Genomic DNA, 72,089 nt, shown 5'->3' with positions numbered 1-72,089 from the left:
TTTTCATCATCTTGTCATAAAGATCATGAAGCATCAGAAATCAACAGAAATCTATGAGACCAATGTAATTTCATATTTTCATTGGTATAGAGTGGTGAAATATATTGACAAGACAAAGATGGAAAATATCAGTACAAGGAACATGGAAAAAATCACATAGAAAGATTAAAGACCTTGATATGTAAACCACATTAAAAATGATAGGATAAGATCAAGTAGTGCCAGGTGCAAGATCATTAAACTTGAATAATATTTGGGTTAACTTCTATAAACTGAAAGCAAACAACAGATAGGAAAAAACTGATTGAATTACATTACCATTGAAGATGTAGTCAAGTTGGAGAGGGTTCAGAGAAGGAACATAAAGATTATTGAAGAACCACAAAGATGACCAAAGAACAGGGATGCCTATCATATGAGGAAAGGTTAAGAGAACTAGGTTTGTTCAGCCTTGAGAAAGGAATGCTTAGAAGAGGTCTTATAATTATGTTCCAGTATTTAAAGGAATTAGTATTAAAACTTCAAAGAATGTGGAGATTCTCTTTTTACATGGAGTTGCATGGAAAAGACAAGGGGTATTGGGTACAGGTTACTCAGTTGAATAAAAGAGGAAAATTTTTCACAATGAAAACAATTAACCATTGGAAAAATCTCCCACGGAAGTGGTGGATTCTCCAACCTTACAGAATTTCAGGTGGACAGTGTGCTGGGAGAGTTTGTCTAGACCATGCTTTTGTTAAGAAAGGCTGAACCAGATGATCCTTGATGTTCCCTTCCAGACTGGTATTCTTTGATTCTTCAAATCAAACAAGACTTTGGAAAAGTAAACACATTTATACAAATATTAAAATTAATAGCAGAGTTAGAAGGATACTAGAAAGACATCTGTAGAAAATTATATATGATGCTACACCAAGTAAGAAAGTAAATTCCTGGAATCTTTTCCTAATCTACTTTCTATGTAGAAAGTACTTTTTCTACATATGTAGAAAGTACTAATTGTACTTTTGTACTTGTACTTTTCTAGTAGTCCTGGTGAAAATTATTTAAAAATACTGAGTCCAACTTTTATAACTGAAATTTAGAAAACTGGAAGTTTAACCTTGGGAAAAAAAGGGGGTGTCTTAATATGACCTCTCATATGGAACACTCGTTCTATAACAGAAATGGAAGTTCAGCTGGGTTTTGTCAATTAATCTTATCAGTTAAAAGGCAATGAAAAAAAAAACCTTTGCATTTTGGAACAATTCTGATTTCAGATATTAAGCTAAAAAAAAAACAACAAAACAAACTGCAAAAAATATGCTGATTCACAGCTCCATAAAGTACCAAACAGATTTTTCTGTACTTTTCTGAAAAGTAGGAAAGCTTCTGTATATACTCATAATACATAGTAATGCACACATAGCCCAAGCTACTATTACTTCTCAAAAGAAGAGTATGTTTAGTAATAATGGACGTGTCCATTTTGCTTAATATGAAACACATTTGTTGAAACTGAATGTGAAAACCATAACTGCTGGGTTCTGAAAGGATTGTAAAATAGAACTAGAAAGTAATGGAAAGGAGGGCTAAAAAAATAAAGTAGGTAAAAAAGCAGAACATTTGGAACAGAAAATAGCAAACCAAAGAAACATGGAAGAATTATGGGGAAAAGGCATTAGGCAAGGAGAGAGCTGTGACAAAAACTTTTATATTTCACATGCAAGTTAGATTCTTATTATGCCTTGGAGACCTAAACTCTAAATATCCATGTACTATACTGCATATCCTACATTCTTTACCATCTTCTCTCTTGCTCCTATCTTAGCCTTTGTTGAATCCTTAGAGTTTCGAATACGTGCTCCTATTTCTGAAATGTGAAACACCGAGGGGAAAAAAAAAAGCAACACATATACAGACACAAAAAAATCAATAAACATTAGACAGTCTCTTTTATTATGCTAAAAGACAGATTTTCTAAACTACTTCAGACTGCAAGATCATTTCAAGGTACAATACATCTTCATCTGTCACAAATTGGCATAGCCATTATGGAAGCAAAGGAGATATGATTTGCAATGATGAAAATCTGCCCCTATGAAGTTCATAGATTCTACTTCCCTCTGAATAATATTTGAAAAAAAAAAAAATCTGTATTGTTTTGGACATCCAGTGACCTCATTATCTACCTAAATTGCCTTTGTATTTTTCTATCCTCTAGTCTTTCTCTTTCTTCTACTTTTACAGTCTAGTTGTCATCTAACTCCCTTCAAGGGAACAAAGAATTTGAAGACTGGCCACTAACTACATAGGCATGGTGTGTTGACCTTGGCTGGCTGTGAAACAGCCACTCAAGTGCTCTCTAGCTCTTCAGTGGGACAGGGGGAAAATAAGACAAAGAACCTCATGACTCAAGGTAAATACAGAGAGATCATTTAGTAATTACCATTTCACAGACAAACAAAAATCTATTTATGGGAAATGTATTTAAATTTTTGCTAACTAAAATACATCCAAATGGTGAGAAAAAACCTAAAAGATCACCTCACCCTTCCTCCCAGGCCTGACTTAACTACTTCATTCTTGGCTCGTCTACCTCATGATCATGTGGAGTAAGGTGATGGGAAATGGGCGTTATGGTCCATAACAGTTTTTCTCTGCTGTTCCTTCCCCCTCACACTTTTACCCCTCTCCATCACAGGTCCTTCCCATGGCATACAGGTATTGACCCTCCACAGATTGCAGCTTTCTTCAGAAAATATCCACCTGCTCCAGCATGGGATCCTTCATGGTTTACAGTATAGATATCTGCTCCAGCTTCTGCTCTGCTCTGCTCTAACCCCTGGAGCACCTCCTTCCTCTCTGCCTCTTGCTGTCTGTAGGGCTGTTTCTTGCCCTTTTCTTTCTCGCTCCTCTCTCACACCTCCCGTGCAGTGTTTTACCCTTTCTTAATTATGTTTGGCTGAGGTTCTCAGCTGTGGCCTGCAGTTGGTCCAGTGGAGCCAGCTGGAACCAATTACATCCAGCACAGGGGAGTTCCCCCTCTTTAGCCATCTCATTGCCAAGGTATTGCCACCTACACCCAATATCCTAGGTAAAACATGGGAAGAGGTACAGCAAAAATACTGATGCCAGGATGTTTCCTTGACCTAATTCTTTACCTTAGACATTTTCTAGCTCTGCTAAATACAGTCCCTTTCTCTGCCTCATGCAGAGACAAGTTTAGGAATCTAATTTTTAGCCAGATTGTCATTTCTTTAGCTGACAACAAGAAACTGAAGATCAGTTAGAAGCCTTATTATTTCTTGGCACAGCAACCAGCATACTATAAAACTGAAGATATTCCAATATTTAGGAATTAGAGCTGCTGAAATTGTAGTCAGAGAAGTTTCAGTAAATTAGTGTAATTACTTCTGAGAAACTTCTCTGACCTATTTCAAACCATCTATTCATCTCCATTCAAACTTTTTTGGAAGAGTCACCATGAATTTTTCTTCTTAATGTAAGTGAGCAAGGGAACTGCATCTTGGGTTAATTAAAATAAAATTGAAGAAGGACTTAGCAGATACGAAAAATCTAGAATTAACTTTTATGTTTCCCGACTTGCATTCATAAATAATTTCTGGAAAGTGCCTTATTTTCCTTGACACCACCATCAATAAAATCAAGTGTCAGGGCTTTAGTTTTTTTTGGTTTGATTTTTTTTTACCTTTTCATATGAAGAAGTGTACATTTCCAATGTACAATCCATTTAATTTTCATGTCTTCAGACTATCCCACTCCTGAAGGGGCTAAAGAAGTCTAAATAACAAAGAGGATATATTTCATCTTCTATCATACTTTTCCTGTTAGGTAGAGAAAGAAGGGTAAAAAAAGTTTTAACAAATGGGGTTTTTTTACAAGAAAAGTGGTATCTGGTAGGAAGATCACATTAAGTTGTCTGTACTAGTGTTGAACCATGATCCATAGCTTGTAGTCAAGGCCAGGTTTGGGCATCTAGCTTATAAGAGAAAAAAATTCAACACAATTGTGGAATTCAGCAGGGGCTTAGACAGCACTGATGAAGACTTAACTTTCCAGTTCAACCACTGTGCTGCACAGTCCAGCAGCACCAGCCTCAAATTTAGCTTTTTCTCATAACACACTTAAATACTACCAGAGCGAGTCCATGATAAAAATATTCCTTCATCAGGAACTGAAGTGTTATAATAAGGAGCAGTGTTTTCAGACTGAAAGAGGGGGAATTTAGGTTAGATATAGGGAAGAAATTCTTTACTGTGAGAGTGGTCAGGCAGCGGAAGAGGTTGCCCAGAGAAACTGTGGATGCCCCATCCCTAGCAAAGTTGGATGTTGCTTTGAGCAAGCTGATCTAGTGAGAGGGGGGTGCCAACCCATGGCATGAGAGTTGGAACTAGATGATCTTTAAGGTCCCTTCCAATCCAAATCATTCTGATTTTATGATTTTATAGAAACCACATGAGTTATGAGGCACTGTATGCTGAAAACTAATCTAAGCCTGCTATATAATTGGCAGAATAAGTGCAACTAAAACTAAAAATACCAAAGTCTCATGAATCTAACAAGGTAGTCAGCATCCAGAAATGACAAGGAAGAAGAGAGAGCTGCTATATCACAACCATAGACAAAATGGTAGTGATATAGAAGCTCAATGTCTGTTCTAGACAAAGAACAGTGAAAAAGGATTCTCTCATGGAAATAAAATGAGGTTTCATACCAAAACATCATCATTTTACCTTAAAAAAATTGCCATCCTCAAAGAAGTATAAGCCTTCTTTGAAGATTTTATATCCAAGTGTAATTTTTCATAAAAAATTCACCTATTAATAATCATCAGCTTACACAATTTCAAAATAGAAAAAAAAAAAAAACCAAAACCAAAAAACAAACAAACGCCCTAGAAGCACCCTTTTCAATATTAGCAGTAAGTGAACCAGATGAACTCTGCCACACAAAGAAACTTAAAAAATCCCCATTACTACATAAAGGTGCACAGCATATTGAGAATGCCCTTGTTTGAGGAGCACACTGTCCTGCTGGGAAGCAGCTGTACTAGACTTTGTAGCTTCTGTTACAGAATATGAATATGGAAAGCTATGGGGTGTCTATTATTAGTGCCTCAGCACCCTGTATAATTCCATGTTACGTAGATATGATATGAAGAGAGAACCTTGTGATAACGTTGGTAGCAGGCATCAAATGTTTTACATCTTCAACTAGGGTACATATTATCCTATAATGGGCATAATACACTATTCACATAATCTCATAGGGCATTATGCAATATAACCTTCCTATTATGTCAGCTGGTGATTCATCCATCTTATGTTACAGGTAACAGCAGCTGGTAAGAAATAAAGTATTAATGAGCTTTTACTAAACTGTTTTCAAACGGCAAAAATGTGGCTGAACAAAAATAAGAATTTTTAGTTATATATGAAAGAGAAAAGGTTGCCCATCACCACACTTGAGGTGTGACAATGTTGAAATCATTGATACAATTCCATTTGAAAGGAGTCAGTAGGCCTTGGTCCACATAATATAAACAGTATACATTCTCCTAAAGCACGCACACCTTAGTGGACTGCACCACAGTAGTGTGTATTGAACTACTAGAATATCAGTAATTTGTAGTAAAGATAGGCCACTGATTAAAGTGATGGAGGATGAGGAAAGACTGAAAGAACTTGGTTTGTTCGGCCTCGAAAAGAGAAGGCTTCAGGCTGACCTAATTGCAGCCTTCCAGTACCTTAAGGGAGCTTATAAGAAAGGAGACAAACTATTTACAAGGACATGTGGTGACAAGAGAAGGGGGAATGAATTCCAACTAAAAGACAGTAGGTTTAGATTAGATATGAGGGAAAAAATTCTTTACCATGAGAGTGGTGAGCCACTGGAACAGGGTGCCTAGAGAAGTTGTGGATGCCCCATTGCTGGAGGTGTTCAAGGCCACATTGGATGGGACTCTGAGCAACCTGATCTAGTGAAAGCTGTCCCTGCCCATGGCAGAGGGGTTGGAACTCTGGTCTTTAAGGTCCTTCCAACCCAAACCATTCTATGCTTCTATAGTTTCATCCCTGTCACAGGAAGAGTACTTTAGGAGAATGGTACATTTAGGATTTACACACAGTTTAGGAGAATTACCTACAAGGTGGTATCTACTTACATTGCAGTGTACTTCAAGCTATTTTGTACAGACCTACTTGGTACTACAGATACTGTGATAGGATTGGGCTCAGCCCAGATGACCTCTTGGCAGTCCATCTACTATTATTTCTATGGTGATAAAGAAAAAGTAAATTTAATTATTTGGTGTTTTCACAGATTGTTTTTTTTGCTTTATGCTTAAATAAATACAAACAAAAAACCAAACAAAAATATCACAAAATACCTTTTACCAGTCATGAAAATGTCAGTCCACTCTCAGTGCTGGCTGTAAGTTAAACTGCACTGGTGCAGCCTCACCTTGAATATTGTGTGCAACTTTGGTCACTGCTATTAAGTTCTTAGAGAACATCCAAGGGAGGGCAGTGAAGATGGTGAAGGGCTTTGAGCAGAAGCCGTATGAGGAGTGGGTGAGGTCACTTGTCCTGTTCAGTCTGGAGAACAGGAGACTGAGGGGAGACCTCATCGCAGTTACAACTTCATCATGAGGGGAAGTGGAGGGGCAGGCATTGGTCTCTTCCTTCTCTGTGGTACCAGTGACAGAACCTGAGGGAATGGCCTGAAGTTGTGTCAGAAGAGGTTTAGGTTGGGTATTAGGAAAAGGGTTCTTCCCCCAGAGGGTTGTTGGGCACTGGAACAGGCTCCCCAGGGAAGTGGTCACAGCATCAAGCCTGATAGAGTTCAAGAAACATTTGGAGATACTCTCAGGCACATGGTGTGACTCTTGGGGATGGTCCTGTGCAGGGCCAGGAGCTGGACTCAATGATCCTTGTGGGTCCCTTCCAACTCAGCACATTCTGTGATTCTGTGATTCTGTGATTTTGTGATTCTGTGATGATTTCTGTTAGCTCCTAAGCATCAACTCCATAAATTCTGTATTTAGCAACACATAATTAAATATAATTCTTCCTAGTGATGCTACTTGCTCTCTTATATAGCTGTCAACTTGTTTTCCAACATCAGCTATACATTTGGCAATGTGTAATCATGACACAAACTAAATAGAAAAATGTGAAAGCCAGACTGATTACCTGAGTTTACAGTCTTTGTGTTCTGGTACACTCTTGCAAGTTATAGGATAGCTACATTTTCTGTAAATTTTCTGTGGAAGTAATTTTGGCATTGCTTTGAAATCTACATTAAAGTTGCTACTATACCAGAAAAAAACTCATATTCATCATGGCTAGGCTTTGCGAACGAAGATTTGAGAAGGGCTCTACCCATGCTTGCTGCAAGCGTGCTGATGGCTAAAAAGGCCAGTGCGAGATAGACAAGTCCGGTTGCAGAAGGCACAGCAGAAAGACTCCCCAGGTGATATCGACGAGATGCGATTCTTTCTGCGTTGTCTTTTCTCCTCGAGAGTGATCCTGCGTGTGTTCTCAAAAGCAGCAGCAGCGTTATAGATGGTGTGTCTCCAGGCCTCTCGATTGGAGGCCAGGGTAGACCAATGGTGGTGATCAATATGGCCAAGGCTGAGGGATTGTTTCAAGGAGTCCTTGTATCTCCTCTTCGGGGCTCCTCTCTTGCAGTAGCCAGTGGCAAGTTCCCCATAGAGCACAATCTTAGGGAGGCGGTAGTCCTGCATCCTGGAGACGTGCCCTGCCCAGCGCAGCTGTGTTCTCAGCAGCATGGCCTCAATGCTCGTGACTGCTGCCTGTTCAAGGACAGACGTGTTGGTCACATAGTCAGTCCAGTGGATGTTTAGGATTGCATGGAGACAGCGTTGATGGAAGTGTTCTAAGAGACGCAAGTGGTGGCAGTAAACGACCCATGATTCAGATCTGTGACATCCATACCAGACAAAATTCATATTAACACCTTTCTAATGATACTTAGAATTTAACTATTGGTATTGTACCATATACCAAACTGTTCTTTAATTACTTTAAATGTCTGAAATTAAAAATTACATTTTTAATAAACTTAGGGTATTTTTATTTTCTAGAATAAAAGCTGAAGTGTCTTCCTTACTTCATTGAATAATTAAAGTTTTCTGCTTAATGTCACCGTGCACTTTGCTGTTGGAAGTTAACTTAGATCCTAAATAGTTTTGGGAAAATAATGGTATGACATTTGATTCTTCTTTACAAAGAGAGTTATATATTTTACCTAGGATATCACATAGAACATTGTTAATTATTTTCTTTTGCATATACACAGAGAATATATCAACATTTGACAGGAAAGTTGCAAATCCGTATTGTTTAAAAACATGTATATACTAAGAAGTTTTTCAGCTGGTATAAATCACTGCCTTCATGCAATCCATGCAGTTTCTGTGAGTGTTATCACCCAAACTACTTTTCCTAACCTTTCCTTGTTTTATCCCTGCATGGTGTATATGTTAATATGAATGAAATGCAGAAAAAGAACTTGGTACAGTCAATTAGAAAAAAAAAAAGAGCACTACAAATTGATTATGGTGTGGTTTGGACTAGGCACTATAACAACTTTCCCTTCAAACCTCATTAGGCATTTTCTTTTCTTCAGTCTATTCTGCCTGCTTCTGCTCCTGCCAGTACAAAATGTCACACTTCCAAAGATGCGCGGCCATTGTAAAAGTTTCTGTCACATGCCTTCAACACAACACATCATGTTTTTTAGGATAACTATACTTTTCTTCGGCTAATGATGGATTATACTCGTATCTGGTGTAATGTTATTTTGGGTCACAAACCCTTCTTTAAATCTAACATGCTTAAGCTATAGGCAGAGTCAGGAAATGCATTTTATACAAACATGTTCTGAACTTGAATGCAAGGTCCTTCACAAAATCTCTTTGGTGCTCACCATTACATTTATCAATGTCCGTGTTTAATATGAATATATAAGTATATAAATATATAAAAATAATACATTAAAATTATGTTGTTAAAGAATACACATAACATTTAAGAAATTCTTCAGCAAAACTGAATTTTTCCTACTTCTGTGAATTTTCTGATATTTATTTAGCTTAAAAAAATAAACGATAAAAAGAAATAGGGGAAAAAAACAGTCAAGAAAAGAAAGACTTCTAATCTGTAATGCAAAAAAAAGAAAAAAGCTCTAATAATTATTTTTAAAACATATGAGTATACATATATATGTATATATATTTTTGTACATACAAACATGTTTATTAGTGTGTAATTCCTAGAGCTTCTCAGGTTCCATAACTGTGGAGTAACTGTGAACTTACCCAGATTTAAAAAAAAGTGAAGTGCATTAGGTAGAGAGCATATAGCATAGAAACTACTTGGAGCTAATTGACTATGTGCATTATTTCAATGTGAAAAAATAGCATATTTATAAGACTAACTGACTTTAAAGTGATTTATTCAATATGTACTTGATATTTCCACACTGGAAATGAGCCCCCATTAGCAATAACACATCAATTTAGCTGTACAGGCAAATTCTCTGAGGATATGTGAAATTAGGGGTTTAAATTATATGAGTTTCTTATAAATTGAGGTCATGTACCCTATAAACAATGGGGAGTGTGCTTAAGTTTCTTCCTTCCACTGATTGTCTTAGATTTCTACAACTTTCCTCATCTTTTCATTGCCACTATAGCATTGTCTATATTCTTTATGTATGTGCAATCTCTCCTCATATGTACTTTATATATATATATATGTATGTACGAGCATGTGTGTTTATGTATTCCTACTGAGTTTTGAGATTTTAGTTGCAATCATATGTGCTTAAATGAAGATGTATTTAAACTGATGTATCCACCATTGTGTCAGCCAAGGAACTCCAGGAACACATCTTTCTGGGAGAGGTCACCTTCTAGCTCAACCTGATGACAGCTGTTACTCCAGCTTCTTCAGTATGTCAGATTTTTTATTTTAAAGATCCATGGATATTTGTGTAAGCCAGTCACTCCTTTCTCCCCCACTGTCTCTTAGGCATTTCCCATATTTTTTATTTTATTCCTTTTTTTTTTTTTTTCTCTGTGAAATAAGACTGTGACCACTCAAATCTTGTTCCAGGTATCAAACAGATTCCTGTAACATGACATCTTTTTGCAGTGCTAGCCAGCAGCAATGACATTTTTCTGTCCAACAGGAGGTGTTATAATGATACACAGCAGTAACACTAGTCAGAGCCTAAGTGGTAGCCAATGTAGCATCAGCCCAGTCACTTTAAATTAAGTTTGGATGATGAATCTTTAGAACTGCAGAGCTTATGAGGCTGAGACACAGAGTTTATGTGATTACTTCTCTTTTATGTTTTTTCCCCTTTTCTATTACATTTGACTTTTAAAATCAAACCATGATATACATGGTTAACTTAAGGCTTCTAGATGGCAAGATGGAACTTAACTGGGATATAGAAAAGATACAAAAACATGTGAGAAAATTGAACTTGCAAGCCTGAATGGGTAGTTCGTGACTGAAACTCCTGTAAATGAAGATTCAGAACAAGAGCTACTCAGAGTTTCATTGCTACCTGGAAAAAAAACTTGGTTTGCCTAATGTTCAGTATCCTGGGAAAGAAACACAAGAAAAATGAAATTAATACCTTGGTCTTAAAGGAACAGTACTCTCTGTCGCATCACTTCTATTTCTGCCAAACTGCTTACAAGTATGGCAGTCTTGCAGTAATTTTGGATAAACTGAAAATATAATCACATTACTTCATTCAAAGAAGAACAAAAAACAAATCAACCCAATATATTTCTTTACCATGATCACGTACTATGTTATAAAAACAGGTAAAAAATACATCTGGAGCATAACCTATGCCACGCTATATAAAATCATACTGTGTGCTTCTACAGTACATTCCAAAAATCACCAAAAAGCCACAAAAGATATGTATATGCAACATAATTTTCTAGAGCATAGAAATATTTTTTCATCCCAATTTGCAAATTAAAACTTTCGTGTCACAAAAGGATTTTGCTGCAATAGGGATAAAATTTGGATCTCTAGAAACCAGGATAATTTTTTTTTTCTTGGATGTCTTTTCTTTTACTATTGAGATATTTTCAGGAGTCTGTAATGGGTTACATTATCCCTGTATACCAGTGTATATATTTTCTGGTTTTTAGATGAATATAGTTGATTTACAGGTGTTTTTTATTTAAATAACATTTTTATGTGATATGTCTTTTTGTTTATAAAGGAAAACCAAACAAAATAAATCCTCTAATTTTTAACTAGGTTTGTGCTGTTGCCACTGTATTTGCACACAGAAGACAAAATTATAAGGTCATAGATTCCATGATGATTCTATGATTCCATGATTATGAGTGAGAGAACTTATATGGATCCTCCCAAAGATGCCATCCTGGCTTCCAAATCATGGGATCATAGAATGTTAAGGGGTTGGAATGGATCGTGAAGATTATCTAGTCCCAAACCCCCTTGCCATGGGAAGGGACACCTCCCATTAGACCAGGTTGCTCAAGGCCCTGTCCACACCTATAGGTTGGGCAGAGAAGTCAGTGAAAGCAGCCCTGCAGAGAAAGACTTGGGGATGATGGTTGATGAAAAACTCATGAGTCAGCAGTCTGTTCTTACAGCCCAGAAAGCCAAAACTGTGTGCAGTTCTGGTGCCCCCCAGCATAAGAAGGACATGGAAATGTTGGAGCAAGTCCAGAAGAGGCCACAAAGTTGATAAGAGGACTGGAGGACCTCCCTAACCAAGACTGTCTGAGACACTTGGGGCTGTTCAGCCTGGAGAAGAGAAGGTTGCGTGGAGACCTCATGGCAACCTTCCAGTATCTGAGGGGGGCCTCAGACAGAGAAGCCCCAGAGGGACTCTCCATTAGAAACTGTAGTGATAGGACAAGGAGTAGTGGGTACAAATTGAAAGAAGGGAAATTTAGGTTAAATATTAGGAAGACATTCTTTACTGTGAGGGTGGTGAAACACTGCAACAGCTTGCCCAGGGGAGGCTGTAGATGCCCCAACTCTGGCAGTGTAAAATGAAAAACACAAAAGAATTTAGACTTCAAAAGCCTTGCACAAAACTGTAATTTTGGAAATGTATGTTTTCCATCAGATCAGCTTCTGATGAGTAATGTTAGTCAAGATAATAAGTAAAGAACCTCACTCTTATTTACTAAAAACTATAAGATCTCACGAGGAAGAAAATTATGGTAATATCTCTGTTATGGAGCTCTATTATGAGATTTTTGTTATTCAGTCAGTTAAACAAGAAAAATGACAAAGAATCATTCCTATGCAGTACAAGAAGTACAATTCTGTCTTATTAAGAGGTCAAAAGTCAATCATGGAATCAAATAATCATAGAATGATTTGAGTTGGAAGATACCTTAAAGATCAGTTCCAACTGCCCCATCTTAGGCAGGGATGCCAACCACTAGATCAGGTTGCCCAGGGCCCTGTATCTCCAGGAAAAAAATCTTAAGGAAGAGTTTCCATAGTCATGCATTGGAGTCTGATATTTTCAGTCTCTTTTGAAGATGATACAGTGTAAATGACTCCTATCATCATGGCTAGGCTTCACAAATGAAGATTTGAGAAGGGCTTTACCCACCCTTGCTACAAGCGTGCTGATGGCTAAAAAGGCCAAAGCCAGATAGACAAGTTCGGTTGCAGAAGGCACAGCAGAAAGACTCCCCAGGTGATACAGACGAGACGCAATTCTTTCTGCGTTGTCTTTTCTCCTCGAGAGTGATCCTGCGTGTGTTCTCAAAAGCAGCAGCAGCGTTATAGATGGTGTGTCTCCAGGCCTCCCAACTGGAGGCTGGGGTAGACCAGTGGTGGTGATCGATATGACCAAGGCTGAGGGATTGTTTCAGGCAGTCCTTGTATCTCCTCTTCGGGGCTCCTCTCTTGCAGCAGCCAGTGGCAAGTTCCCCATAGAGTACGATCTTAGGGAGGCGGTAGTCCTGCATCCTGGAGACGTGCCCTGCCCAGCGCAGCTGTGTTCTCAGCAGCATGACCTCAATGCTCGTGACTGCTGCCTGTTCAAGGACAGACGTATTGGTCACATAATCAGTCCAGTGGATGTTGAGGATTATACGGAGGCAGAGCAGATGGAAGCGTTCTAAGAGATGCAAGTGGTGGTGGTAAATGACCATGATCCAGATCCATATAAAAGAGTAGACAGTACAATTGCTCTGTAAATGCTGATCTTAGTACTTTCCTTCAGGTGTTTGTTTTGCCACACCCTTTTATGGAGTTTACTAAAAGCTCTGTATACCTTTGCTAACCTGTTGTCTATTTCTGCATCAATCTTACTGTCTGAGGAGATGATGCTTCCCAGGTAATTAAACTGCTGGACTGATTTGAGCTCTGTTTCACCAGTGGTGATATGGGATGATGGGAGACTTCCTGAGGTGCAGGCTGACTTCCAGTCCAAAAAGCTCAGCAGCCTCTGCAAATCAGGATATTAAATGCTGCAGAGCTACTTCTCTGTGGGCAACAAGGGTGGCATCATCAGCGTAAAGCATTTTTTCACAGTCTTCTTCAGCATGATACTCCAAAGGGCCACGGTGGACCTCGATGATGAAAACAGTGTCTACATTCGATATCGTACCAATGGGAGCCTGTTCAACCTAAGGCGACTGAAGGTCCACACTAAGACCTTAAATTATCTTTTCCATGAAATGACTCCTATAATATAAATCTAAAACTACTTCAGGGCTTGATCAATTGCAAACAAAATTGGATTTCACAGCTTTTTATTTAACAAACAGTTTTGACTTTATGATGTCTTTGTAGGGACATGGGCATATTACACGCAGACAAGCATCTACATTTACATGTATACTTACAATTGCAAAACACTTCAAGAAGGAAGGTCAATTTAAAAATACCTCTGGGTTACAAAGTAATGTTAAGAATATTCAAGTAATGAACATATAATAAATATTTCATTATTACCTTGTGTTTTTAGATGATCAGTTTTCATTCAGGTTTCATTCAGATTTAGACTTTCATGTTTACTTTAAATGGTAAACACCAAGACTTAGCAAGATATTTGTATTTCATTTTTATAATTCTGCAAATTAATTGACACTGGAAGCATCTCCGTACATCTACTCATGCTCTGTTTAGACTCTAATACAAATTGGCAAAAATAGTCCCACATATTATAAAAGACTAAAAATTCTAGTTTAAACTTTTTAAATTATTTAATATTAATTTAAGCCTTAGGAAAAAAAATTCTCAAATTTAATCCAAAAAAATGTGAAGTAAAATATTGATGAGATGAACAGTCCATAAGCATTGAAAATTACCTAATTTTCATGTCTGCTCACTTTTATAAACACATATAAAAAATAATAGTAGATAACTACTACTCAAATTTGTTACCTAAACAAAAGGTATTTTAGTATACATGAAGGAAAAACATCTCAGAAAGAATTAATTGCAATTATTGAACATTAAAAACATGGTAAATGAAAACAAAAAAATCTGAGCCTGCTAAGAAGAAATATGGTCTTTTTTTTTCTATACAACTTCCAAGGACATATCTAAGTGCTAAGTCATTCTGAGGACAAGAACAATAAGCCTGAAAATCATCTTAATGTTGGGATCTACCATAAAAACTATTATTTTTTAATTGATGGCATTTTTTATATTTCCATGAGTTCTGAAGACAAAGGAAACAAAAACTTCAACCTTGTTAATAATATCCTGTAATTCAAATTTTGATATGTATATATCATCGGGACACTTTCCTTATCAATTTACTAGTCAAACTTTTCTGAAAAGTAAAAGGTAGCTTGCTAGAGATGAATCCCTTTGTTGTCCTACTTCTTTTGTTACTCTCACTTTAGACCCTTAAACCCTACAATCCTGGTTTTTTTTTTTTCTCCTGTGCTGCTTCATAATTCACTCTAAGAAGGTTTTGTGTATACCTCTTAACTATCCAGAAACATTTTTCACAAAATATTGACTGCACGGTTACTGCCTTGTTTAGTATTTGAACAAAGAATCTGAGAACAATCTTGTCTCAGTATATTGGAACTGCAATAGAAGGATTTTAGTTCTTTTTTTAACCAGGAAAATAAACTGCAAAATAAAATTATATTCAAACTCTCTCTGTATGTAACAGTAGGTATGTTCACATAAAGTAAAAAGTGAAATAACCTACAGAGAAAACATCAGGTCTTCATTCAGCCCCTGAAGACTATCATCAGTATAGCATAGCCAGAATTAAGGATATTAATTCAGAATCAGGGACGTTAATGAGCAGTTTTCAGCAGTATAATACAGTCTTTTCCTCCGTCCAGGAAATAGCTAATAAAATTTTAAATTATTTTCTGCTTTCTATCCAATTTGAATTGGATAGGTAGGCAGTATAGCTAAGTGTACTCAGGTTAACATTTTTGTAGTAAGGAGAACATATTTAAAGAGGTAAAATGTGCTGTCGCACTTCCTGCAAAAGTTGTAATTGTTACAGATTTTGCTGCATTTGTAACAACACCACCAACAAGAAGAATTATCTCAAGCTTTAAGCACATTTCTTATTTCTATTTGTCATGGGCTCAGTACTCTGCCACATAGCACAGAAAATCTAGGTTATCAGCTTTATAAAATAGCAAAGAGTTTAAGGAACCCAGTGAAGCAATACAATGACTTACAATTGAAAATCTTCACAAGCTTGTTTTGAAGGAAGCAAAAAGTCTCTATTTTTACTTTTCCCCCTGTATTACCAGTGTTGTCTTACTAAAATGAATATTCTCTCTGCCTCTAGGGTGTCAAGCTTTTTACCTTCTACACATGAAAAAAGTCAAAAGAAATAATCCTTACTTTCTGTTTTCTTAAACTAAATATAGATGTCTTTGAAATATTTGATTTGTGTATTTGATCTCCAGTAAAAAGACAGAAAAAATACTCACCAGTTATTTCAGTTCATGTGTATATGCATATTCATGTTTTAGAAGCAACTTACTTCAATAACTGCACCATGTCTTTCATGGTCATATTTACAAGGTAAACAGAAATGTCAGGTCGTAAAGACACAGTGTGTCTAAGGATATGAGAAGGCTGAAGAAACTTAAGTAACTAAGGGTATAGGTGACTTTAACGTATCCTTAGATGACTCCAGGATATAAGGAGATCAAAGCTAAAATAGAATGAAGCTTTTTTTTCTTAAGGTACCAAATTTCTTAAGATGAAAAAAATCATAAAGCACCACCAAACCTTTTAGCATTTGTTTTTGGGTTTGGTTGGTGGGGTTTTTTGTTTGTGTTTTAAGGAATAAACTTTAGGATTATTCACAAGGACTGTTTCCTTTGCTAAGTTCTTTTGTAAACTCTTATCACAGACTGCCTTATGAAAGTGTTGTATCTCTCATCAATTACTTTAACATGTCACCAATTCTGTCTGCCACACTCAATTTTGTCATAAGTAGTTTTGGATTGGGGCAGTGTCTCCTATTCTGGAATTACCGTGTCTTTGTGACACAGAAGTACTGTGTAAGATAACCCGTCTTCTGGAATTGAAGGAGGGAATTCAACGATGTTGTAGTCTACATTGCAAATATGCTTAATCTTGCTGTTCCATATGTAACTCTATATACTGAAAAAAGAACTCAAGGCGCTGGGTTTACTTTGGTAAAATCCTTAGCTTTTAGAAGTCAAAAAGCCATATGCATCATATGTAGCGTGAAAACTACTGCTAGAAGTGATGAATGCTGATCAGGTTAGTGCTATTCTATTGTATGAGACATAGAGTGCATTAAATGAGTATTTTTACAATCTTTTAAAAATGTGTAAGTTATTTCCAAGTTTTTGTTATGGCTTTTTTTTTTTTTTTTTTCCTTGAGTATCCAAACAAAATTAAAGGCATTTATATTGAACACATGGGTATCAAGAAAATTGGTTTCCATGGGAACCTTATCCACATGACAGTTTTCAAATGCTTTTCTGCTTTCCAGGTGACATTTCAGTAATTCTAACAGTATTAATATTGCAAGTAGACATGAAATATATGACATAAAATGATTTGTTTGTGTGCATGCGTGGACAGAACCTAAGCAAACAGCATATTGATTGAACAGCTTTTTCAACACTGCGACTGTGACAGTTTGTCTGTTTTTTGTAAACTATTCCCAAATATCACATTTTGGGACAAAATTGAATATCATTTGTTCTGCCTCGAGGTTTTAAGCACACATATACTTCTAGAAGAAAGAAAATTAATTTCAGCACAGTGCATAATAAGTTCACTATACATTAAGGGATTGCTTCATTATGAAGAATTCGCATGTGAAGCCAATTTTCTTCCTGCAGGAGGAGGTTACATTAAGAATGCTGCAGACTAACTGAGATAGCAACATGGCAACAAAGCTGGAAATCTGTAAGGAAATGTGGCAATTGGTGAACCCTGCTGCCTTGATTAGCACAATAATTACAAAGCAGGTGTTAGCGGACTGTGTTAATGGGCTGCATAAAAGGTCAAGAGGGCTTTTTTCCTCATCAAATTATTGAATATTTATTTCTCAGCTCTTCTGATTTGACTGTGCCGGAGAAGGATGGTTATCTTCATAAAGCAAAGCCACTTTTTCCTTTTTTCTCTCCTCTCTTTCTTCTTCATTTTATTTGTGTCAGACAAGAGGTCATTTTGAATGAAAGTATGTTGTAGCTTGTCAAAATGAAAGTGTTTAACAAAAACCAGGAACTAACACCCAAGGGGTGCAGACTTTTGTGTTAAAATCCTACCAGTGCATTTATGTGGTCTGAATGTACATCTCAGTGTGTTTCTCCGTAGCAAGGGAGACAATCCTGAGGTTATGAATATGATTTTTTTCATGAGATAGATGCTTAACAAGTCTGTTATTTCTCTTTCACTTTAGGAAAAATTATGGCTTTCAGATTAAAATATTGAAGTTAATGTCATCACTGGGCCTCTCTTTTCTTTCTCTAAGAGAGTAGGAATGCACGTCTGCTTCTGGCTTGAAGATAGTCACCTCTTTTTGAAGAAAAAGAGAAAACTGTTTTAACAATCTATTTTAAAAAGTGTGACAAGGGCAATGTTTGCTGGAAAATTAAGTTAGTAATCTTCATTTATTTCTAATGTATAATGGGTCAAATAGTGCCAGTGTACTGAAATAGTACAATATATGGGAAAAAAACAACACAGATATAGAAGCTGACAGTAATAAACAGAGGGAAAAGTTGAGAAGGTTAAACAAAGTCAGAGAAAAGTTACCAAATTACAAAAAGAAAAAAAAAATAAAAAAGGGGGGGAGGGTTTTTTTTAAAATACACTCTGCAATGCATCCCTGCCTTCAAGAGAGTTAATAGCTCCTCACAGTTTTTGTCTGCAAACTTGCTTAGTATCCCTTCCAGTCCTGCATCCAAGTCATTTATGAAGATGTTGAAGAGCACAGGGCCCAAGATGGAGCCCCATGGAGCCCCACTACTGACAGGTCAGCAGTCTGATGTTACCTGATTCATTATTACCATCTGTGCTCAACCCATGAGCCAATTGCTCACCCCCCGCCATGATGTGTTCATCTAGTTGTGGGCAGGACATTTTGTCCAGAAGGCTCTTGTTAGAGACAGTATTGAAATCTTTACTGAAATTCAGAAAGATTGCATCAACTGGCTTCCCTTGACCAACTAGGTGGATTACCTTGTCATAAAAGGAAATCAGGTTTGAAAAGCAAGACTTTTGTGTACTAGCAGAAAAAAATCTCAGCTTCATTAATGTGAAGATGCCTCTATATAGCACTAAACCACGTATTTTTTTCTCATTCTACAAAACTGTTACTAATGTTTCCTTGTAGACAATTTTTGGTAGCTTCAAAAAGACTTGAATCCATTCAAGATGTATCTTTTCCAACTAGAATTTTGTATTGCAAGACATCACTTTTATTGTCCTAGTAGTGTTCTTTTAAAACTTGTACATTCAGATTTCTTTTCTGAACTACTGTCTTTCTGAGAATAGTCTGAGGACAAAAAGATAAAACTGCAAACAACTATCTCAATTTAATTATCTTTTATTTGAAAGGTGAGACATACTTCAAATTTAAGTAAAGGTGGAGGGACAACAAGTAATTAAACTGCCTGAGGAGCTTTTTAGACTTCATACTTTTTCAGATACACATCCAAAGTCTTTCTTTTTCTTAGAAAGGGCAGTAAACTTGAATTGGGAATTGGATTAATTTAATCTGATTCCAGATTCCAGCCTTTTAAAAGAACACATAACCAGTCAAGTAATATCTTCTTTTTTTGGGAGTCTGGTGGGGTTTTTTCAGTGTATACAGGCATCCATAGCTTACATTCTCAGTGACTATAAGAGATCTAATATCCATTAATTGCAGTAAGAGTTATCTTCCTAAATATTTACTGAGACTGAACAATATCTAATCAGATTTCTGTTTCCAATTGTTTTTCAGTGGGCTTTTAAGTGATAAATCATATAAAATTGCTTTGTAAAAGTCAAGATGTTATACACAGTCAGACTTTAATTTGATTCTAGAAAAGGTGACACTAGAAGTTCAGCCATATAGTCTTTTGTAAAATCCAAATTTGGCTTTGTCATTACCTAAAATATTTGTAGCAAACGTTGATTTATTTTAGAATTCATATTTCTGTCATCTATTACATTTTAAGGGGAAAAAACACAACTTTTTTTTATTTTAAAAGAAAATTGTGAAATTTCATAAACCTTATGTTTCATAAGAGAAATCACCCTTGCCTACATTTTTGTTAATTTCAGAAGAAGGATTAAGGATAATTACCATTTAGAGATTGGGAAAGAGGGTACAGGGACAGAGATATATTTTTATTGAGTGTCTGATGCCTACAGAGGCAATCAAGTTGCCCTGGGCTTCCTCTGAATTCCAAGGACCAAAGTAGGTTTTAAGTTCATAGAATCACAGAATCAAAGACTCACAGAATGGTTGAGGCTTGGAGGGACCACTGGAGGTCATTTGCTCCAAACTCCCTGCTCAGGCAATGACACAAAATGCTGATTGCCCAGACAGATTAAGAATATATATCTCTGAGGAGTCTCCAGAACCCCTCTGGGCAGTCTGTTCCAGTGCTCAGTCACCACCCTAATCAAAGAGTGTTATTTTACAGTACCCAAAATAGGACACTTTTATGTTATCCATAAAAGTAAATTTTTCCCCTTACACTAATTATGCAAGAAGACTTTGGTGATTAGAAACTAAAGGTGAACATTTAAAGCTGTGCGTGAACTTCATTTATGTCTGTGAAAGAACATAACTTTGGTCTATCACAAACATCCAAATAAGTGAGACTGCCATAACCAAATCCAGACCAAGTGTGAGGACTAGTAAAGATGCTTAAGCATTGGCCAACTGATATATAATCTTGCTGGTTCCAATATGATAGTCCTTAGACATTGTCTTCTGACAAAGCAATCACAGATTACTTTCTCATACTGGACCATGCATAGCTCAGTATTGGGCTATCATTACTCAGTATATGGAATGCTGTTATTTTAAAAATTATATTACTCAAGAATAAGTTTTAAATGCTTGAGAGATCTGGTTATAAGTTAATCACCTTCCTGGAATCTGAAGAACCTTTGTGACCTTAGTGTTAAAACTTGCAATTGTTAAGTCATCAGGGTGACAATTTCGTAGTGTTATGAACCATGTCTTCAACAATTAAAAAATGGAAAAATTATTTTTAATTATTTGAAATATCATAATTTCAAATTATACCCATAACCACTGGGGACTGATGTGTTTTATTTTCCAAGTTTTGAATTGTTTAAAATTAAATTCAAATGGAAATGTCATAGAACCATGGTCTTGTGGATCTTGGTACTATCAGGTTTGTCAAATGTGCCATTCAGAGTTTCTCCAACAAATCTGTGTTTTGACTTTATTCCAAAATCAGCTAACATTTTTACAGTTACAGCTGCGGGTAACATTGTGTGATGAGCACAGCATATATGCGCAGATATTACCCTATTCGGATATTTACGCTTGTTTCTTTCTGCAAGGGTTTGTAAAAAAAATAAATAACTTTCAAAGCAACTGTTTCCCCCAGTGCATTCTCTCTTGCTCTATCTTGCCTGCCTTACTACCACTGCTTGGTACTAAGTGAGTCTTATCAAGGTCTCTTTGGTATCAATCAGTTCCAGTTTGATTGCATAGAGGCACTTGTTCTTTTTCAGTGCTGAATCAGGTCAACTGCAGAACAGCAGCAGAGTGATTGTGTGATTGACAAGCCTGCCTTTGGGATACCAGCAGACATGAAAGTACATTGGTAGAGAAGGCTTCAATTAATTTGATATAGAAACAGGAAAAGAACTGAGGAGCTATACAATCTTATTACATGCATCTTAAGAAATAACTCCATAAACGCAATCTCAGAAGCAATCTTTGGAAATCAGTCTGACATAAATTATCTGTAAGAAATGTTGATCAGGGAAGGATTGTACTTCAAGCTTGCTCCTATGGTGTTTATCCCTGGTTGTTTATTTATGATGGTCTTAAAGAAAATGTTCAGACAAGGTTAAAACATGGACCAAAGTTACAGAAAAGTTGAATCCATTTTGGCACTTAGAGAGCAAGTCTGTTATTTACTTTGATAGGTGAAAAAGGGTCAAGCGTGCAGTAAACCAAACCCTAGTGCATTACGTAAATAACATTTCCATTTATGATATGACCTATCTTCTAGCCCAGTAATTCTAACATTAAGGATGGGGCAAGCTTAGAAGTAGCTATACAGTACTGAGGTAGGAAAGGCAATCACATGCTAATTTTGATTTGTGCACCAAATTGTAGACTAGTAAGAGCAGGTAGAACTATATGTTCAGGTATTTTTTAATTTTCTGAGAGATTTCTGAAATCTAACCCTTCATTTCTTTTACAATTAAGCTGTAACTATTGAAATTAACTTCAGGCTCTATTGTAATATATCCATATAATCCTGCAGCATAGGCAGACCTTAGCCTATCCTGGCACACAGTCTTCAGAATTAATTAGGTCTTACTTGGCACACTGCAGTGACAGTGGCTGAACTTCAAGCTGGAAATAAGGAATCCAGTATAGGTTGAGATGTGTAGCTTTGTTTGAAATCATGTATCCTGCATCTGATATGCTCTGTGAAAACTGTGCATTGTTTCCATGAAGGGTATTGGTGTTAAAACTTGAAAATTAATTAACAAGGCAACCTGCGGCTGTACAACTTCGTCCTCATTAGTAGGCACAACATATTTAAGAGCTGTCAGTGACAGACTTCAACCATTCTGGTGCATGAAAAGCAGAACATTGCGAAAACAAACGCCTCTTAGTTCCACCATCTTTCAAACATGCATTTCAGATCATAATTAGTAAACAGAATAGAGTAAATATAGATAATCACAATAATATTGATTTTCAAATACCTTGAGACTCTTTCAAAAAATAATGATAATTTAATATTAAGGAACTGTTCAATACCTTAGACTAGTGATTATGTATCTTCATGAATTAAATTTTTGTCAAGCTCATATACTTATAAACTGTACCCATTTCGGTTATTTGGGTTTAGTTTGTTTGTTTATTTTGTTTATTGTGGGGGCGTTGTTTTGTTTTTTAAACTTGGCTCTTCTAACAGTATTAATTCTTTATTTTAAGTTTATGTGTGTGGAAAGATTATTATCGGGAATAACACATTATGACAAAAGGTAACTCACTGATTTTTAAATTTCTCATACGAGAGAGAGTTTTGGAAATGATCTTTAAAGGCTAGTGGACTAACAATGGACACATATAAATAATTCAGAATATATTTGTTTAAGTGTCGTCCCTGTTGCAAAAAAATGTAGTTCCTTATTATACGATCCAATTGAGACTGATCCATCTGCCTTCTCCAACTCATCTTCATGTGCCAAAAAAACTTCTGTTCTGAGCATAATCACTGGAAAAGTACATCATATTTTACAGTGTGAAATGAGTGACTGAGATCACTGGTACCAATAAAAATGCTTGAAAGAGGCTAATCTTCCTCTGTTCTCTCAAAAAGGTATTGAAAATTGGAATAGACATTTTCTTGAATTTCAAATTAAGATTAGCCAGACTTCCTGTGGAAAACTGGAAAAGACAGAACAACGGTAAAAGTAAACCCTACAAACTCCTCAGACCAAACACCCCTCCTGAAACTCATCAGAGCTCTTGTACAGTTACTTATAGGTGATTACATCTCCTGTTCCCACAGATCAAACAGAATATCTACAAAAGGTCAGAGCTTTACATTAAGCCAAACAGTAGCCAAAGACTTTCTGTCTTTGATGCAAACTTCTGTGACCCTTAACATGAATTTTGCACACTGTTCTGTAGGTACTTGCTTGCTTTGCGTTGAACTTTGCGTACTGATGCCTCGCCCAATGTCTTATTTGACACACATCCAAAGTCCATCTTTATTTTGACTAGTAATAATAACTTAAATTTTTTTGTTGTTGTTTTGGAAAGGATCTTAAAGGTCGTCTAGTTGTAAACACCCATTGCGATGGGCAGTGACACCTTCCACTAGACCAGGTTCCTCAAAGCCCCATCCATCCTTAAAAACCTTGAGGGATGCAGCCTTGAACACCTCCAGGGATGGAGCATCCACAATTCCTCTGGTCAACTTGATCCAGAAAAAAAACAAAACAAAACAACCAACAAACAAAAAAATCTATCCCTAATCTACATTTATTAATTTAAAGAAAATTTCAAAGCAATCATAAAAATGGTTATCAATCATAATGTTCCAAGATTTAAAAAATTTGTAAGGTTTTTCCAAATGAATAAACTTGGTAGAAAGAAAAAAATACCGATGGCATGGATTCCTTGTCTCTTTAATAAACAAATACTAATCTCCCTGGAAGGTAATTTAAATTTACATAAATGATTTATAAGAATGTGGAACTTGAAAAGTATCATCCAATATAAGGTGGACATGTAGATGCTGCAGAAGGGAAAATCTGAGTACAGTTTCAGTGTATATTTTGTAGATGTCCTTTGAAGCCTGAAATTCTTAAAAGTCTGTGTCAGGTTTCTGTTACTACAAAGTATAGTACAGGGTTCTTCAAACTCAAGTCAGAAACTGAGTTCAGTGGGACAAGCATGAGTCTAACATTGGCAATGCTGTAAAAATCCTGCTGCAAATATTTCAGGAAAGGTCTTTCCAAAAAACATATAATTTTTCACTTTAACACTTCCTACTCTTAAAATTAAAATTAATAAGTCTGTACAGTTAAGCATACATCCAGGATTTTATTTCTTTGCTACCCCAAAAATCTGGGAAATCACAGCAACCATGCACTTCAGTGTAGAACCTCAAAGATAAATACCAAGGACAGCTTTGCTACGTTTTGCTTACAATGAGTTAAATACCTTGAACATGGCTACTTTTATTCTTCTTCTTAAATATACTGACTTTTTATTCTACTCAGGAATGTCCTGTAGATCAGCTCTTCATAATTTAATTTCATGTACACATTTAAGGGTTTTCTAAAATATTTTTTGTAATATACTTCACTTTCACTGAAGAATTGTTTTTCACACATAGTAATTTACACTCTCCTGTACCAAAATACTTCGGAAATTAATATGAATTAGATCAGCAATGTCTCTGAACATTTTAAGATCCCATATGAAGTCTCTGAATAATTTCAAGAGATTCCAATGCCTAAGAGAGAGAATTAAATCTAGTAAAAATTCCAATGAAGTTTTTTGATTTAATTTTTTAAAGAAATACATGCATAGATTTTTTGTGTTATATATATGAATATATATTGCTATAAACTAACTATTACTGCACATAATAGGAACTATTCTGTAACTTCAGTGTTTCAATGTTTTCAAGCTCTGAAAACCCTTTAGAAGAGGCAATTTCATTTGACTTTGTTAAGAACTTATATGGCTTAAATATAGCACTATTTGATTAATTAAATACATCCAAAATTTTTGTTTTTTGAAAAAAAACCTGTTCTATCTCACAATGACCAATTTTAGGGTATGAGTGTTGCACTCAGTGTTAAAATGCACTGTCACATCCAATTTACAAGATAACATAGTGTTTGTACATAAAGACTTTGCTGGATGGTCAAAGAACAGACATGATTTACTTTCTGTCAAAATCAGCAACTCTCCTGTGCACAAACAGGCTTATCATCAAATACATGAAACACTAAGACTAAATTGTAGAATCAGAATTTAGAATGATTTAGGCTGGAAAGGACTTTTAAAAATCATCTGTTCTAACCTCCTCACCATAGCAGGGCTCACTAATAAAACTTTAAACTAGCTTGGAAAGGGGAAAATATCAGGCTTGCCAGTGAGGAGCAACAGGATGGTGTGCCAAATGAACGCTAATGGAATCCCTCAATCTGCTTCAGGAGGTGTTGGTTACAAAGTACCACACCTCCAATGTTTCTACACTCAATGGCACATGTCACTGTGGGAGTCTACTATAGACCTCCCAGCCAGGACGATGATGCCCACGAATTTGAGGAACAAAGGGACACTCCCAAGTGAACTGCCCTGGTCCTTATGGGGTACTTCAAGTTGCCAGAAATTAACTGAGAGCATCACAGAGATGGTACAACTTGGGTCAGATGGTACAACTGGATGACAATTTATGGAATAGGTCCTAAGGGAGTGTTAGGTGCCAGATCAATTATTATTAGGTCAGAACCACCTTGTGGGGAATGTGCATGTGTGTGTGGAGGGGGGAGGGGAGAGTTGAACCTCACAGAAGTGGGTTGGCATCGTATCCATCATGGTAGCCCCGGGAACCCATATGGGGAAGCCCCAGAGCAGTTGTCAATCACAAACAGCCCAGGAAAACATCATACCTCCTGGAGCCCCTAACCAGATCAGGTTGGCAGGGACAGTGAGGACACTGCCCCTCACCATGGTCTGGAACCCCCAGAGTGGCTGGTGGGTCAGAAACCCTGCCTGGAGGGATTTACCATAGGGACCAGAGCAGATAAAACCAAGAGCATGTATTTGACTCGTGTCATGGCCCTGCCATTGGACTTGTGAGAGCTGGTCTTCTACAAGGTGTTGATGGTAGCTATATAATCTGTCTCTCCCTCTTTCTCCTTCTCTCTTCTTTTTCCCTCTGCTTCTCTTTCTTTGCTCCTTTCTTGATGCTTAGGGAGGTTTGGAGCTGGAGGGATTGGGTCTTGGTTCAGGTGTTGTGGAATTGGTTGGATTTTGACTTAAGTGTTGTGGATTAATAGTGTATGCTGAATCAGTACTATGGTGGAACATTTTTGTCTAGCTTGTGTAGTGTCCTTTTGAACTTTGGTCAAGTCCCCTTATTTATTCAAAAAAAAAAAATTAAAGAAACTCCTTGGGAACAAGCCTGTGGCTTATTCTCTCAACATTATCTCGAGGTATTAAAACCCTCTATATCTATATTAAAGTAAAACTCATAGCCAATCCCATGAGCCAGCAGCTCCTGGGGCTATAGGGAGCTGACTTGGAAAGATGCCCTCCTTGATCTGCTGCTTGTCAACAGAGAGGATCTCATGAGTGAAGTGGAGATCAGCAGCTGTGATCACGAAGCCACAGTGTCTTGACCACAGAGATCATGAAGTGATTGAGTTTGAAATTTCTGTTGACGGGGAAAAAGTGCCAGCAAAACCTCAACTCTGGACATGAGGAGAGCAGGATTTAGGCTGTTCAGGGAACCAGTAAGTAAGGTCCACTGGGAAAATATTTTTGCAGATGCTGAGGTCCACCAGTGCTCATCACTTTTCAAATATCACCTTCTAATTGTACAGGATCAGGGATTTCAAAATGTCGGAAGTCAAGAAGATGAGTCAGAAGGTTGACTTGGCTGAGCAGAGATCTTCTCTTGGAAAAAAGGCAAAAAATATATGCCCAGTGTGTATAGACTGGGGAATGAGGTGCTGGAAAGCAGTGTCATGGAAAGGCACCTGGGGGGCCTGACTGATGGTAATTTGAACATAAGTCAGCAGTGCCCTGGCAGCCAGGATGGCCAACTGTGTCCTGGGGGGCATCAGGCAAAGCATCACCGACCAGCCAAGGGAGGTGATTTTCCTGCTCTGCTCTGCACTGGTGTGGCCTCCTCTGGAGTACTGTGCGTGGTTTTGGGCACCACAAAATAAAAAAGACATTAAGCTATTAGAGAATGTCCAATGGAGGGCCACAAGGATGTTAAAGGGACTGGAAGGGAAGGCTTAGGAGGAGCAGCTGAGACCACTCGGTTTGTTCAGCCTGGAGAAGAGGAGAATGAGAGGAAATGTCATTGCAGCCTTATGAGGGGAAGCTGAGTGGCAGGCACCAATCTCTTCACTCTCATGACCAGTGACAGGATTCGAGGAAATGGCATGCAGATGAGTCAGGGGAGGTTTACCTTAGATATCAGCAAAAAAGGTTTCTCACCCAGAGGGTGGTTGGGCACTGGAACAGGCTCCCCGGGGAAGGGGTCACACTACCAAGCCCGTCTGAGTTAAAGAAGCGTTTGGACAACACACTCAAGCACAGGATGGGATTTTTAGGGTGTCCTGTACAAGGCCAGGAATTGGATTTGAAGATCCTGATTGGTCCCTTCCAACTCTGATTCTATGAATGTAGCCATTTTGTAAAACAAATGCCATTTTCACTGGGTAGCTGTGAATCTAAAAAACTCCTCAAACTTGATATATTTTGAAAACTTAAAATATTTACCAGATCTAGAAATGCTGCTCGGCAGCTTCTTCTCTATAGACATTTTTACAATTGGGCACCCAGTCCAAGCACTCACCCAGAATATATAAGACAAACTCAGTATAGAGTACTTGTCGTCAGTGGTGAATGTCAATATTCTTTTAACTTCAACATGCAATTATGACTTCGTTTTTTACCTGAATTCCATTTCATGTTCTGGTTTGAGACATTTGTGCCATTTGCCTCTAGACAAGTTTCAAAGTGGTCTGAGAATAATTTTTTCCTATGATACATTTGTTAGTACATAAAAAATATCTTTGTTAAGTTAACCTCATGCTTTGAATGTTTTAAATTTATTAACTTGAAAAGAATAAATTTAAGGCTTTCAAAAACTTTTTACATTCTTAGTGAGTTCTTTGCAGCACAGGATTTTTTTGTCCTTTGCCAGTCTGCTGAAAGCAGACTGAAAGAAAATTATTTTGACACCTTTGCTAAAATAATTTTAAGATCTTTTTTGTCAGCTGCAATTATACTGTTGGGTAAGGGATCCAAAACCAATGGTCTCATTAGTAAGTGTTTTGGTAAAAACTGCCATCCATTGTGACAAGATATATTAGATGTTATAAATTCGCTTGCAGTTCAGTGATAGCTTTTGCATATATAAAAATACATTTTCCCCATGCATGCCAAAAATCTCTCACAGTTTTGTTTAGATCATCACAATTTAAATTAGCAATTAGTTTAATTCTCAGAGATAATCTTTTTCATATGATTATATTGACAATGTGATTTCTGTAGGATTGAGTAAACTTATTGACATGAATACCAAATACAGCTGTTCATGCATATCATATCCACGTAGGAAAAGTGCATCAATTTACTCCAATTACTTTTACTTTTTATACTTTTGGCAGTATTATTTGGCTTGTGTTGACCCTCTGTACTTCTGTTATCTGATCCACCTAGCCTCATAATCCCCCAAGAGTGATTTATTTGAAATAATTTGATCTTATGTGGATGACTTTTGCTATAAACTAATTGCAAGAGATGATAATTTATTGAAAAGGATGTGGGATAAATGTAGAGAGATTTGTACCCTTCTTATAGTTACTTTGAGGAACAACAAAGGGAGGTCAGAAAAAAGTGCAGTAGTCTGCATTTTGAGGTACCCACCATAGAAAACATGGAAAGTGCTGAACACTGTGAAGCAAGAAGAACACCTTAGATTTTTTTTTTTTTTTAATATGAGTATTTAGCATGCTACAAAAAAAAAAAATCATTTAACACCTGGTGAGGCTGGCTCTTATGAGTTAATAAATTAATAATCTCCTCCATATTCCCTCATCTTAAATCTGTGTATGACTCAAAGTGAGTGCTATATTGCTGTACTTAGTCCTATTACAGTATGATTATTTGGAAATCTGCATTTGGAAACATTTGCCAATAGAAAATATAAGGTTGCAAACAGCATGAAATATACTCATTTGCATTGAATACACTCCAAATTTCTTCACATAGATTGAACTAAGTACAGCAGTTTATGATAATCTGCACATTGTTTGCACATGCATCTTATTCCTTGATCACACATTTTATCCACTGGTTGAATGTACCAAAGAGAGGCTGTGTGGCGCACGGCTGTCCCAAAGTGAATGCCTAATAAAGATGATTAAAGCAGTATCTTGTTCCCTGGAGAGTCCTGCTGATGCCCTGTGTGCACTGATAGTCATGGATAAAGAGTCTTTATCATCTTAGCCCCTTTCATATGAAGATGAATCCCTAAATGCTCTAGCATATAACATACGGCTGTCTAATGGTTTAATCTATTGCTGATCCTTGGTAGTGCTTTGGGAGCAAATGAATGCCAGCAATTGCAGGTGACCTACCTATAAAAACCTCATGGGACACATATTACCTGGCCTTGCCTGCTGCCCTCTGTCAGATGGTCAGGCTTTGTTGCACCAGAACTTCTATAACCTCTATACGTTGTCACTGTAAATCACCCACAGACAACCTGGATAGTGACTGCATGGACAACTGATGCAATCATTCCTAAAGTCTTGCCAATCGTGCACTGACCCTTGAAGGCTGAGGGCAGCACAACTTCGAAGAAGCAACAGATAAGAAATGTTGGCAAGGGATGTGCTGTTTCTTTGCAGAAGTTTCCCTAAGAAAACTGCAAAGGTAACCACTTCATACTTAAATTGTTAGCACTAAGTTGGACCCTAATTTCCTCGAAGTACTCTCGCATCCATCTGGTTTGATGATATCATGACAGAGACTGAGGAAGATTTATAAATAGACCAAGGCAATAAAGACGGTCAGACAAAGCACAGACAAAATATATAGTTCTGATGAAGGAAAAAAAAAAACCAACCAAAAAACTAGGGGCAGTAGGCCAAATGTTATTATTACATGTAGCAGAAATTACCTCAATGTTGAGTTCATGTCAATTTTTTTTAATGAAAGCTGCTAGTGCAGTTAAACATGGTGTTTGTGGTCTTGAAGGGTCTGGTTGAATAAGCAGAGAGATATAGGGTATGCATCTAAACACCATAACCAAGAGTTATGGTTTGCAAATGTAAACACTCTTCCATGATGGAGGAATAGACAACATCAATGCATACTTGAAATGTCCAGTATGATTTTACTTAAGGAGCAGGGAAAAGTCCCTGGGCTGGATATTTAAAGCAGTGCAAACACAGATCCTGTGCTATACTAAGTCTCCAGTCTGTTTGGAATCCGCGTAAGATTTGACATTGCTTCTTAAAAGCTTCACAGAATGTGCTTTAGCAAACAATCTTTTCCCTGCTTATGGCAGCATCTGAGTTCATCAGTTGCTTTGTGCTGGTAAATTTATTTGAAGAAAACATGTCTGAAACTAGTATGTATTGAAGCTTGATGAAAAGAGAGTTAACATGGTCATACTTTTTTCACCAAGTGAACTTTGTTGTGCACATAATTTGAGAAGATTTTCTGCTTAGATATATACTACTTTGCTTTCAATTTCCTTTTTAGTTCTAAAAGATACATTATAAACTTACATGCCAATACACAACCTGGATCTTACAATTTGAATATGTATTTTTCTTCCACAGTCAGCTTACAAATTAAAAATTATGTCCCTTTTGGTGCAGTCTTTCAACCATTGAATTCTTTTTACCTTCTTGTTCTCGTCTGGAGTTTGTTGATCACAAGTACCATAAGAGTATATCTGCTGAATGTGAATAAAACTGTGATTCTGATTCTGGATCAGAAGTTTCATAGTCTTCCAGTATATATTTTTCACTTCATTTGTGCAAAAAAATAATGTGTAAAAAATAACTACTTTAGGCACCTTGTCATCCACTGTGTCTCTGCTGACAACACTGTGAATTCCATCTTCATTGCAGTGTTTTAAATGACATATCTACATCTCCTTGATTCTATCCCAGCAAGACATCATAACTTATTTTTTTTGATTCAAGCTCTTTTATTTCAGTTTGACCCTGTCTTGAAGACTTAGAATACTGTACTCGCTGAGTCAGTGCAGTTCTTTTTCCTTTCTTTTCTTTTTTTTTTTTTTACATAGTCAGTATGCAGTAACAGAACTAATGTTAGTGAATCTTTAATATTTCACTCTTGTTCTGATTTTTTACAACATGTAGAACTGGAATATGGCTAGACCAGAGGAGATCCCAGAAGGACATTAGAGAAAACCCACATCCCTTGAAAATCCTGTTCTCGGAAAAGAAGTATTCTCCAGACAAAATAACTCGTCTTCTTGCCAGGAAAGAAGAGAGCTCTTTGTTCTTTGCCAGGAGAATGGGCTGCCCTTGATAAACTTCCTCTTATATTACCTATGCATAAATAATAATCTGCTTTGATTTTGAATTTATTTCTTTTGTCAGACAACCTGTGGGATTTGTGTGTGAAAAACTGGTAATAATTAATAACTTCAATAATGACGTGTCATTTTAATTAATTTCCTTCCTTTTGTACTCAAGGGCTAACGTCATGCTTTCCACATAGGGATGTCTTTTCTTTCCCACATTCTGCCCTCATGTAGCTTGTAGTAGCTGGATGGGTTTATAGTTATTACATTATGTTTACTATTTCCAGAATCAAAATGTGTTTTCATTTTCTGGTAGGCCATTTTATGGGAATTGTCAAAATTCAAAATATAGTAGATCTTTTTCTTCCTTTTCCTCTACTTCCACAAACCAAAACAAAATAATCTTCCTCTTAGTGAGTCTATTTCCCCTTGTCCTTTTGCAATTCTAGAATGAACATGAATTTTCTGGTTTTGATATATCAGCTTTTTTTTACTTAAACAAATCCCAGTGGCTTTTCATATGATCAAAGCTATGAAATTCATCCTCCTGATTCAGCTTAGGACTCTTTTCAGCCTTAGATCCATTTTTTCTGTCTTGTCTGTTCAAATGTTTAAAAATAACTGGTTTTTTTTTTTTTCATTTAAATTATAATACATCAAATATTTTATAAGAAGAACCATCTTAGAAGTTTTGAGAATAGGTATTGAGAAACTAATAGCATTAAGGTAAATATCTCAAGAACACCTCTGCAATAGAGATTTATATCTTTCCCTTACAATGTGGACAAACCTCTGAAATGCAATCTTCAGGCACTACATTCCTCTGGAAGGTCACAAACTGTCATAGTTTAACCCCAACCAGCAACTAAGACCCAGGAAGCCACTCAGTCTCTACTCCTGCCTCCAGCTGGGTGGGAGAATCAGAAGAATAAAGGCAGTTTAGTGGGACAGAAAAGGAAGACAATAATAATAACAACAATAATAATGATAAAATAATTAGAATATAAAAAACAAGTAATGCAAGTGAAAACAGTTACTCACCACACCCAGCTAGTTGCCAAGCAGTGCCTGCCTGGCCAGCTTTCTTCCCAGTTTATATACTGAACATGGTGCTGTATAGTGTGGAATCTCTATTTGGCTGGTTTGGGTCAGAAGGTTCTGGCTGTGTCTCCTCTCAGCTTTTTGTGTCCCTTCAGCCTTCTTGCTTAGTATAAAAGCAGCTCAGAAACAATTAAAATATCAGTGTGTTATCAACATTATTCTCATGATAAATTCAGAACACAAGACTGTACCAGCTACTAGGAAAAAAATCAATTCTATCCCAGCTGAAACTGGGACACAGACTGACACTGTCAAGTTTGTTTCCTGTACTGTTAAAAATTCTGAATTAGATCCTGCATTAAATGGGGTAATAAATTAATAAATTGCTCCAGTTTAGAGAAATGGTTATTAAACACAAAGTTATGAGATTCTAAAATAAAATTCTACCATTATACTGTTTGTGTCCTGAGCAGATTTGTTAAGAACTTTTGATTTCATACTCTTTCATAGGTCAAAACAACTTGTTGCTGGAAATTAGGCATGTGTTTACTTTTATGCAAATACTGGTTTGATTAAGTATCCTTCATGAGGCAGCACGATCCAACCCTCATCTTTTGGTCATTAGCACAGGGTAAGAATCAGCTCTTATTACTCGTGTATGTCTTTTTTTGTTTGCAACCATTACACATGTGAAAAAGACTAAAACACATCTTAAAACCAGATCAAACAGTGGTTTCCACCTTTTCTCTGCTGCTTTATGCATTTTATCAGTTAAAAAAAAAAGGAAAATTTTACAAATTATATGTTTTCCTCCTTTTACATTAAGGATATAGTTATTAGAGATAATCTATTTAAGCTGAAAACTCCTAATAGCATAGACTTTTAATGTAAAGCTTGTCAATTGTTTAATAGTGGTAATAAGTGATTATTATAAGACACAGCAAAATGTAATCAAAGATAATCACAAATACTTTTCCTTGGTCATATACATCCAAAGTATTAAATTATTAATTTACTAGTCATTAAGCTCAATTTCATTCCTGTTTTTTTGCACAGGGATAAAGATGGAGCATTTTGATGAAAAGTTAATGTCAGAAACACTATCAAAGTTCATCTGCACCAGTGATATGCTTTTCCAGGAGCACCTTTTGGTTCTAAGCAGCAGTTATGATTCCAGTGCATCTCTGATTAGAAGATTACAAAATTACTTGTGTTAGGTGTAATAAACCTGTACCTACTATTTGTTCCACGCTCCCTGTTTTTTTTTTTTTTATTGTAAGTACACATATTCAGTCAGAAGCACAACAAGAGAAAAATATGTTATGTCAGTCCTTGCAGTAGGGGCCAGACTGGGGTAAGCATGCCTTAACAATTCTGGATACTGTCTTTTCTAAGCAGCTGGATCCTTGGCAGCTCCTTAAATCAGAAGGCCAGGAACAATTGGAGGAAGAAAAGGAAAGTTCTGCACTTAAAGTTAGTATTCCTAGGGCTGGAATAACCTCGAAAGGCAAATGGCAGGGTCCAGCATGCACACAGATTGCTGAACATCTCACTTTAGCATTTGGGATCTACAAATAGGAGCTGTCTGTGCCCAAAACTTATTTCTTGTAAAGGGGAAAATGTGATTTTTGGAAGAAAATTTGAAAGGTCTGGCGTAGTGCAGATTTAGCACCTGCTCTGAAAAGGATTAAATTTTTGGTCACAGTAATCATAGAAATAGATGCTTAAAAATCTACTTATGTTCACAGTTTAGTTAGTGCAAGTGCAGGAAATGAGGATAATACACTGGTACTTGACTCTGTGTGAAAGGCAAGCACTGTCTAAACTTCCGTTAAAGGAACAGACTTTCCTCTACCTGTTCCATGAAGAGGTTTTGGGTGGAGCCACTCCACTTACTGACTTGAATTTTTACTGTTGGGTTCCAGCCAACAGAGGATCATTAACATGTCCAATGGAGCATCACAGTGCCACAGTCCAGGAACTCCATAAGTTGGTGTCACATCAGAGAATATAGGACTGAAGGGAATACAAAACTTGTGCTTCTTACGAGGTTTTAGGCTGCACTACATAAATATAACTTGAGTCGAATGTGAGTCCTTATCGAAATGGAGATCTAACACTACAGTATGGAAATGCAGGGGCCTTAGTATAGACTGCAGATTTCTTAGAACCAGTACACATGTAGATATATCTTATCCACATCATACAGATTTTTTAAATATATGATATATACACACACACATTGATACATATATAAGCATGCATCAATATGAACAAACAAATGTGATAATGATATACATATAATGTAAATATTTATATATATACATTTTATGCTCTGAGAAATGGCTGTGTTGGCTAAAATACCTCTTTGGAGATATGGTTTATGGAATGGGTATGTTACCACATAAAACTTGGACGAGGATAATTATAATGCATTTCAATATCAAGGCAAGGCATAAACATACTTTACAGTTTTGCTTTTAAAAAATCTTCTGAAAACTCTCATATGTTCAGCTGGCTTTTAAGATATATGAATGTGTTTAAAAAGCTGTGTTTCATTATTGAAAATGTTGGTAATTCATGGCCCTTAGCAGCGCACACATATTCATCCTGGCAAACCTAAGTGTTCTCAATATTTTTCATCACCTAAGAAAGAATATAAATTAAACAAAATGTACAGGTGACAAAACATGAGCATGAGGGACTGTGGATATTTTTTTTATGCTTCATGAATGTTTCAGTGTTTCTTCAACCTCCAGATAAGTTAAGTGTCAAAATTAAATTACCCCACTGAATTATACTGTGAAAAAAAAAATTGAGAAAAAATGTGTGACACATTTTATCTTATCATATTTATATGGGGAATACCCACATTCTCCTTTTGGAACCTCCAAGGGGGACTTGTGAGAGTCCTTCCACTGTAAGTGGAGGGCATATTCAGGACCCCTTTGATGAAACTAAACTGCCCAATTCTATGGAGCATGATGACATGCATCCCATGGTGCTAAGGAATGATGCTATTGCCCAAATACTTTCCAATATATTTGAAAAGTCATGTTAGTCAGGGGAAGTCCCTGTTGACTTGAAAAAAGGAAGCATCACTCTGATTTTTAAAAAGGAAAGAAAGGAAGCCCCAGCAAACAAGAAGCCAGTTAACCTCAGCACTGCACCTGGGAAAATCGTGGAGCAGATCATCGTGGAAACAACATTAAGGCACGTGCAAGATAAGGAGGTGGTCCATGACAGCCATCATGGCTTTACTAAGGGCAAATCATGCCTGACCAGTCTGGTACCCTTCTATGATGGAATGATTACAATGATCAACAAGAGAAGACCGACTGATGTCATCTGTCTAGACCTCTGTAAGGTCTTTAATACAATCCCCAAAATCAACCTTATCTCCAGATTGGAAAGACATAGATTTGAAGGGTGGACTATTCAATGGATAAGGAATTAGTTGGAGCTGTGGCAAACGCCTCTGTGTCCAGGTGGAGGCTGGTGACAAGTTGTATCCCTCAGGGCCCTGTCTTGGGTACCATGCTCTTCAATATCTTCATCAACGACATGGACAGTGAGAGCAAGTACATCCTCAGCAAGTTTATAGACGGCACCAAGTTGAGCTTTGAAGCTGACACAACAGGATGGAACGCTATTCAGGCTTGTACAGAATATGTACAGGCTCGAAAAGTGGGCCCATGAGAATCCAAGGAGGTTCAACAAGTCCAAGTGCAAGTGCACCTGGATGGGACAATCCCAGACATGAGTAGAGACTTGGAGAGGAACTCACTGAGAGAAATTCTACAGAGAAAGAATTGAGGGTTTCATGGATGAAAAAGCTGGATATGAGCCAAGAGTGTGGCTTAGAGCCCAGAAAGCCAACCATATGCTGGACTGCATCAAAACAGGAATGACCAGCAGGTCGAGGGATATGATCCTTCCTGTCTACTCTGCCCACATAAGACCCCCACCTGGAGTGCTACATCCAGGTCTGGGGTCCTCAGAACAAGACAGACATGGACCTGTAAGAGGGCATCCAGAGGAAGGCCATGAAGATGATCAGAGGGCTGGAACATCACTCCTGTGAAAACCAACTGAGACAGCTGGATTTCAGCCTGCAGAAGAGAAGGTTTTGGGAACAATTTATAGCAGACTTCCAGCACTTAAAGAGAGCTTATGAAAAAGAGAGACAGGGGCTTTTTACATGGGCAGATAGTGGTAAGACAAGAGGGAATGGTTTTAAACTGAAAGAGGGAGATTTAGATTAGGTGTTAGGAAGACATTATTTACTGTGAGGGTAGTGAGGCATAGGAACAGGCTGCCCAGTGAAGTTATTAATACCCCATCTCTGGAAGTGTTCAAGACCAGGTTGAATAGGGCCTGAAGAAACCTGATCTGGTGGATGACATCCCTGCCCATGGTGGGGAGTTGGATCTAAATGATCTTTAAGGTCCCTTCCAACTCAAACTGTTGTGTGATTCTATGATTAATAATCCATTAGATCCAAGGTCAAATTTTCAGGTAGTATAAAATTATTATTTGAAATATTGAAAGAAAACCTTGTCTCCATATGTTTTTTTTTTCTTTAACATAAATGTTTTGCTAATTATGACCAGCTCCATAACTTTGATTATAGGAAAATGTATACACTTATATTGGTTAGTAAGATTAAGCTATGTCTCACAAATGTTTCTGGAAACATTGAATTATTATTGAGAGTTAAGTTTTCAGAACAAATTCTGTCTGACTTGTTAAAGAAAACCTTTTATTTTTTTTCTAAATCTAGGCTTTTAATTCCCCAAATATTATCTAAGATGGTGTTGACAAAACATCTTTTTTAATCTCTTGAATAAGTCTAGCATCAAACCAAAAAGGACACATCAGATTTCAGACAATCAAAAAATCACAGACTGGTTGAGATCAGAAGATCTTCTTATATATAAAAATCTAAATTTACTCATTTTTTTAATATAACATAAAATTAACTGGATATGGAGAACCACTTCTGTCACACTGTACACTTTATTTTTCTTATATAACTTAGCTTTTTGGAAAGTGTTGAGCCTAATCTAGGAGGCCAGATGTGAGTGAACTGGTAACTGCATGTAGGATCCCTATTTAGAGCAGTCAGAAGAAATCAAGAGCTTGATTTGATCCATGTTGTACAAAGACTGGGACAAAGCCTGCCTTACAGAGTTGCAATCTAAATAAAAATGACAGACAGCAAGTAGCAAGGACATAATAAGCATCCAAGTGCCTTGGTGTCAGGGTCAGAATTACAGTTCAAAGTCCAATCCAGTTATCTGTTTTTGTTCATAGCCATTTTCCAAACAGTCTGTACAGAAAAATAATTTATGCTTTATTCCTTCCTACTACTCATGTATCTACCTTTGATTAAACACAAAGCTGTTTTCATGTTATATATATTTTTTTGTTGTTGTTATTTAATCTTGTGAACAGGATTATCTATTTGTATGTAACATGCAATTTAATATCATATGGCATTTACAATCAGAGCTGATTGAACAGATTGCACTTAAAATTTGATGAAGATGATAGCATGATTTAAATTTCATCTCAGACCTACTTATTACTTTAACCTGCAGAATATTTGGAAGAGAATTAAGATAATAGAAATAATTTTTATATGAGTTTGAATATTTATTCATTACAATCTGTAGAAACAACCTGTTTAAACCAAAACAAGGACAGAATCCTCACAAAAGCTTACATAACTGGAGATCCCATATCACTTTAATGAACGACTTACAGTAACATTTTGCAGAATATTCAAAATAAATCAGGTGAATACAAAAAAACCTCTAGTCTTAATTGAAATTTTCTTCTCTTCACCTCATTGAGTTTTCTTACAAACAGGTTCTTCCAAGCTAACTGTTTTAGGACAATGACAGGCATTCCTGAAAAACTTCTAAATTTTCAAAAATAATTGTGATTTATAGTAAATTTTAATGCAAAGTAAAACTCCCTCTATTTTTTATAAACTTGGTTTATAATTGTGATCATTTTTGTTGCATGAAACAATGTGTGATACCATGTGCTGGTATCATCCTTCAGCCTAGAGTACCTGTAAAGAATTGCACGGGAAGTAAACAGCAAAACTGAATCTTTTCTTCCACTAAACTGATGATTATGATTTAGACAAAGTTTTTGTGTAAAATTATGCTAGACAGTACACTAAATAACTTAAAGAATTAAAGTAATTGACAAGAGCATTTTACTTTTCTTTAAGAGCAATTTTAATTCTCAGGGAAAGTAAATTTTTTGAGTTACAGATACCATATGTAACTGATTTGTGACTGACAAAACTGCAGTGAGCAGTTTAGAGAGGAATGTTATTTTACTGTTAATAGGAAGGGTTAAAAAAATTAAGTTACATACAAGCATAAGCTATATAGCACTATCCCCACTCAATAGGAACATCCTGTGAAGGTAGAACATGAATATAAACACTTAAACAGTGCATGACAGGAGCATAAAAAATCCCGGATGTGATAATTTCTCAATCTACTTCTTGCTGTTCCCTAAAGCTATTTCTCCTGAGAACAAGTAAATTTTGTAAAGCAAGTTTCCTGATATATTTTCTTACAGCTTTTAAAACCTATGGTCACAAGTTCAAGATATTTGGTGAATCTTTCTGTGCTACATTTTATTTTGATTTTGAAAAATCAAAGAATATGTTATAGGAAAGAAAAAGAATCTGATAATCGAAAATGCATGAAACTTTAGCATTTCACCTGTTACCGCACTGTCTTAATAAATAATCTTCAGCTATTTTAAGAAGCCCTAGAAATGTAAAGAGAAAACAAATCTGAACAGTCTTGTTCAATCAAGGCTGTCTAGGAAAAGTTCTCAATATTAAACACATATATTGAAGACATTAAGGTTTCTCAATTCAAAATTTAAGAAGATAGTAAAATACTTATTAGTTTTTATCAGAATTCGTAGGCTATAAGAAACAATATCAGAGAAATTTATATGGTTTTGTTTTTATCAAACTAATGAGCTGAAGTTTTCCACCTCCAGATGTACTCTTCGAGGGTGAGAAAAATATTATGATGTCAATGCTGGCAATAGTCAACACTAGTTTTAGTAGTTTGGAGATATATGACCTGAGAAAAATATCTCTACCTGGCTTCAATACAATTTTTGCAGTATCATTACAATAATCTTTGGTAAATTGGTAGCGGCAGGTGTTGGTAGTTGCTGGGAAAAGTTGGGATGTACACAGTTCATTATACAGCAGTAGGATGGCCTTGCTCTTAATCTTCTTGCCCTTTAATATAGAAGCACAAGAAAAATTTTCTTACATTCTTTAATAAAGTTATGATTTTGAAATCGTCCTGATGAAAGAATATTTTTACACTAACTGTTTTTTGAGACAGAACACTGAAATAATACTGAAGTCCCATGAACTGGGTTAAGAAGGCAATTTTTACAGCATCACTAAAACCAAAAGGAATTAAAGACTTGTTGATGGAGTTCTATTTTGAATGGAAATAATAAAACTCACAAAACACAACAAACCAAAAAAAAACAGGGAAAAAACCTCAGCACCTCCTCCCTCCACCCCACATACAGGTTCTGTAATGTGATTCTTTGCCTTCTAATTCGAAAGAAAATTTTGTAATGCTTTTCACTTACATTTATATTTCTGGATTTCATTTTTCATACAGTTTGAAAAATGAAATTTGAAAATACTATTACCAACTGAATGTAGCCTAAATATAGAGGACAAAGAATAATTGACAATGTTTAAACACATACATTCCTTTCCTCTGGAGGAATCTGCTGCTGCTGTGAATACTGATACATCTTTTGACACTGAGAGTGATGAGTTAGGTGTAATTTCAGATCAAGACAGCAGACTACAAAGTCAAAAGCTATCCACTTGAGATAAATCTTATGTCACCATATAGAAGTTAAGAACATTGATTTAGAAATTCAGTAACATAATAAGCAGAATATTATTGCTCTACCATTTGTGTGCTCATTTTCTTTTTAAATTTACATCCGAGAGAGGTTATAGTTATGATTTAACTTGGGACAAAAGGTAACAGAATAAAATAGAAAAGCCAAGCTGTAGATCTTGTAATGCTTTTGGATCCTAATCCATTCAAATGAGACTAAGTAGACACACATGGTAAAAGCAAATGTTTCATGAAGTGTCCCTAGTGGACCTGAACATAGTCCCAGCCTCAGCCATAGGGACCAAACTGATTTGCTGTCAGACAATGCATCTCTTCTTGGAGAAAGAAAGGTTTGGTAACTCATTCTGAGGGCAGGAAAAAAGAAGCCTCAGAAGAATACTCTGAGCAGCTCCAATAGGAATGATCAGTCCCACTCCCATTCTGTGGAAGTTACCCAGTAATTACTGGTTTATGGGGTATCTACTCCTGCTGGGTTCGAAATTCTATTACCTTTGTCAACATTTTTTGAAAGAAAAAGGTAAACAACTAATTTTTTAAACATATATATAAAATTATTAGATTCTAAAATGTCTGTTAGGGTACAATGTCTGCTATAGTTTTCCTTCTAAAAATATAAATATCAGATCCTCACTGTCCTCTTTGTAACCAAGGGGCTCAGATGGATTGTGCTACCCATTAAGGAGAAATCTCTGTCTACATATCAATAAGGGTAGACAGAGAAGAAACCACAAGACCAAAAATTTGTAACAGTAACTATGCTACTAATCCAGAATTTGTCACTGAGACGGTGAAATTTAGCTCCCAAGTAAAAAAAAAGGTACTTTTTTCTGTACAAGTAAATCTCAAAAAGCGGGTCAGAAAATCCACAAACAGGTCATAAAACCATAACACATAATAACTGCATGTCAGTGCATTGCTGCATTCAATAACACCAAAAGAATTGCTGGCAAAATCTGCACAAGAGCTGCAGTAACACCAACACGTGGCCAGAAAGAGAGGGAAAGAAAACACAACACTCATATTTCACTCATAGGGTCTCAAAATTCACATTGTGAAGCCAGAATCATCAGTAATGAACCACACTAGTGTGTCACTCACCATCTACATCATACTCAGTGCTGACAGCAACTGAGGGTGATTGAAATATGTTTAAAATATATGTCCTTAAGTTACTGTAAAACCACAAGCAAAGGATATAACAAAGCTTTTATGGTTTAAAATATGTGAAAATCCATGTTTAGAGCAGTCTTACAGAACAGGCAACATAAAATATTTTTATTAAAGATTATCTTGTCAATATAAAAGTAAAAGTTAAATTCATACAATGTTGAAATAGTTAAGATTAACACACTGTTTAATTACTGGAATCAACCAAGTCTGGTAGCAGATGTTTCTAGATGCTGAGGGCAGAGTTTGGCTTCAAACTGGAGACACATGAAAGAGGAACAGTTTCTGTAACAATGGAAATTCAAAATGGCCACTGAGACCACCATGCTACATTTAGCTCAGGTCTAGAATCACTGGCTTGTTTGCTGAGTCTGCCAGTCAGAGTGCTAGCTGACATCACCCACAGTTTTAAAAGCAAATTTCTTCTTATTCTTATTAGTTTTCTGATCCTTGTTGATTGTATTCCCCTTACTACTTATATCTGCATTAAGAAACATCAAGGTTTAAGGCTTTAGGTCTTTGATCTGTTTGCATTTACTGTTGTTTGCAGCTACCCTAATAATTTCTTTGCTCTTCTGTAGCTTCCAGTGGAGACAATCCAGTAGAGTTTGCCTTGGGCCAGGTAGAGTAATTTTCATTTTTGTCTTAAAATGCAAGCATGCTTGCCATGTGGTTTCTAAAGGTAAAGAGAGTTACAATCAAGAGAGTGAAAAAAAAAATGTTGGCAATGGCTAGGGAAACCAGAATGGAACTCAGGAGTAATCTCCTTTTCATTGGATTGCTACATTTCTATATGTGGTTTGGCATTAAACAATAACATAACAGAGGCTTTAAATGTTTCTTAGTAAGCAGAAGATTATTAGCCTTTTTCACTACCAAGAGTGTCAGGATATGCTGGAGCATCAGATGACAATCAGGAGTGTTTCATCTCCCATCCATGGACCAACCACAAGCCAAAACCAGACTACATTGTTTGTGGTAATGCTGGTACAGCCAAAATTAACTATCTACAGCAAATCAGTAACAGATACAGAAATTTATGTGTTATGGGTAGAAGGCATAGATTAGATATTATTATGATGTTGTTTGTAATTCCCAGTAGTAACCTTAGACCTCTAACTCACATTAGAATAGCAGCTTGCTAATTTTTACTGGTTATTTCATGACAAGTTTCCTCTGCTCCTCAAAAATCTGTGAACTATGATCAATAGTACCATCTGATGGTGAAAACAGATCATAGATTTACCAAGCAAATAAATGCTAATACCTAAAATAATTGAGTGCCTTGAAAATGTGTTACAATCTTTTATGGTTTTTAGCTTTTGTTTTCCGTGATATTCTCCCTACTTCTGTGGCTTGTGTAAACAGAACTCATCTATGATTGAATCTAAACTTAGTACATGGAAAAGTAGCTGCTTGATCCATCTAGTACTCCTGATCAGCCTTAGTAAACCTTTTAATTTCTCTCTTAGGTTAAATAAGATCATGTGCTTAAATGCCATTGGAACTCAAGTTTTCCTGACATTAAACTAATTCTCATAGATTATATAAGAGAATCAACATAGTGTAATTCTGACAGAATAATATTGGAATAATATCAGAAATTTCTAAGCTTTTTTCCTCAGTTACAAGGAAGGAGGGAAGGGAAGGGAAGGAAGGGAAAGGAGGGAAGGAAGGGAAAGGAGGGGAAGGAGGGTAGGGAGGGAGGGAGGAAGGGAGGGAGAGACAAGTTTTCCAGAGGTTAGGAAAACAAAATATTTCCCTCCATATTTAATTTATTTCCTTCCCTTTCTACTTGAGTAAGGACAGTCAGGAGAAACTTGTTAGTGATAACATTTTCAAATCAAACTCACATTGCACTTTTGGAAGTAAAGTGTTTGCTTTAGTTTGCACAAATAAGTCATTCTTGTAATGATTCATTTGAGCTCAAGTTTGGCTTTTATTTGTATTTTGGCTAGTGAACAACTTATTTTCTGCCAGAGCACTACATATACTCTGCACATAAAAAAAAACCCAAAACAAACAACTTAGGAATATAACAATAATAACAAAAAAAAAAAAAAAAAAAAACCAAAATCAAAAAAAAAACCCACCCAAAGCCAAAACCAATCAACCAACCAAAAACCCAAACCAAAATAACAACAAAAAAAATCCAGTTCATTTGCAGAGGTTTCTTCTATTGTGTAATGACACTTTTCTGTTTTAAAGATAATTTATAATAATGACCTGGTAGTCTTTCTTGAATGAGGTTCATTAAGATCTACCAGAATTCGATGGAATACTTGTAATTTTCTTAATGTTGTATATTTTGAATCAAAAAAGCAGCTCTTAATGTGACAGAAATATTAGCAAGTTACAGCTCATATATTCAGACATTATTACTGTATCATATAAGAACACTTTTTCTCACAAATCCATAATTTTTCTTCTCTCAACAGATATGTCAGGAAATTCACAAGATTAAAAAATACCCCAATCTGTACTGATTCAGAAAAATTTTTCCTAACCTTCTGTGAAATTGAAGGTTATTTTATTGGCTTTAATTTCTATCTCTCTCCAACCATTTAGTGGTCTATTATTTAGCATATTGCTTGTATTATACCACTCTTAAATGTGTTGGTGTAGTTCACGAACATATTTTGTACATATTTATTCCTTTGTGGGTTTTTGTCTTATGCAGATGTCAGTCCTGCAGATATAACACACCATGCACATGCAATTTTGATTTATTTGATTAGTTTTACTAGCCTCCAGCTATTCACATTCCAAGTACCTATTAGCTTTCCTAGACTGAGGATATTAAGAAACAAATACATTTGTATATGATTAGTCTTTCAAAACATAGAATCCATCATAAAACTATATAAAAGGGAAGTTTGTTGGTTTTTTCTTTTTTTTGGGATGGAGGAGAGCTTGATTTTGTTCAAAGTTTTTGGAATGAAAATTATTTTCAATGAAAATAGAAGCCAGACTGAATAAATCAACTAGTCTTCATCTTTTTGCTTATCCCTTAATGTATTCCTCCTGTATTTGTATGATAAAGAACATTTATTGAGCATCAGTACCCAAATTATACCAGTTTTGATGTTGGATCCTAAGACTGTCATCTAGTAAGTAATAAACAAAGAGTATCTGTGAGCAGTTGACCAATAAATTGGACTTCATCACAAATTCAATACCATCCAACAAAGCATTGGGATATTGCTGGCTTCAATTTATGAAAAAGGATTTTCACAGACATTGTGCCAATCATCCAAAAGGATGGTTGAAAAAAAAGTGTTGGATTGGCATATTAATGATCACAGGAGACCAATGTAAATGTCATGAACTATCAGGAAAGAATAAACTGAGCACTAATACTAGTCCTCATGTGTTCCCAGTGTGCACAGATAAAAATTTTATCACAACAAACAGCATGATAGTTTGCATGAATTATTAAATCATATGCATACAAGAGGGTTCGTAATTAAACAGGAAGACTTACTGAGGATTATCATAACTGACAATGTCTAGAGCCTGCAAAGTCCGGCTGTAAGTCAAGAGACTAACATGTATGATTGCTTTTAATTTGTACAACAATTTGTAAGTTATTAATTTATAACCCTTTTAAATGTTGCCAAAGAGAAGAATGTACAATTAGTCTTTCGGTATGCATATATCAAACATGAAAAAAATATTAAGCATATAGCATTATTTATATGCAATCACTTTTTTCTGTCATAATAGGAATAATTCCATTACAATAAGCTATTTAGTGCAGAAATTTAGTTTAAATTGACTATGTTGTCCTTTATGCATTATTATGTATGAGCCTTTCTAATATGCCTTCTGTTTTACATTTTTAGTAACCGAATCACATGCCTGAAACTCTCAAGGGCTTATTTTGTAGTTCAGTGATGAACAATTCAGCCTTAAGGTACTTAATTCAGATTATAAGGCCTGTGACATTTAGAATAATACTGGAGGTTCCTTTTCATCCTATTATGTACACAAAGTCTTGCAGTGTGCTAATGTGTGCAGAAGGTCAGTAGCTCTCCTTTGTTATTACCCTCCACTCATAAAGAAAATCAAGACTCCAGTTTGTAAAAAGTACAAGTAAATAAGTAAAAGTTTTCATGTATGTTTTACTTTCTTTTGTAACCTGAAATATAAGGAGACATCAAATAGCTTTATATTAACTCTCTTCTTCACATCTTATTTTAACTACTATAACTGATTAAGTTACATTATTCTTCTCCTTCAAACTGGTTTGGGGCAGTGCTGAAGCTGTTAAATAGCTGACTGTCACTACTGTCACTGAAATAAGTACACAGTCTCTGGGATACAAGCACTAAGGAACCCAACTCTGAGATTCCCAGCATGAAACCCCCCAAAAAGGGAAGAAAGATTTGCATCCCTTTCTGAAATGCCTAAACCCTAGTATTTATACTGTGAAATACAGTTTCAGCTTTCTAATTTGACACTAGTTTAAAGTAAATTTGTCTCTGTCACGACTGAAGAATTTCTGCAGCATATGTGACATGACCATGTACATGGTGAATTTCATCTTTCTAATTTGGGGTAGCTCTATAGGTAAGCACATAGGAAGATTCCAGCAAGTTCTGCACCACAATCTATCTCTACATAAAAAATTTAGTTGTGGTTTGTTGTTTTTTACCTTGAAAAGTACTGACTTCTCTATCTTATGCATTTTCTACGTTAAATTGGTTTGAGTTCTTCAACAATTATTCATTTAGTATATCACACAAAATTAATTAGTCATATTATATGTTCCTTACAATTTTGGTACACAAACTTGTATTACATTTGTAAAGCAATTTTTTAAATTGTACAAAGTGTTTTCTCAACCCAGTTGTACAAGTCTTTAGGTCAGTATAGTACTAAAATCTTAATGTCACTTCAATGTCCTAAAGAATTCAGAATCAAGCTTAACAGGACTGCAAAATCTTTATGACAGATGACTAAGTTCCTATCTGATACAGAATAGCATTTAGATAGGAAATCATGCTGAATTTAAACTGACTGCACCTAAACTACCCCTATAAGTATACAAAAATGAATCAAAAGTAAAATTCTTCCAAGTTTCTCTGTGGGTTTTTTTTGTTTGTTGGTTTGTTTTTTTGTGGTTTTTTTTTTTGTTTGTTTGTTTTTGTTTTGTTTGGTTTTTTTTTTTCTGTACTGATTCCAGACAAGCAGGGGCTATGATCATAGAACAATAGAATCAATCATAGAATTATAGAAGCAGTGTATGACTTGGGATGGAAGGGACCTTAAACGTCATCTAGTTGCAATCCCTCTGCTATGGGAAAGAACACTTTCCACTGATCCAAGGGCCCCATCTAACCTGGCCATGAACAGTTCCAGAGATGGGTCAGGTTTGGTGCTGTGACCACTTCTCTGGGAAACTTGTTCAACTTATTCACCACCCTCATAGTGAAGTATGTAATCTAAACCTACTTTCTGTCAATTTAAAGCTATTACCCCTTTTTCGCTCACTCTATGCCCTTGTAAAAAGTCATGGAATCATAGAATTAACTGGGTTGGAAGAGACCTCCGAAATCATCAAGTCCAACCCTTGATCCAACCCCACTGTGATCACTAGATCATGGCATTCAGTGCCACATCCAGCCTCATCTTAAAAACCTCCTGGGACGGTGAATCTACCACCTCTCTGGGCAGGCCATTCCAGTGCCTGATCATTCTCTCTGTAAAGAACTTCTGTCTAATATCCAACCTAAACATCTCCCGGTAGAACTTAAACCCATGCCCTCTTGTTCTACTGCTGATTGCCTGGGAGAAGAGATCGACCCCCACCTGGCTACAACAAGTCCTCTATGGCTTTCTTGTAAGCAATCTCTAGGTACTGGAAGGTTATAACTATAGTTATAACTAAACTATAAGTTTACTCCAGTGTCGTTTCTTTTAAATGTTGAAAAACCTCAGTGCTCTCAGATTGTCTTAATAGGAGAGAGGTTCCAGCCTATATGTTGCAGGCCCCAGGGCTCCAGGTGGGAACTCACCAAACTGGAGTAGAGGGACAGAATCATCTCCCTTGACCTGCTGGTCATGTTTTTTGTTTGTTTGTTTGTTTTGATGCATCCCAGGATGCAGTTGACTTTCTGGGCTACAAGTGCACATTGACCAGTGACTCAGAACTCGAGGAAATGGCATGATTCTGTGTCAGGTGAGGTTTAGGCTGAATATCAGGGAAAGGTGTTTCTCCTGCTCTATAATATCTGTTTAGCTCAGGTTTAACTCTAGACTGTCTTTTGTTATTAGATTATGAGGTTCTTAGCAAAGAAAGCCTTAGCTTTTTGGACATCTTAAGTGCAATTGGAATTCCATAACAACACATTTTCATCTCATGTTTACAACACCAAAACCTGGACATGATGCTTTACATAAAAGATAATATGAATAGTTTCAAATATTTGGCTATTTTACAAAAAGCCTCACTTGTACAATGAACAGAGATGATTTCTTTTCATTTTTCAGTATTGCACTGAAATTTCCCAACCCATGGGCAGGACCTTGAACTTGTACTTGTGGGATTTTTTTTTTTTTTAATTTTTTTGTTGTGTATTTGCACCACAAAACATATATTTAGGGGCTATACCTGAAGTAACAAATTGTTATTTATTTTAGTAATAATTTATTTTAGTGCAAGAACTATTAAACTATAATACTGTTTCCTTCTGAGGAATAAAACAACTATGCACAACTCAACATCTATTTATATATTCCTTTGAAAATAGTGGTTCTTCAGACCTACATATTTTGCAATGTTAAAGGGTTAATTATGCTAGTGCAATCAAATCAAGTATAACTGAACAACTGAAGGCAAAATCTTTATCTGTCTAGGTTTATAGGATTTTTTTAAAGCAAACAGTTTATGCTCTTGAATAAAATATCTGTCTCACACAGACAAGAGAAAATCTATATGGAAGTCAAAAGACAAATGTTAGTCATGTAAGGTAAAAAAGATACTTAGTTATACAGGCTGACAATCAAAAATATTATGAGCTTTCTTATGTATTTTAATGCAAGCACTTTCCCATTGTTTTAATTCTATAATAAAATCTCCCTTGTTTTCATTGTTTACCCACTTATTTGGAGTCAGTCTAACTTGACTCATCAAAAAGCTTTTTGATTAGCATCTTTTTTCTTGTCTAAGAAAGACCCACTATCACCCAAAATGGATATTTACATATATATATTTATACAGAAATATATATTTTATATAAACATATATTTATTTTATGTTTTATATAAATATATATTTATATATATCTATATAAAAATATATATTTATATATATAAATATAATACAATCTTAAAAACAAAGCTCTTCAGAGAAATCTTGTATAGTGAGTATTTACTTGTTTCTTGGACATTTGTTCTTCATTACTTTTGGTGTAAGTATTTCTGTGGTAGTTTCCATGCTTTATAATATCAATTGCCATAAAACACACAAAGGCAGTTCCATTCCCTATCACTGGATAGTTACTGATAGTCTTGCATGAAGTTATGACATGGATGCAAACTGTCTCATATATATTCCTTTTTTTATTATTTTTTTTTTTTAAATTTTGTTTTGACATAGCAAGTTGAATGGCATGAACTTAAACAGATAGTGGACTTACACTTCAGTATCCCAGCATGTGTTATCATCAGAGGGTAAATATCTGTGTCATAGTTCTGATTTTAGCAAAAGAATTTTTTCTTTCCCTTCCCTCTGCCGTGTGTGTGTGTGCTCTGTATATTGCCCATTAGGTGAACAAAAGAATCGGCCTGGCTCAGTAATAGCCAAGAGATTTGTTCCCTTGACAACGAAGGGGGGAGTTGGCTGGTGTGTGACTGGAAGGGGGTGGAGGCTGGGGGGAGAGGAAAGTCTCTCTCTCTCTGCCGGGGTGAGAGGCTGCTGCGGGCTGCAGACACTGCCGGGTTCCTTTGTCTTTTTCCTGTCGGAGGGGAACTCTGGCTGCTGCTCTTGGCTCAACTCTGGCTGGCTGCAGCCCTGCTTACAACAGACCCCAATCAGCTGAAGTTTGTGAGTTTTCTTCCATTGGGAGAACTTTCTGTTTTATTGCTGTTGTTTTCCTTCCCCTTCTTTCCCCCCCCCCACCCTTACCTCGGTGGCAGCCAAGGATCTCACAGCGCCACCTGGTGACGGGCACTGGACATTACAAGTTCTACTCCTCCAGTGATCCAACAGCGCCACCTGGTGACTACAATAGGACACTACAAGGTTTTTTACACCTTCAGTGACCCAACAGCGCCACCTGGTGAATGGTACAGGACATTACAAATTTTGTATCTCCAGTGACCCGACGGTGCCCCCTGCTGACTGTGGTTGGAACCGCACCAAAGGGTGCAAGAAATTGAACTATTTTCCTTTTGCCGGTTTATCGGTTTTGTTCTTGAAGGGGATTATTGGTGGGTATAGGAGTATTACTTAGTTATTTTACTTTTTTTTTTTTTCGTGTTCCTGTTAATACACACATACCTTTTAATAAAGGGCTGTTATTTTCCCTTTTCCATAATTTGTTTTCCTTCAGTCGAAGCCTCTTAATTTTGGATTTATAATTGCTTGGAAAGAGAAGTTTGGGTCTTTTCCTCCTAATCCATCCTCAGCAAAAGACCCTTGTCTCATTTAAACTGGGACAATCTGTGATTCTTCAGCGAGTCCTGGAACTTGGGTACTGCGTGTCTTTTCATTTACTGCGTGGAACAGAGGACTTCAATGTGAAACACAAACAATCCAACTATGACTGCAAGTTGGATTATGTCAACTTAGATGTATCTCACCTAAATAGCTAGAGAAGAGGTATTTTGGATCTTTCAATGAAGTCATTGTCTCTCCCAGGCTGTACGGCTTAATGTTGCACTTCAGACCTCTAGGTATTTGTCTCAAATGATGGACTTCCATTCAGACTCACTGTGATACTTAAACACATCAGATCTGCAGAACATTTTCATGGTATTCTTCTCACACTATGCTCTACATTTTCCCTCCTACTCAGTGCTACATTCAACAACTTTTGGTACACTTTAGCTGGGCATACAGGTACTCTCCCTACTTTCGACATCACTGATAAAAGACAAGTCTAACAAAGTAGTAAAATTTCTAAGAGGCAATACCAATCTCATGGTTAAAAAAGCTCACCATCCCCTTTGTGTTAGATATATACCACAGAATATAGTCCCTATCTGTTCTGTTTACCAAGTCTGGAATGGCAATGCTGGTCGGAGAGGAATTTTTGCTTGGTGTTGTCCATCACTCTTATCAGGGTGGTTTCTCACAAGTTACATTCATTAAGCTTTGAATGTGTTGGTAGTATAAGAAACAGTTATGAAACTGTATTCAGAGTGTTACAAACAAAATATAATACAGGGATATTGGCTGAAGGATGAGAAACCACAGGCAAATTCTGATTCTTACTTCTTTCCCCTTTAAAAGCACTCTGAGAAATAGACGGACAGGAAGAACTCTACCTAAAAGCCCTCCTCAATAAATTCACTGCCTAGATCATTCTTTACAGGATAGCAATGAATGCATGTCCTGGTTTTATTTCAGTACTTCATTAATTAAAGTAATCACAAAGGATGATTTTTTTAAGGAAAGTAAGAAGAAAAGATGTTCCCATTCCTCACCACAGAATCACAGAATGTGCTGAGTTGGAAGGGACCCACAAGGATCATCGAGTCCAACTCCTGGCCCTGCACAGGACCATCCCCAAGAGTCACACCATATGCCTTGGCATATCATCCAAACGTTACTTGAGCTCTGTCAGCCTTGGTGCTGTGACAACCTTCCTGGGGAGCTTGTTCAGTGCCTGACCACCCTCTGGGGAAGAACCCTTTTCATAACCTCCAACCTAAACCTCCCCTGGCACAACTGCAGGCCATTCTTTTGGTCTTGTCCCTGGTCTCCACAGAGAAGAGATCAGTGTCTACCTCTCCTCTTTCCCTCACAAGGAACTTTTAAGACTGCAATGAGGTCTCCCCTCAGTCTCCTCTTCCAGTGCAAGTTGCCTTTTCTTCTTCCAGAGGAAAGGTAACTTGTATTGTCTTGTAGAGGAAAGACAGCCATAGCATTGGCCACTGTCTAGGAATTTATTAGCATGAACGTTAGCATTCATAATTGTTCTGTGTCCTGAAAGAAAGGTTTTCATCCATACTAACATATTCCTATGCTGGGGTAGAAATTTTCAAGTATGAGTTCATACTTGTTCCTACTTTGGAGAACTTTTTTCTTGTTTTTTGCACTTTTGCCTCTGCTATGAGCAGTTGGCATGCCACAGGTTTCAGTCTGCTCAACAGAAAAACATGGACAAGGATACCCAATTAGCAAGTGTGTTTATTGCACCTCGTGGTACTAAAAGCAGTACAGGAATACAAGTCTTAATTTCTCAACCTGACCAAGACATCATCCATATTTAGTAGTAAGACAGGGAGGTAAGACAGTCTTTCCAATTTAGAATCCGTACTCAAACTCTGGACACCAAGTTCTGAGGCAGATTCTATGCTACTGCACAAGTTAACCCATAGTTTTCAATCATCCTTGACCTCCAGTCAGGTCGGTCTCTTTTTCTGATGAATCCCAAAGTGTGGAATATATTGCAGGCCAATTCATTACCTCCTGACCTTCACTTCCCAAGCAGAGTATTGAAAATTGGATAGAAGGCTGACTGATCACATCTTCATGATGGGAATGTGAAGAAGTGATCAGTACAGGAGCAAGACAGAAAAAGAGAAAAAAACCCACCTAAACCCAAACCGAACCCCCAAACTTACAATACATCAAGAATGGAAAGTAAAGGCAACCACATCCAGAGATCCATACCTGTCACCCACCTGTGAGAGGTGGAGGTCGAACAGATAATAATAATAGGCTTGTAGCAAATTTTCAGCTCACGTAAAGAGCTAGGAGACTTGAGCTAATTAAGCATCTTAGGTAAAATAGGCTGAAACAGAATGTTTCTGACACAATTATTATGTGTCGAGTGAATAATACTTCTATATAAAGGGAAAGAAAACGGCAACATCCCAGGGAGAGGTAGGAAAGTTTTCTAGGGTATCTGCAGGAACAGCTAGACCAAGCACTTTGTGTGAACTGCGAGTATTTCTTTTTCAGGTCTTACTACAAGGCTGCAAAAACAGAGATTTGGGCCCAGATTTCTTTGGAAGTAAATGAAATGGTAGAAAACTACTGACTGTTATAAGATTTCATAAACTGGTGGGAAAGTACGCTGAGCAACAACAGTCAGAGGAGTTGTGTATAAAATGAGAAGTCAGATCCACAGACCCCTAGGATCAAGGTGTTTTCCAACCTAAACAAATTCTGTGATTCTATGATGCAGAAAACAACAACCCTACAAGAGGGAAAGATCATTACATTGTGGGCATCTCCATGTGGCCTTTCAAAATCTTCTTGATGGACAGAGAACAGGTTTGCACTACAAAATTAGTTTCTTACTGAAATATCAGTTCTTCCTCACTTCCTCTCTTGCACTCAAAGCCAGAAGGGTTTTGACAAGCCACCACAGGGGTTGGGGAGAAGCTGTCTTTTCCATCAGTCCATTACAAGATACCCTGAGGCAGCTTTCTTAGGTCAAATAAAATCAGGATGCCTTTTTTCAAGCATCTGCAGTTCAATCCTGTATCCTATACACTTCTAAAATGTAATTTTTCATTTGGTCTAATGAAAGAAACATGATCTCTGTTTCCTATCTCTTGATAGAAAGTACAAGAGATGCAAAAGGTACTCATCCTTTGACACAGCTTGGAAAGCCTCCTGTGTGCACTGCCTGTAGGCTACACTCAACTCAATTAAATGGATCTCTTCATAGCCTGAAATGAAAAGGTAGAAGATGGAAGAAGGTGAGAATTAGACACTTAGCTTGAAGTGGTTACATTTTACGTATTTATGTGGTAGATAAATTATAGACTTAGAAAATCTTTTTGTCTAAAAAACTGCATAACTGCCAGGATGTAGATCTCATGTGAATTTTGGAGAAGGTAACTATATCATGGGATGTAGTTTTCCCATCATTCACAGGCAGACATTTTAGGAAACCATTGCCACTACCAGTAGGTAAAATAGCCAAATGGTGATGTGACTTAATGGGCGATACAGTAGAAGAAGGCAACAAATGCCAATTTCTATCATGGCAAAACTGTCTAAATTATTTGCATCTTTTCCATACAAAGAAGTTTAACAAGGTCATCAGTCAGGATCATCTCATTTCTGTTACGATATGAAAGTTAATGGACTGCAGTTCAGCTTGGCAATTGAGGTAGGCATATGAGATCATAGATACCTGGTTAAATATTTAGCAACAGATTTAAAGTGTGGGAGTTCTCGATTTTACTAAGAAACAAGCTATTCAGTTTTAACATTCTGAAGACCTAATTAGACAAGAAAAAATTTTATGTAGAAAGAAAAGTTACAATTCGTTCTTAATTGTAAATTTTACTGTTAATTTTCTATCATAAAATATCTTTATAAAACCAGTCACTATCACTGTTATGTATTTATCTTTTTTAGCATTCTTACTGTACTAAAATTAGCAACAAAAGATACCCAGTCCTGCAGGTGAAACAAAACATAAACTTACAAAAACAACAAAACACCCAACAAAATACCCTATCCCTCCAACAAAACAGAAAAAAACCCTCAACCAAAATCTACAAACAAACCAACCCCCAACAAACTCAAAACAAAATAAAAGCCTTAAAAGGAAAGAGAGTTCATTGTTATAATATGTTGAAAATTATGTTAATTGATTGTAAAGAAACTCCACAAAGTTTTGTGGTCAGCAGGCTTATACCTTAGAGTCCAGGCTGTTGGTGAAGGGCCACAATTAGATGCTTTTTTTGATAACAGAGTTTTAATTTATGTAAAATAATAATATTAAAAGTCCTCATAATACCTTAAACTATTCAAGCACAACTCCTTCTGGCATATCTTAAGGAGTCCTTAATAAATATTAAGTTTGTGCTGTTGAAGTTGGTATTCCACACCTATTTCTGATGCGAAAATGAAAGAGAAATCCAATATTTTTGTCCCCTATGATTTAGATTTTAATGATAGCTGCAAGCGTAAAAACCCTTTTGGAAACTTTAACCTGGACCTTGAATAAGTGAACTTGATTATATTGTGGTAATCACAAAATGGTTTTGGTATTTATGTTCTAATGCATTTTATTAATATACTACAGTAATAACAATTTAAATTTTGGGTATTATTTTCTCTTCAAAGATAGCTAAGTAAAAATAGGAAGGAAAATTCAGTGTGAGTGATCTGTAATTGAAGCTGTTTTCAAAAAAACTTTCATAATTCACAGATTTTAAGGTTTATATTGAGTTGTTATTTAAGGGACTGTCTGTTCAGCTTTGTCTATATTTTTGTAGACCATCTTCAATTTTGTGATACAATAAAATCAAATAAAATATACCCATTTGATTAACTTCTATAAAGGAATACCTTCAAATACCATCTAAAACTGAATTAAATTCTAACTGATGAAGGTAACCTGCAGATGAAACACATTTTACATTTGAAATTTAAAATTCTAATTTTACATAGCACAGACAAAATCAGAAAGAACACCAAGTCAGAAAGTATTATCCATGTATCTCTTTTCTGCTTGAGATCCATAAAATAAATACTTAATTTTGCTTTGTAATGTACACTGTTAGAAGCATTGTCGGTGAAAATTTCTGTGCTCACTTAAATGAAAGGTTTAATTTGGTTTAAAATGACCAGCTGTGACATGTAAAGAAACACGCAACAAAGGCACTGAGAAGCATTAGACAACTCCAAACAGCCAGAAAATTCTCCTCTCAAAACATGAATTGGAAACACCTATGGCCACCTTGGCAGAATTTTTCAAAGATTTCTATTTACCTGGAAGAATACATTTGAACATAAAGAAAACATCTATCATTTCAGTCATTCATGTAATACCTATACTGTGAATAATCAGAAACAAAGCAACATTTAGGTTCTTTGAAGTATTTGTCATCCCTTATTTTAAAAACAAGATCCATAAAACTGTTCCATTAGAGAAGTTTCCGCTTTTTAGCTGTGATTATCCTAAGAACATGAATTTCATATTGGTGATATATTACTTCAGTACTAGTAAACTAAATTTTTGTGAAACACACTGAACTGTTCAGAGAAAAACCCACTGAAGCTATTTTTTTCTTAATAATACTGCAATGAGTACTTTCTCTTTCTGACAGGAAAAATAAACCTCAGATACTGAGTCAGCAAGCTATTTCTTTATACATTTGTTAAATATTTGGGAAAGGAGGTGCATAACATGCTATTTTTTTTTAATTAATATTATTTTTAAAAGGCTGTCATCATCCATTTCCAAGGATCAAGTTGTCCTCATTGTCTCACTAACATAGGTTTTTGTTGTTTGGGTTTTTTTATTACTATGTATTTTAATGAAATAAAAACCCTGTTCATTTTTGTCAGTTTTTAATTTCCAAAGTTCCTTTCTAATTCACATAGGAAGAGAAGCCATAGTACAGATCCACTTTTTTGCTATTCTATGGCAAAGGAATTTTTAGTAACTTCTGTTGGTTTTAGTTGTGCATTGTGTGTTTCATACAAAATAAAATATAAGAAAAAAAGATATTGTGACCAGCTTCTAAAATATTTAAATAACCACCATTCAACAGTATTTTTCATTCAAATTAAAATGGAAGACTGTCTTCAGTTTGAAGAAAAACCAAACAAAAACCAAACCAGTAGTAGAATACTGCTAACCCTATTTTATTTTTTAAAATCTAGCCCACATTCAATGAAAATGCAAAATGCACTTAATGGACAGTGGATAATTCTATATCAACCCTGAAACAAACAGTATTCAGAATGGTTTCAGTATGGAGGCACAATATGAGTGTATGTCCTCACTATTTTAAGAAGACTAGAAACTTCTCTCCTAAAGGATTAGTCCTCAGAATTAGTCCTTCCTTGTTGGACTGCTGTCATTGAGAAAGTGGTGGTTCTTATCTTCTTGAATTTTTAAATGCATGCTAAACAAAGTTGTTCCTGGCATGCACCCTGGCTACTGTTGTAATGGTCAGTCTAACCTTTGCTGTCAGAAAGACAAAGTACTACTTCTTTCCTGTAAAATGCTTATAATGTAGCTACAACTTAGAAATCAGCTGAGGATTCCAAAGAAATCACTTTCTACTTATTTATCTGCTCAGTTCTGCATTGTAATTAGCTATCTTGAATTGCAGTCTTATCATTTAAATAATTACAGTTTAAGCATCTTCTGGCCTTAAAACGGAGAGAGGAAGAAGATGATTTAATTTAATTACATTGGAAATTAAATTAAAAATAAGAAGGAATACAGCATTTGTGATAAATTCAAAGTTTTTCACCGAATATAGGAGTTATATCATTGTAAATGCTAATAACTAATATCCTGACATGTAAAAGAATACTAATTTCTTTCTTTTTAATCCTGCTTATCACAGTGTATTATGTGACCAATACTATAAATGCATCATTTGTCACCTTACAGTGAATGTAACTGCTAACATTACCTTGTCCAATACACGAATAGATCTAAAACCAAAATAGATATTTAATTGGGTAAGTTTTTTTTTTTTAATAATTACATCTATATTTTTTCAATGTTATTTGTGACATAAAGAATGCTAGCTGGACTTCATGTTCTGTCTTTTCAATAAATAATTTATTGGTTTATTGTTTTTATGGAGGTGAAAATCTGAATAAAATTATTTTTAATTTTGAAAGTAGTTTCTGTCAGAACAAATTTCACTTTTATTAGTCCAAGGGATAATAAAGGAAGGAAGGAAGAAAGGAAGAAAGAAAGGAAAGAGGGAAGGAAAGAAGGTAGGAATGAAGGAAGGAAGGAGGGAAGGATGGAAGGAAGGAAAAAAAGAAAAGAAAGAAGAAAAGAAAGAAAGAAAAAAAAAGAAAGAAAGAAAGAAAGAAAGAAAGAAAAAGAAAAAGAAAGCAAGAAAGAAAGAAAGAAAGAAAGAAAGAAAAAGAAAGAGAAAGAAATCTGAATCTCCTCATATCTAGGAGTATTGGTATTGACATTATTAATATTGGTAACAGGTGAAATGCTTCTTAGTCATTTTGATGTCTGATTGTAAAAGCTTTTTGCCATTATGGTTATTGCTCTCATCATGTGCTACTTCAGACTGAACAAGTCATATCTCTTTCATCACTAATGGTCTATTATTAATACATGTCCTCAATCACTGATAAATTTAGCTGAATAATTATCTCATGATCTACCTCAGATTTTTCTGCAGTCTCTGGGTCTATGATAATATGCCAATGCTTACACAGATTTGCACCAATACAAAGAACTTTTTGATAAAAACTTGCAGTACTCTAGACTTTTAATCATAGTATCTAGATTTGCAATGCCTCGATATTTGGTCCAAAGAGTCATTCAGGTTTTCTGGGACAGGTGATTCAGAGTGGGTCTTGTCATTCTGCTTAATAAAGAAGCCCGTGTTACCCTACATTGAATCCGTCTTACTTTGCTGTGTGACTGTCCAGCACCTAATGTCTAACATTTAACTGCTATATGCATATCACAGGATCATACTAACAGCTTCAAGGGCAAGCCACACAAAAAAAAATGAAGCTGCTTCTGCTTTTAATAGTGATCCTTCTTAAAAGACATTAACATAATCTAGGACAATTTCCAGGCCTGACTCATCATCTAGCCTGAGCCAGACAAATTATTTCCGGGCAGAGAAATCTCATAGTCTTGCAGTAACTAGTCATCTGCAAAAGAGAACGGCAAGATGTCCTGACTGCATGGTAGTTTCACTGTTTGTGGGTTTTTTTTGTTGTTGTTTGTTTGTTTGTTTGTTTGTTTTTCTAACTAATATGAAATATTTAGATGGAAGAACTCCATTGATCCCAGTTAGCTTCATGGCCTAGGTTTGATGTTCAGAGGCTCCAGTTTAGACTTCAGGGTCTTTTGGATTCAACATGTTAGAACTTATCATGCAAGATTATATCAGAACACATGATGAGACAACACATTAGAGACATATGATGAGATGTCCAGAGAAGGGCTACCTCAGAAATATGTTTTCCCACAACATTTTTATATGTCCCTTTATTCCAGGGAGGAAAACAGGATCAAGGAACACTTTAGTGATTATTTCATAGCAAGCTGCAATTAGCAGTATAATTATGTATGCTTTACCACCTTTCCTATCCAACTATTAAGGTTGCATTTTTAGTGGCACATAATTAATCACTTGTGATTTATTTTCATTTCCTTATGACACTGGTATCATCTTGTGTCTGCACTTTTGAGGTTCCCTGCAACAGTCTCCTTTTTTTTTCCCAAAAGACTTCAAGATATGGGTTACTGACACCTAATGCTTTATTAGCAAAAATTGCTCATGCCTTTTATCCTTGTACTAGAGTCATTACATAGGTCAATCTAGAAAAAAGCCCTAATAGGTTAGTTAGAGGACAGATATATATTCCTGTTACATAGGTAAAGTATTTTAACTTGTGATTATTATCTATTAGTTACAGAAATTAGTTACACTGTTATGTCATCAAAACTGCATTATGATATTTCTCTCCATATAGATCAGACCTGAAACACTTGAATGTAGAATATCCAGAAAACACTCACCCCTCACAGCAAAAACACTTTACTGCTTCTTATATTTGTTGTTCAGCTGCCTTTTACAATCAAAGCAGATAGCAGGTTGCAGGTATGTCCATCAAGCCCCCAGTGTTCATAACCTAGTCAGTAGAATTTGGAAAGCCATCTTGTGTATAATGCCTTTCAGGACAGTTCTCTTGAGTTATTGTCTGTAAAAGGAATGGAGTGTTACCTACACTATCAACCCCACCCTCACGATGATAAACGCTGCTGCAACACAACTGTTTGGACGTGTTGACAGGATAAATGAGAAACGTGTTATATTTTGTGCCTCCAACCATTAATAAGAACTGATGTTAGGAAGTCTGATAAGATTCCTTAACAGAAAAAAAATAATAAAGGAAAACTTGGCAGTGAGAGCCCAGGTAAGGATTGCTATCCGGAAAGGACTGTGTCCATATGAGAAAACTTTGAAGGCCAGAAAAGGATGACAGATTCTTCAGCAAGTACCTGAAAAACCTCTAGCCCAGGAGACCCAACAAAGAAGAAACAAAAACCACTTAAGCATTTTGTCTACCATATTGACAACTAACAGTCCACTCTTCTGTGATTTCTGGAATAAATCAAGCAGTGGCTGTATCTTAGTATTTTGAATGACTGACACAAAAAAAGATGATCTGGGTCACCTCCTGTTACATTTTCCAGGTATATATAATTTGCTGATGCAGCTGAGGCTCATAGGCTTGATGGGTTTGTAGAAGGTGAGTGGAAATGTAGTAAGTCCAATGGAGATGCTAAGAATCCAAACCCTTGAAAATTACTTTGGAGCATATATGTTTGAACCGATATGTCCTGGATAAATTAAATTCACTACAGATATATTTGGCAGACAACTTGTGTCATCTGTATAGTTATGCAGTTAAGATGACACTTCTGGTTTTGGTACGTATTTCACTGCTTCTAAGAGCACTCTGTGTACTTCGGTGAAGTTGAAATACTTCAGAAAAACAAAACCAACCAAACGAAACCAAACCCAAACAAAACAACAAACAAACCTCAAATAAACAAACCCAAACCCAACCAAACCAACCAACCAACCAACCAACCAAAAACACATAGAAAGGAAAAAAACACATTTCAAAGGATTTCTAAATGGGCAGCACAGGAAGAAGTTTTGTATCACTTATTATTCTGTGTTTCTTTTATTTTCTTTTCCTTTCAATGTAATTTCATATGATTTTTCTAACCCAGAAGGTAACTGCACCCACTAAATGGAACAAATTTAATTTGTCAGATGACTCAATTGTTCAAAAGTCCAATAAGAACGTAGTTGAAGCTATAGGCCAAGAGCTCTTTATTCCTTGACCAAATTCTTCTTGAGAGTTTACATTTTGTGTATTATTAAAAACCAAGATGTATTATTTTTGAAGTTTATTTTATAAATCAATGTTATGTTAGTTATATCTTGCCCTGGCAAGTAAATTTTATTTTATTTCATTATAAGAAATAACTCTTTAGGAGTTCATGTGTCTGCTTGATGCTGAGTTTCACAACAAAATAAAGTTTACAATATGTTGCACAAGAGTTTACTCTCATTTTTAAAACTCCCTTTTTTAGTGTTTGTGCAAAGCATTCTGCTAATCCACTTTGAATTGGGTAACAAATATCTGATCTAGTACATTTTCTCACTTTTTTTCCTCAGGAAAACTGGAAATTCTGCAGGAAAATATGAAAACTCTTTATCTAAAACAATCTCTCTGGGCAAACCATATGGGACAAAGTGAAATCACAATATGCCTCGGTAGTTTTAACAGAAGTGTTTATCATTTGTGTCACTTCTGGCATCCTGCAATAAACACAATCTATAATTATATACATGCAATTTTTTTTTCTCTGCTAAATAAGATGCAGCATTTCTATCACAGCTTACTGTCATTTTCCTCAAAAGGATAAAGTAGTTTGAGTGACAGTGTTGGTTTTGATTTCCTTTTTCAAAACTAGTCCAAAGGCTCTCACATCAAGAATAACTTCTGTGGTGGTTTTCTTTGTTTTGTTTTGGTTTATATATTTTTTTTTAATTTGTATTTTTTATTGTGTGTTCTCTGCAGGATACTAGAAACACTTGAATGTAGAATATCCAGAAAACACTCACCCCTCACAGCAAAAACACTTTACTGCTTCTTATATTTGTTGTTCAGCTGCCTTTTTACAATCAAAGCAGATAGCAGGTTGCAGGTATGTCCATCAAGCCCCAGTGTTCATAACCTAGTCAGTAAATTTGGAAAGCCATCTTGTGTATAATGCCTTTCAGGACAGTTCTCTTGAGTTATTGTCTGTAAAAGGAATGGAGTGTTACCTACACTATCAACCCCACCCTCACGATGATAAACGCTGCTGCAACACAACTGTTTGGACGTGTTGACAGGATAAATGAGAAACGTGTTATATTTTGTGCCTCCAACCATTAATAAGAACTGATGTTAGGAAGTCTGATAAGATTCCTTAACAGAAAAAAAAATAATAAAGGAAAACTTGGCAGTGAGGCCCAGGTAAGGATTGCTATCCGGAAAGGACTGTGTCCATATGAGAAAACTTTGAAGGCCAGAAAAGGATGACAGATTCTTCAGCAAGTACCTGAAAAACCTCTAGCCCAGGAGACCCAACAAAGAAGAAACAAAAACCACTTAAGCATTTTGTCTACCATATTGACAACTAACAGTCCACTCTTCTGTGATTTCTGGAATAAATCAAGCAGTGGCTGTATCTTAGTATTTTGAATGACTGACACAAAAAAGATGATCTGGGTCACCTCCTGTTACATTTTCCAGGTATATATAATTTGCTGATGCAGCTGAGGCTCATAGGCTTGATGGGTTTGTAGAAGGTGAGTGGAAATGTAGTAAGTCAATGGAGATGCTAAGAATCCAAACCCTTGAAAATTACTTTTGGAGCATATATGTTTGAACCGATATGTCCTGGATAAATTAAATTCACTACAGATATATTTGGCAGACAACTTGTGTCATCTGTATAGTTATGCAGTTAAGATGACACTTCTGGTTTTGATACGTATTTCACTGCTTCTAAGAGCACTCTGTGTACTTCGGTGAAGTTGAAATACTTCAGAAAAACAAAAACCAACCAAACGAAACCAAACCCAAACAAAACAACAAACAAACCTCAAATAAACAAACCCAAACCCAACCAAACCAACCAACCAACCAACCAACCAAAAACACATAGAAAGGAAAAAACACATTTCAAAGGATTTCTAAATGGGCAGCACAGGAAGAAGTTTTGTATCACTTATTATTCTGTGTTTCTTTTATTTTCTTTTCCTTTCAATGTAATTTCATATGATTTTTCTAACCCAGAAGGTAACTGCACCCACTAAATGGAACAAATTTAATTTGTCAGATGACTCAATTGTTCAAAAGTCCAATAAGAACGTAGTTGAAGCTATAGGCCAAGAGCTCTTTATTCCTTGACCAAATTCTTCTTGAGAGTTTACATTTTGTGTATTATTAAAAACCAAGATGTATTATTTTTGAAGTTTATTTTATAAATCAATGTTATGTTAGTTATATCTTGCCCTGGCAAGTAAATTTTATTTTATTTCATTATAAGAAATAACTCTTTAGGAGTTCATGTGTCTGCTTGATGCTGAGTTTCACAACAAAATAAAGTTTACAATATGTTGCACAAGAGTTTACTCTCATTTTTAAAACTCCCTTTTTTAGTGTTTGTGCAAAGCATTCTGCTAATCCACTTTGAATTGGGTAACAAATATCTGATCTAGTACATTTTCTCACTTTTTTTCCTCAGGAAAACTGGAAATTCTGCAGGAAAATATGAAAACTCTTTATCTAAAACAATCTCTCTGGGCAAACCATATGGGACAAAGTGAAATCACAATATGCCTCGGTAGTTTTAACAGAAGTGTTTATCATTTGTGTCACTTCTGGCATCCTGCAATAAACACAATCTATAATTATATACATGCAATTTTTTTTTCTCTGCTAAATAAGATGCAGCATTTCTATCACAGCTTACTGTCATTTTCCTCAAAAGGATAAAGTAGTTTGAGTGACAGTGTTGGTTTTGATTTCCTTTTTCAAAACTAGTCCAAAGGCTCTCACATCAAGAATAACTTCTGTGGTGGTTTTCTTTGTTTTGTTTTGGTTTATATATTTTTTTTTAATTTGTATTTTTTATTGTGTGTTCTCTGCAGGATACTAGAATAAAAATTACATTTTATGGCTTGGAAAATGAACACTGAGTTGCAAAATACATATAGTAACTATACACAGAAATTCTTATGCATATATATGATGAGAACACACAAAATTGACAATTTTTCACTTTGTAATTATTCTAATTAACATTTTCACAAGTCATTAAGAACTGGGGAAATTAAGAAAGACATGCAACCAAAATTTTTCTTTTAAACACAGGATTCAAGACTAGGTGTCCCAGTTTAAATGAGACAAGGGTCTTTTGCTGAGGATGAATTAGGAGGAAAAGACCCAAACTTCTCTTTCCAAACAATTATAAATCCAAAATTAAGAGGCTCCAATTGAAGGAAAACAAATTATGGAAAAGGGAAAATAACAGCCCTTTATTAAAAGGTATGTGTGTATTAACAGGAACACGAAAAAAAAACTCAAGTAAAATAACTAAGTAATACTCCTATACCCACCAATAATCCCCTTCAAGAACAAAACTGATAAACCGGCAAAAAAAGAAATAGTTCAATTTCTTGCACCCTTTGGTGCTGTTCCAACCACAGTCAGCAGGGGGCGCCGTCGGGTCACTGGAGATGCAAAATTTGTAATGTCCTGTACCATTCACCAGGTGGCGCTGTTGGGTCACTGAAGGTGTAAAAAACTTGTAGTGTCCTATTATAGTCACCAGGTGGCGCTGTTGGATCACTGAAGGAGTTGAACTTGTAATGTCCAGTGCCCGTCACCAGGTGGCGCTGTTGGATCCTTGGCTGCCACCGGGGGAGGGGAGGGGGAACAACAGCAATAAAACAGAAAGTTCTCCCAATGGAAGAAAACTCACAAACTTCAGCTGATTAGGGTCCGTTGTAAGCAGAGCTTGTAGTCAGCCAGAGGTGAGCCAAGAGCAGCCGCCAGAAACTCCCCTCCGACAGGAAAAGAAACAAAGGAGCCCGGCAGTGTCTGCAGCCCGCAGCAGCCTCTCACCCCGGCAGTGCGAGAGAGAGAGTCTCCTCCCCCAGCCTCCACCCCCTTCCAGTCACACACCAGCCAACTCCCCTTCGTTGTCAAGGAGACAAATCTCCATCGTTAAGGGCTCCGGGTGATTCTTTTGTTCAACTAAAATGGCCCATCACAGAGCACACACACAGGCAGGAGGAAAGGAAAGAAAAATTCTTTGCTAAAAATACGAACTATGACATTATCCACCCCTAATTTTTTTCCTTTTCTCATGCCACCATACATCTATCAAATGGAACCTTTTTAACTCCACATATACATACATCATTCTAGACTATGTACATATTCACAAATACATATAGATACAAATATGGGTAGAGTTATGACCTGTTTACCCTAAGATTATATCTCCTTGGGGTATGCATCGGGTTTCTCCATCTTCTTGCATCACCCACCATGTGCAACCAGGTCCTTGGGCAAAGACAACTCCACGAATGGATTTGCCTTTGCTCGAGGCATGGTTCACCCAAACTGTTTTGCCTAACATACCTCTCATGTGAACCACTGGGACCTTGTCCCCGTCTACAGTGTGAAGGGACTCTGATTGGGCAGGGCCGGCTCGATTGACGGAGCCTCTAGTGTTGACTAACCATGTAGCCTTTGCTAGGTGTTGATCCCAGTGTTTGAAAGTCCCTCCACCTAATGCTTTCAGGGTAGTCTTCAACAGTCCATTGCACCGTTCAACTTTCCCGGCAGCTGCTGCATGGTATGGTATGTGATAGACCCACTCAATGCCATGCTCTTTCGCCCAGGTGGTAACTAAACTATTTTTGAAGTGTGTCCCATTATCTGACTCAATCCGCTCTGGAGTGCCGTGCCGCCACAGGACCTGTTTTTGAGGCCCAGGATGGTATTTCTGGCAGTGGCGTGGGGCACCGGATGCGTCTCCAGCCATCCAGTGGTGGCTTCCACCATGAGTGAGCACATAGTGCTTACCTTGACGGGTCTGTGGCAGTGTGATATAATCAACCTGCCAAGCCTCCCTATACCTGTATTTATTCCACCGTCCACCATACCATAGGGGTTTCAGTCTCTTAGCCTGTTTAATGGCAGCGCATGTCTCACAGTCATGGATAACCTGAGAGATAGCATCCATGGTTAGATCCACCCCTCGGTCTCGTGCCCATTTGTAGGTGGCATCTCTGCCTTGATGGCCGGCGGCATCATGAGCCCATCGTGCTAAGAACAGTTCACCTTTGTGCTGCCAGTCTAGGTCCACCTGTGACACCTCAACTTGTGCAGCTCGGTCTGCCCGTTCATTGTTGCGATGTTCTTCATTGGCTCGATTTTTGGGCACGTGGGCATCTACGTGGCGGACCCTCACAATCAGCTTCTCTACCCGGGTAGCGATGTCTTGCCATATATCAGCGGCCCAGATGGGTTTTCCCCTACGTTTCCAATTGGTCTTCTTCCATCTGTCCAACCACCCCCACAGGGCATTGGCCACCATCCATGAGTCCGTGTAGAGGTAAAGTTTTGGCCACTTCTCTCGTTCAGCAATGTCCAATGCCAACTGGACAGCTTTGAGCTCTGCGAATTGGCTTGATTCACCTCTCCTTCCATAGCTTCTGCAACTTGTCGATGTGGGACTCCATACAGCTGCTTTCCATTTACGTTTCATCCCTACAATACGGCAGGAACCATCAGTAAAGAGTGCGTAGCGTATGTCTTCTTCTGGTAGTTGGTTGTATGCTGGGGCTTCCTCTGCCCGTACCACCTGCTCTCCTTCTTCTTCTTCTGCTAGACTAAAATCCTCACCTTCCGGCCAGTTCGTGATGATTTCTAGGATCCCAGGGCGATTGGGTTTCCAATGCGGGCGCTGCGTGATCAGGGCAGTCCATTTTGCTCCAGGTGGCATCAGTGGCATGATGAGTAGAGGCGTCTTCCTTTGAACATCCAACTCAACACTGGCAGCCGAGGTGCCAGGAGGAGCTGTTCTTCTGTGCCAATCACCTCTGAGGCAGCTTGTACTCCCTCATAAGCTGCTAGGATCTCTTTTCTGTTGGAGTGTAATTGGCTTCCGATCCCCTGTAGCATCGGCTCCAGAATCCAAGTGGGCGGCCTCGGGTCTCTCCAGGCACCTTCTGCCAGAGGCTCCAGGAGAGGCCCTTATCCCCAGATGCAGAGTAGAGTACATTCTTCACATCTGGTCCTGTCCTAACTGGCCCAAGGGCTACAGCATGGGCAATCTCCTGTTTAATCTGTTCAAATGCTTGCTGTTGTTCAGGACCCCACTGGAAATCATTCTTCTTGCGGGTTACCAGATAGAGAGGGCTTACGATCTGGCTGTACTCGGGGATATGCATTCTCCAAAAACCTATGGCACCCAGGAAAGCTTGTGTTTCCTTCTTGCTAGTTGGTGGGGCCATTGCTGTGATTTTATCGATGACTTCAGTCGGGATTTGACGACGTCCATCTTGCCACTTTACCCCAGGAACTGGATCTCTCGGGCAGGTCCCTTGACTTTACTCTTTTAATGGCAAACCCAGCTTCCAGGAGAATCTGTATGATCTTTTTTCCTTTCTCAGAGACCTCTTCTGCTGTGTCCCCCATACAATGATGTCATCAATGTACTGCAGGTGTTCTGGGGCTTCACCTTTCTCTAGTGTAGCCTGGATCAATCCGTGGCAGATGGTGGGACTGTGTTTCCCACCCTGGGGCAGTCGGTTCCATGTGTACTGCACACCCCTCCACGTGAAAGCAAACTGCGGCCTGCACTCTGCTGCCAAGGGAATGGAGAAGAATGCATTCGCAATGTCGATAGTGGCGTACCACCTCGCTGCCTTAGACTCCAGCTCGTACTGGAGCTCCAACATGTCTGGAACTGCAGCACTCAATGGCGGGGTGGCTTCATTCCAGGCCACGATAGTCCACAGTCAGTCTCCATTCTCCGTCGGACTTACGCACAGGCCAGATGGGGCTGTTGAAGGGGGAGTGGATCCTGCTGATCACTCCTTGGCTCTCCAGCTCACGGATCATCTTATGGATGGGAATCACAGAGTCTCGGTTTGTTCGGTACTGCCGACGGTGCACTATTGTAGTGGCAATTGGCACTCGCTGTTCCTCAACCTTCAACAGTCCCACAGCAGAAGGGTTCTCTGAGAGGCCAGGTAGTGAATTCAACTGCTTAGCAGCTTCTGTCTCCACAGCAGCTATTCCAAAAGCCCATCTATGTCCCTTGGGGTCTTTGAAATACCCATTCCTAAGGTAGTCAATGCCCAGGATACATGGGGCATCTGGACCAGTCACAATGGGGTGTTTCTGCCACTCCTTCCCGGTCAAGCTCACTTCAGCTTCCAGCACGGTCAACTGCTGCGACCCTCCTGTTACCCCAGAAATGGAAATAGCCTCTGGTCCCACATGTCCTGAGGGCATTAACGTACATTGAGCGCCAGTGTCAGCCAAAGCCTTATATTCTTGTGGGTCTGATGTGCCAGGCCATCGGATCCACACCGTCCAATAGACACGGTTGTCCCGTGCCTCTACCTGGCTAGAGGCAGGGCCCCTCTAATACTGGTCTCTATCCTGCTCGTCACAGTTTTCCGTCTGCAAATACCGGCGGGAGGTACCTTCTAGTGGGTCAGATCCTGCCCACGGGATACTGGCACTGCACTCACTTTCACGGACTTTGTTTTTCTCTGGTCCTTCAGCTCTTGTACTCGGGCTGCCAAAACATGGGTAGGTTTCCTGTCCCACTGTCTCATGTCTTCTCCATGGCCAGATAGGAAATACCACAGCTCAGTTCGTGAGGTCTGTCTACCCTCTCTAGCTGGGGCGCCCGGTTCTCACTGGTGCCACCTGGGAGCTGTTTCTCTCAATCTTTTCTAGGATTTTCTCCTGTTGATCTTGTAATTTTGTAGCTATGTTAGTCAGGTTATTGATCGAGGTCTCTACAGAGGAAGCGCGGGCTTGTAGTGATCCTTGGACCATACTGTCGTACATCCGAAGTTTATTTGCTATAACCGCCACTGGCTCACTCTTTTCCCCAGCCTCCAATGATGTCAAGTAACTGGCGTGTGCAGATGGCCCCATACGTATGAAGGTCCACCACATGTATGGTGTAAATCTAACCTTGTCAGGATCGTGATTAGCTTGCATATCCCTTCCAAACAGAATCTCCAACAGTGCCATTTCCCTCAGGCGTCGGATCCCCTCCTCCATGGTATTCCAGCTCTTCACCAAATGGTCTGCCTGCAAAGCCTCTTTGTAAGCGAACCTCTCTCTCACAGCGTCCAGCAGCCGTGCCCAGAGAGACAGGGGTTTTGATTCTCTCACAAATGCCCCTTCAATGCCCACATCCTGGGCAATAGACCTCAAGAACCTTGCTTCACCGCCATCAAGGTTTATGGTATCACCCGTGGAGTCCCAGACTCGAATCATCCAGGTCAGTATGGGCTCATTCGAGTGACGAAGGACATCTGACCGTAATTTCCGGAGGTTGTCATATGATAAGGACTCAGTGATGATTTCTGGCTCCGGGTTGGCTACCTGTGAGGGTCCTGCCTCCCCATCATCATCTACTGGGCGAACTGATTTGGTCTTATATTTCCTCTTTTGGATAGGGGCAACCTCCATTGACTTGTTTGGTTCCTTGGAACTGGCCTTATCTGGAGTCACCCTTGTATCAGACCTCTCACTTTCATTTTTTCCTTTACCCTGTGAGGGCTGCACCATACCGAGCACCTTTTGGTCCTGGTAAATCCTGGGCCTAACTACGAATATTAGATATGACACCGTGGCAATAGATATGACACCTTGCACGAGAAGCCCCAGAAGTAAAATGTCTCTTACATCTAAAGAGAGTTTAAATCTCTCAGAGGCTATTGTAGTGGAACCAAAGGGAAAATGTATGAAGGGTTGGGCAAATATACTCCCCTGTGTTTCTCCATAGGAATAGGTGCCATTATCCTTAAAACCCCAAAGGAGACAGTGTAGGTTAGGGCAGTAATATATCCTTGAGAACATATCCCGAAGGAAAATAACAGGTACTGAGTTTACTATGTCATAAAACCAGTGCGAGATCTCAAACATACTTATTGCAATGAGGGTCATAGTGTCTGAGCTGAAAAACATCGACAGGTGGGACATAGATTTCGGCATAATTATATACCACAGAAAAGCAGCGATCTTAGACTTCATGGTGCCTATAGGTTCACAAACACATATCAAGTCACACAAGGGCAGTTATTCCTTTTCCACTTTTCCTCTCTCGGGCCCCACGTTGGGCGCCAAAAGATGTCCCAGTTTAAATGAGACAAGGGTCTTTTGCTGAGGATGAATTAGGAGGAAAAGACCCAAACTTCTCTTTCCAAACAATTATAAATCCAAAATTAAGAGGCTCCAATTGAAGGAAAACAAATTATGGAAAAGGAAAATAACAGCCCTTTATTAAAAGGTATGTGTGTATTAACAGGAACACGAAAAAAAAACTCAAGTAAAATAACTAAGTAATACTCCTATACCCACCAATAATCCCCTTCAAGAACAAAACTGATAAACCGGCAAAAAAAGAAATAGTTCAATTTCTTGCACCCTTTGGTGCTGTTCCAACCACAGTCAGCAGGGGGCGCCGTCGGGTCACTGGAGATGCAAAATTTGTAATGTCCTGTACCATTCACCAGGTGGCGCTGTTGGGTCACTGAAGGTGTAAAAAACTTGTAGTGTCCTATTATAGTCACCAGGTGGCGCTGTTGGATCACTGAAGGAGTTGAACTTGTAATGTCCAGTGCCCGTCACCAGGTGGCGCTGTTGGATCCTTGGCTGCCACCGGGGGGGGGAGGGGGAACAACAGCAATAAAACAGAAAGTTCTCCCAATGGAAGAAAACTCACAAACTTCAGCTGATTAGGGTCCGTTGTAAGCAGAGCTTGTAGTCAGCCAGAGGTGAGCCAAGAGCAGCCGCCAGAAACTCCCCTCCGACAGGAAAAAAAACAAAGGAGCCCGGCAGTGTCTGCAGCCCGCAGCAGCCTCTCACCCCGGCAGTGCGAGAGAGAGAGTCTCCTCCCCCCCCAGCCTCCACCCCCTTCCAGTCACACACCAGCCAACTCCCCCCTTCGTTGTCAAGGAGACAAATCTCCATCGTTAAGGGCTCCGGGTGATTCTTTTGTTCAACTAAAATGGCCCATCACAGAGCACACACACACAGGCAGGAGGAAAGGAAAGAAAAATTCTTTGCTAAAAATACGAACTATGACACTAGGCTTATCAGCAGACCAGCAATATGGTACGCCATATTCTACTGCTTCATATTGTCTTCAAATAATTTTCGTTAATTACAGAATAAGCATTTGCATTTGTACAAATACTAAGAGTGCAAAACATTATATATAGAAGTATATTGGCAACTAACTTCATTTTACATTTGTATATAAAATTTTTGATTTGTGTTACTATGATACTGAAAACTTTGGGGTTTCCTTTTTTTTTTTTTGCCCCCACAACACATCTTTGGAAATAACAGGTAGTTCGTTGCTCTATTGAGTTTTTACATCGAGGGAGTTGTAAGCAGGCAGCTGCAGGGATGGCCTCTTTGACAGACACCACTGGCAAAGAGTGGGGCAGAGCTGCTCTAGGTCCCTATGCAGAGTTTCTCCTGCAGCCCCTGGAGAAGACCCTGGTGAGGCAGGCTTCCCTTTGCAGCCAATGGAGAATCATGCTGGAGCAGATATTTCCTGAAGGAAGTAGGGACCCATGCAGGAGTTGATTTTCTGGCAGGAGCTGTGCCCTATGGGAGACCCATACTGGAGCACGCTTTTCCTGAAGGACTATACCCTGTGGAGAGGACCCATTTTGGAGTAGTTTGTGAAGGATATTGTAGGTCAGACCAGTGAAACTGTGTGAGGAGAAAGAAGTGGCAGAGAATAGCTGTTATGGACTCATCACGATCCCCACTCCTACCCCTCTGCAACATTTGGGGAGTGGAGGAAGTACAGGAGTTGAGAGTGTAGTGACATTGAGGCTGGGAATAAGGCTGGGTGGGAGAGAGGTGGTTTTAGTTTTCTTTTTATTTCTCACTATCATACTTTAATTTTAATTGGAAAAAAAAAAAAAAAGTTAATCTTTCCCAAGCTCAGCCTGTTTTGCCCATGATGGTAAAGTAAGTATTATTCCTGCATTTATCTTGACGTATAATTTTTCTATCTTATTTTGTCCTCTGTCCTGTTGAGGAGGGGGAATGAGAGAACAGCTCACTGGCAGCCAGCCAAGGTCAACCGGCCACAATTTCTTGTCTCAATTTTCATTTTCACGTTTACAGAATGATTTAATTACTTTAACCTCATGTGACTAGTAGAGGTTAGCTTATTCTGTAGTGGAAATATTATGGACAAATCATGTTTGATATTATCTTGATATGACTACATTTAGAATTTGTGATTTTTTTTTAATTTTTAGATTAATTCCGTATCCATAACCTCTGATTACCTTCTGTTCTAAGGAGTTAACTGCCCTCTCTGGTTTCCATATAACAATTTCCTATCTACAATGTACAATACTTTCTGTGGCACTAAAATCACTCTTTG

The sequence above is a fragment of the Myiozetetes cayanensis genome, unplaced genomic scaffold (assembly GCF_022539395.1).
Source record: "Myiozetetes cayanensis isolate MyiCay16 unplaced genomic scaffold, myiCay2020 scf1, whole genome shotgun sequence".
Taxonomy (NCBI): Eukaryota; Metazoa; Chordata; class Aves; order Passeriformes; family Tyrannidae; genus Myiozetetes; species Myiozetetes cayanensis.
Note: the sequence above shows the minus strand (reverse complement) of the source record.